General features: G+C 47.5%; 2 protein-coding genes across 2 annotated transcripts; both read right to left on the reverse strand.

The window, feature by feature from the left end:
* Window positions 1-7639: 7639 nt before the first annotated feature.
* Window positions 7640-32230, reverse strand: LOC142708450 (isoleucine--tRNA ligase, cytoplasmic-like). The gene is made up of 10 exons (XM_075848373.1): window positions 32007-32230; window positions 28320-28446; window positions 26853-27009; window positions 26533-26652; window positions 25385-25467; window positions 10336-10453; window positions 10116-10263; window positions 9960-10047; window positions 8138-8198; window positions 7640-7750 (listed from the first exon to the last, which is right to left on the reverse strand). Exons 1-10 carry the CDS (start codon window positions 32125-32127, stop codon window positions 7640-7642), a joined length of 1134 nt encoding a protein of 377 aa, XP_075704488.1. The 5' UTR covers window positions 32128-32230.
* A 19867-nt stretch (window positions 32231-52097) lies between these two features.
* LOC142708451 (galectin-1-like) lies at window positions 52098-54625 on the reverse strand. Its single transcript, XM_075848374.1, has 4 exons — window positions 54538-54625; window positions 53775-53854; window positions 52847-53018; window positions 52098-52722 (listed from the first exon to the last, which is right to left on the reverse strand). The coding sequence occupies exons 1-4, from the start codon at window positions 54547-54549 to the stop codon at window positions 52579-52581; spliced, it is 408 nt and encodes a 135-aa protein (XP_075704489.1). The 5' UTR covers window positions 54550-54625; the 3' UTR covers window positions 52098-52578.
* Between the last annotated feature and the right edge of the window lie 15340 nt (window positions 54626-69965).

A 69965-nucleotide genomic window follows, 5' to 3' on the forward strand; every position in this document is an offset into this window, starting at 1 on the left:
ATGGGCAGATGTTTGTCAGCGCTATTGAGGCGCTATTTTCAGACGTAATTCGGGCAAAAACGCCCGAATTACGTCCGTAAATAGGCCGTGTGAACATACCCTTAAAGGGGAAACAAAAAGAATGTGGTTACATAAAATGTATTGGACGGAGGGTCCCGTGTAGAAGTAAAGATGGAACAAGTGAAACAAGTGCATGATGAGAAGGGAACATGAATAATGAAAGAAGAAAATATACTGGAGAACGCACAAGTGTCGTTATAGAGACTTCACAAGAATAGATGAGAACACAACACTGGTTATTGTATCACAACGATGGTCATGAAGCCACATCAGCAAATACAGACATGAAACTGCGCAAAAGGACAAGATCAGTGGTCATGTACGGCGGCATCCCAAGAAGTGGCGAACAAGGAATCCAGATAGAACGAAATACAGAAACTCGGGGCAAAGGTCTAATCTGGAAAAATCACAAAGACACACCCAGGATCCTTCATATACACAAGAAGACAAATCCAACACCACTAAAAAGTGCTGAGTCAGAGAAATGAAGACGACCCTGCGGCCTCATTGAGACGTATGAAGAAGATTTGCTCCACTGATGAAGATCTTAAATTCGTTTTGAAGGACTGGGAGAGATTCACTCAAAGGGGTTACAGTCAACGCAGCATTTGTAAAGCTCGGAAGTGATCGACAACAACTACTGCAAGTTATTCCAAGAACTGGGACACAACCCGAGGTGAGGTTTATTACCACCTTTACTCACGGTGGACAGAAATGCGTAGTGTTGAAACAAATTTTGGCCTATATTGCTGACTGACCCCATCTTGTTGAAGGTTCTTCCCCACTGTCCAGCCATGGCGCCTCGCAGAGCTCCCAATCTGCGGGATGCCATGGTACGTAGTTACCTTTCACCTACTAAACCTGGTAGAGTTTTTGGCACCAAGGGGGTATATACAATGCCCTTTGCCCAGGTCCGAAAATATATGTGGGTATGACCACTCGCCAACTGCGCTTGAGGGAGCATGTCAGGGACATTGAAAATGCAAAAACGGCAGACAATGCTGAACAGCTCAGGACGATTCCTCGACATTTCCGACTAGATCATGCCTGTAACTCTAAGATGTTAAAAATCAGGGGCATCGACCACATTCATCTTGGCCTGCGTGGGGGTGACCTAAAAATACGCTTATTGCAGCGGGAATGCCAGTGGATCTGGAGGCTTCAGACTCTCCATGAGAGCGCAGGGTCGTCTTCATTTCTCTAAAAACCACAAAAAAGGCCATACTCACTAGGTAGGTGGTGGTGAAAACCTTTCCCATCAGGACGCAGACGGGTCAAAGAATGCTGCAGAAGGATTGTGCATTAAATAGTGATAGCCCCTCCCACTAGTCTTGAGGGGAGTGGCGGACTAAGTGCTCAAAGGTGTTGCGATAAATGAGTGTCAGTGTAGTGCTAGGGTGTGAATGGATGGTAAAAAATAAATATGTATGTATGAAAGTGTCCAGAACTGTGTAATAATGTAATAAAAATAAATAAATAAATAAATGTGATGAATAGGGGTCAGTGCTGTGAATAGTACATGGGGTGTCAGTACTATGTGTAATAACGTGGAGGGATAATGTGCTGGTCGTCAGGCATGGCGTATCTTGCCGAATAACAGCCTATTTGTAACGCCGCTAGTGTTAGCTAAAGCGGGCTGCTCTGCATTCCAAACCAAACGCCAGCACATCATGCCCTCCCAGCATATAAGACCCGGCTGCGTCCTGAAAAAAGTATAGTATACGTAGTAAGAAATATCCATGAAACATGGGGTATTAGTTGTTATTTTGGCCAAAATACGCAAAGCTCGCAACCCAACGTCAAGGGTCCCCAGTGCCTTGCGAGTCCTAACCAGAACTTTTCGTTCCTAATTTAAAAAACACAAACAGAAAAAATGGGACATAAAGATCATCAAAACCACAAAAAAGGCCATACTCACTAGGTAGGTGGGTGGGTGAAAACCCGTTCCCATCAGGACGCAGACGGGTCAAAGAATGCTGTTTCATGGATATTTCTTACTACGTATACTATACTTTTTTTCAGGACGCAGCCGGGTCTTATATGCTGGGAGGGCATGATGTGCTGGCGTTTGGTTTGGAATGCAGAGCAGCCCGCTTTAGCTAACACTAGCGGCGTTACAAATAGGCTGTTATTCGGCAAGATACGCCATGCCTGACGACCAGCACATTATCCCTCCACGTATTACACATAGTACTGACACCCCATGTACTATTCACAGCACTGACCCCTATTCATCACATTTATTTATTTATTTATTTTATTACATTATTACACAGTTCTGATACTTTCATACATACATATTTATTTTTTACCATCCATTCACACCCTAGCACTACACTGACACTCATTTATCGCACACCTTTGAGCACTTAGTCCGCCACTCCCCTCAAGACTAGTGGGAGGGCTATCACTATTTAATGCACACTCCTTCTGCAGCATTCTTTGACCCGTCTGCGTCCTGATGGGAACGGGTTTTCACCCACCCACCTACCTAGTGAGTATGGCCTTTTTTGTGGTTTTGATGATCTTTATGTCCCATTTTTTCTGTTTGTGTTTTTAAATTAGGAACGAAAAGTTCTGGTTTAGGGACTCGCAAGGCACCTGGGGACCCTTGACGTTGGGTTGCGAGCTTTGCGTATTTTTGGCCAAAATAACAACTAATACCCCATGTTTCATGGATATTCTTACTACGTATACTATACTTTTTTTCAGGACGCAGCGGGTCTTATATGCTGGGAGGGCATGATGTGCTGGCGTTTGGTTTGGAATGCAGAGCAGCCCGCTTTAGCTAACACTAGCGGCGTTACAAATAGGCTGTTATTCGGCAAGATACGCCATCTGACGACCAGCACATTATCCCTCCACGTATTACACATAGTACTGACACCCCATGTACTATTCACAGCACTGACCCCTATTCATCACATTTATTTATTTTTATTACATTATTACACAGTTCTGACACTTTCATACATACATATTTATTTTTTACCATCCATTCACACCCTAGCACTACACTGACACTCATTTATCGCACACCTTTGAGCACTTAGTTCGCCACTCCCTCAAGACCTAGTGGAGGGGCTATCACTATTTAATGCACACTCCTTCTGCAGCATTCTTTGACCCGTCTGCGTCCTGATGGGAACGGGTTTTCACCCACCCACCTACCTAGTGAGTATGCCTTTTTTGTGGTTTTGATGATCTTTATGTCCCATTTTTTCTGTTTGTGTTTTTAATTAGGAACGAAAAGTTCTGGTTAGGGACTCGCAAGGCACTGGGGACCCTTGACGTTGGGTTGCGAGCTTTGCGTATTTTGGCCAAAATAACAACTAATACCCCATGTTTCATGGATATTTCTTACTACGTATACTATACTTTTTTTTCAGGACGCAGCCGGGTCTTATATGCTGGGAGGGCATGATGTGCTGGCGTTTGGTTTGGAATGCAGAGCAGCCCGCTTTAGCTAACACTAGCGGCGTTACAAATAGGCTGTTATTCGGCAAGATACGCCATGCCTGACGACCAGCACATTATCCCTCCACGTATTACACATAGTACTGACACCCCATGTACTATTCACAGCACTGACCCCTATTCATCACATTTATTTATTTATATGACATTATTACACAGTTCTGACACTTTCATACATATACATATTTATTTTTTACCATCCATTCACCCTAGCACTACACTGACACACATTTATCGCACACCTTTGAGCACTTAGTTCGCCACTCCCCTCAAGACTAGTGGGAGGGGCTATCACTATTTAATGCACACTCCTTCTGCAGCATTCTTTGACCCGTCTGCGTCCTGATGGGAACGGGTTTTCACCCACCCACCTACCTAGTGAGTATGGCCTTTTTTGTGGTTTTGATGATCTTTATGTCCCATTTTTTCTGTTTGTCTTCATTTCTCTGACTCAGCACTTTTAGTGGTGTTGGATTTGTCTTCTTGTGTATATGAAGGATCCTGGGTGTGTCTTTGTGATTTTTCCAGATTAGACCTCTGACCCGAGTTCTGTATTTCGTTCTATCTGGATTCCTTGTTCGCCACTTCTTGGGATGCCGCCGTACATGACCACTGATCTTGTCCTTTTGCGCAGTTTCATGTCTGTATTTGCTGATGTGGCTTCATGACCATCGTTGTGATACAATAACCAGCGTTCTGTTCTCATCTATTCTTGTGAAGTCTCTTATAACGACACTTGTGCGTTCTCCAGTATATTCTCTTCTTTCATTATTCATGTTCCCTTCTCATCATGCACTTCTTTCACTTGTTCCATCTTTACTTCTACACGGGACCCTCCGTCCAATACATTTTATGTAACCACATTCTTTTTGTTTCCCTTTTATATTCATTCATTCGTTCCTGTCCCTTTTTGTCTCTTCTTTCATTCTCACCGCTCTCATCGCTCCCCTCGCTCCCGTCCCTCTCACCGCTCTCTCGCTCTCATCGCTCCCTCGCTCTCATCCCTCTCATCCCTCTCATCGCTCCCCTCGCTCTCATCGCTCCCCTCGCTCCCCTCGCTCTCATCACTCCCCTCGCTCTCATCACTCCCCTCGCTCTCATCCCTTCTCATCGCTCTCGTCCCTCTCACCGCTCTCGTCCCTCTCTCATCGCTCCCCTCGCTCTCATCGCCCCCCTCGCTCTCACCCCATCTCATCGCTCTCACCGCTCTCATCGCTCTCACCGCTCTCATCGCTCTCACCGCTCCCACCGCTCTCGTCGCTCTCATCGCTCTCGTCCTCTCACCGCTCTCGTCCCTCTCACCGCTCTCGTCCCTCTCACATCGCTCCCCTCGCTCTCACCCCTCTCATCGCTCTCACCCCTCTCATCGCTCTCACCCCTCTCATCGCTCTCACCCCTCTCATCGCTCTCACCCCTCTCGTCCCTCTCGTCGCTCCCCTCGCTCTCGTCCCTCTCGTCCCTCTCGTCGCTCTCACGTAACATTCTCACGTCTTTATTATCTCATTCGATACGTTCACTTCCTTCCATGGCTTTGTTACCCTTCATGGTTGCCCTGAATACTTCTCCACAACATATATTGAGTTTCACGCATACTCGTTCTCTTATATGGGAGTCTTTATGACACACGATAGACATTTCATGCTCATATATTTCTTTGCATTAGAATCATACTTGAATTATAAAATGTCTTTCGCTGCCATTTTAAACTATATCGGGTTTCTGGCCGTTCCTGTAAACACTGCGTATCCAGGGTTACCCATTTCTTTGACTGTCGCCGCGTCGCTCCCTCTGATTGGTGCACGGGTGGCCGGCCTCCGTTTCGCCGCTCATGACGCGCCGGACTTCGGATTCCTGTGACCGCGTCCATCGACGCGATAACGTGGTTCCGGCCCCTCGTGACCGGCGCTTTCCGGTAGGCGCGGCCATCTCCCTCACCACGAGGAAAGTGAACGGTAAATATGTGGCGATATATGTATCATTATACCTTTCACACCTGGGTCCCCTGTTTAGATACTCTCTGATTGTTGGCCTTTTCCCATAAATAGTGGAATGTATATCATTCAACGTTACCCCCAGATGAAGGCAGTTGGGGCTGAAACGCGTGTTGGGGCAGACATATTGCTGTGCCGTTCACCTGGCTCTATAATGGCTATGTGGATCACCGTCAGTCGTTGTGAAGACTTCTCATACATGGACATTGCTCGTTGGTTATGGCACGATCTCCATATTTGCGGAGGACCTTCTCTTAGACCATTCTATATGGCATCGCCTCCACTCACTTGTACTCATTCCAATATTCAGTATCATCTGCCCACGCACTTCAGTACCAGGTCATGCCATTTGGCTTCTACTATTTTCCTTCTACTTCAGACGTTCCCTGCCTTGTATATTGCATGGCTTGTAGGTCTTTTTTAACCTGTTGGTTGATGGATTCTTTTTTAATCATTGTATATTAATGTGTCATTTTCAATACAGTATTTTTCCATATTTCCATATTTTCTAGTCTTGTGGCCTCTTTTCTCTTTTGCTCATATATATTCATGCTTTGGATGCTTTATGGGTATACGCCCTAGGATCTGGTTCACACTTGAACACATGCTTGCCGACGGCTGCATTTTACCCCATTTCAACCATTCTAGATCCATGCTGTGCTTTTCGGTTATATCATATTCACACACACATTATATATACACATTATATATACATACACACACACACACACATATTATATATACATATACACACACACACACATATTATATATACATATACACACACACACACACATATATACACACACACACACACACACACATTATATATACATATACACACACACACACATATATATATACATACACACACACATATACACACACATTATATATATACACACACACACACACACACACACACACACACACACACACACACACACACACACATATTATATATACATACACACACACATTATATATACATATACACACACACACATTATATATACATATACACACACACACATATTATATATACATATACACACACACACACATTATATATACATATACACACACACACACACACACACATTATATATACATATACACACACACACATATTATATATACATACACACACACATATACACACACATATACACACACACACACACATATTATATATACATACACACACACATACACACACATTATATATACACATATACACACACACACACACACATATTATATATACATACACACACACATACACACACATTATATATACATATACACACACACACACATATTATATATACATACACACACACATTATATATACATATACACACACACACACATATTATATATACATACACACACACACACACACGCACTATATATACATATACACACACACACACACACACATATACACGCGCACACACAAATACATACATATATATATACACACACATATATACACACACACACACACACACACACACACAGTATATGCACCCTATATACATACACACATACATTATATATATACACACACACACAAATACATACACACACACACACACACACACAAATACATTATATATATACACATACACACACACACACACACTGTATATGCACCCTATACACACACAGACATAAATACACACACACATATATATATATATATATATACACATACATACACACACACACACACACAGTATATGCACCCACACACGCACCCACGCCCACAAACACGCACGTCACCAGCAGAACATTTAGGTCTCCTTCACACGGCGGGCCGCAGCCCTCATTTTTGGCCTCTTCTGGGAGCACCTCGGCACGTCATATCTTTTGCGCTACAGTTCTACAGCACGGACACCCATCCGTAGCGATATGGACAGGGGTCTGTGGCCAATAGAACTAAATGGGTCCGTAATTTAGAACTGTATTACGGTCCACAATTACGATTTTTTACGGTCGTGTGCATGGGGCCTTAGACATATGGAAGTTTAAAAAAAAAAAAAAAAAGCAATAGAACCGCTGAAAAAAAAAAGTGTGAGAGAGAAAAGAAAACAGAGCCCCTAATGTCAGCGCCAACATACCGCTCCGAAGTACGGGGCCTGGTGCACCACGCCGGTGCCGTCATCGGACTTCACGTAGTTGTCAAACACAACAGTGAATGCTCCGCTGTCCGCAGCCTGAAAAGAAGGACAATCAGATCAGAACTTCACTCCAGTCAGTACAGTAACAGCATGACAAGGACGGAGCCGCACAACACCCAGCGCCCAGCATGCACTGCTCCTCCAGGCAGAGGGGGATGTCCAAACATCACACAAAGCAGATCAATCATGTATCTGCCCCATGTGTAGATGTTACATACATGTTATGGCGCCCCCTGTAGGTGAACCACTGACCGGTAGATCAACTTTATCCGCCATCTTTGGCCTGTGTCCAAGGGGCGGCCTAGCTTACCTGGCTCACACTGCAAACAGATCACCCTGCGGATAGAACTATGGACAGTACAAAAAGGAAATGGCGCTTGGCCCTTTAAATAGAAAAAGTCACAAGGAAAGTTCTGTTCTTACCTTAGAGAAGTAGTCAAATAACGGACGATAGCGCTGTCCTCGGAGGGTAACGCCTGGAAATCTGAAAACAATAATAAAAAAGATGAAACAGCCCCTGGCCAGAGCCCCGACATCACGTGTATCATACAGATATATTATAGAGGCCTCGTCACCACGTGTATCATACAGATATATTATAGAGGCCTCGTCACCACGTGTATCATACAGATATATTATAGAGGCCTCGTCACCACGTGTATATCATACAGATATATTATAGAGGCCTCGTCACCACGTGTATCATACAGATATATTATAGAGGCCTCGTCACCACGTGTATCATACAGATATATTATAGAGGCCTCGTCACCACGTGTATCCGACAGATATATTATAGAGGCCTCGTCACCACGTGTATCATACAGATATATTATAGAGGCCTCGTCACCACGTGTATCATACAGATATATTATAGAGGCCTCGTCACCACGTGTATCATACAGATATATTATAGAGGCCTCGTCACCACGTGTATCATACAGATATATTATAGAGGCCTCGTCACCACGTGTATCATACAGATATATTATAGAGGCCTCGTCACCACGTGTATCATACATATATATTATAGAGGCCTCGTCACCACGTGTATCATACATATATATTATAGAGGCCTCGTCACCACGTGTATCATACAGATATATTATAGAGGCCTCGTCACCACGTGTATATCATACAGATATATTATAGAGGCCTCGTCACCACGTGTATCATACAGATATATTATAGAGGCCTCGTCATCACGTGTATCATACAGATATATTATAGAGGCCTCGTCACCACGTGTATCATACATATATATTATAGAGGCCTCGTCACCACGTGTATCATACAGATATATTATAGAGGCCTCGTCACCACGTGTATATCATACAGATATATTATAGAGGCCTCGTCACCACGTGTATCATACAGATATATTATAGAGGCCTCGTCATCACGTGTATCATACAGATATATTATAGAGGCCTCGTCACCACGTGTATCATACAGATATATTATAGAGGCCTCGTCACCACGTGTATCATACAGATATAGAGGCCTCGTCACCACGTGTATCATACAGATATATTATAGAGGCCTCGTCACCACGTGTATTATACAGATATATTATAGAGGCCTCGTCACCACGTGTATTATACAGATATATTATAGAGGCCTCGTCACGTGTATTATACAGATATATTATAGAGGCCTCGTCACCACGTGTATATCATACAGATATATTATAGTGGCCTCGTCACCACATGTATTATACATATATATTATAGAGGCCTCGTCACCACGTGTATCATACAGATATATTATAGAGGCCTCGTCACCACGTGTATCATACAGATATATTATAGAGGCCTCGTCACCACGTGTATCATACAGATATATTATAGAGGCCTCGTCACCACGTGTATCATACAGATATATTATAGAGGCCTCGTCACCACGTGTATCATACAGATATATTATAGAGGCCTCGTCACCACGTGTATTATACAGATATATTATAGAGGCCTCGTCACCACGTGTATCATACAGATATATTATAGAGGCCTCGTCACCACGTGTATTATACAGATATATTATAGAGGCCTCGTCACCACGTGTATCATACAGATATATTATAGAGGCCTCGTCACCACGTGTATTATACAGATCTATTACAGGGGTCTCCTAGTTCAGAATCTATTTTCCTCTAGAGCAGAGGAAGGACAGACAAGCCCTTTAATAACAGAAGATGCAACCACAGAACTTGCAAAAGCAATAAAAGCGGAAGAGGGGACTGCACCTGTCCAGAATCTGATATTCCGCTTCAGTCTTGTACAGGGCGGACAGCCGAGCCTCCATCAGTATATACACATTCCCGTTGGACTGATCTATGAAACAAGTAAAACATCATCAGCAGAAGCCATAAAGCAGCCGGAGCCCCTCCAGAGTCACTCACCTCTCAGCTTGACGTAGGTCAGTTCTGGATTCACACAAAGAGCCAAGTTGCTGGGCAGGGTCCATGGAGTAGTGGTCCAGGCCACAAGCGACACAGAGGAGTCGTCCAGTAAGGGGAAGGTGACGATGACAGAGGGATCCTGTACATCCTGAGAGGAGACGTGGCGTCAGAGCCGTGGCACCGGCTACAAACAACAACCGCACAATACTACAGTAAATACCTTGTAATTCTGGTGGGACTCAAAGTTGGATAGCGGAGTGTTACAGGCGGTGGAGAAGGGCATCACCTTGACACCGCGGTACACAAGGCCTTTATCATACAGCTGCTTGAACACCCACCTGTGCCATAAAGAGGAAAAGCGATCAGCAGTGAAGAGACGGACCCAGCGGCGGTGGCCACTAACCAGCTCTGCTCAACATAGTCCGATAGTGTCATCAACTTGCAGCACGTGCAAGGAGGTCGGCAAAATTATTCAGGTTTTAAAAATAAAAACGTTCCCGAATAACAAAAACCCACAGATCCCTTATATTGAAGATCATAAAAAAAAATGACAGCCATGGTAACCATGAATAATCGTCAGACTTGCTAACCCCAAAAAACGGCCTTCATAGGTCCCCGATACAGTGTCCAAATGTCTGATGACAAAACCTGGACCACCCGTCTGACTGGGACTTTCTGCAGAGTCCGGTACGGTTTTTACGAAGCCCACTTAGATATATGGGAGTGACACCGCGGTGAACGCTCGTCCCATTGGCTGCAGAGATGAAGGATTTATAAAGAAACAATTGGACTTTCTGGATTAGTTCGTACAGCTTTATTTACATAGACTTTGGGGTAGGGAGGAAGACCTGGGAGGTCAGGGGTCCAACTTTTATTGCTGCCATCAAGGACGTGGAGGGTGAAGTACCAAACAAATGGGATTTAATAACAGAGGATTCCGGAGGTTCTATCTATACAGATCTGAACGTAATAGAACTAAAGATTACAGAACATTTGGATCCCCGTCACCTCCCAAAACAAAAAGCGTCACAGGAGGACGGGAGGCAGATATTAGAGGAGGGGACGACCCTACATCAGACATCCCGCGGTGCTGCCGAGCTCGGTGGAGATCCGGGTCCATGACACAGGGGCTTCCTTCTTCTAGGATAGTAATGTGTGCTGTCAGGGAGGCGGTGAAGAGGATCCTCAGCGCAGGTCTATGCCTGGCGGGTTTACGGTGTACAATGTCCGACGTCTCTTTGGGAATATACGGGGGGGGGGGGTAGACATCACCAGCCTCTCATTGGAGTTGGTCAAGGCTCGGACAGGGTGGAATGGTCCTCTTTATGGGGTGTGTTGAATAAATACGGTGTCGGCCCCAGAGTCATTCACACCGGGATCCTCAGACTGGGGTGTTCACGAATGGGGAACGGTCACGAGAGTTTCCAGCCACTAAAGGTAGCAGACAGGACGGACTCCTCTCCCCAGTAAGAGCGCAGACAGTGAGCGGGATGCATTGATAGAAGGGGCTTGGATGAGGTTTTAGTTTATATGGGCAATACTGCTAATACGCTTGACCGGGGGATAAGTGTAAGTTAAGAATTTGGGACTTCTGGCCTTAAGATTATTTGGAAAAAATCCATCCTAATGCCAATGGGAAGGGAAATTGGTCATAATTAAGTTTTGGGTAAAGAGAAAAGTTTAATGTATTTGGGATCACAAATTTTAAAAGGCATATATTGCTGCAAGTACCAAGGAGCTTAATGTTTGTGTTTCATTTGTCGGAGTTAAACCGTACCATTTAGCTGGGCACAGGCTCCTTATAGAGGGGCAAATCAGAGACCTAAAAGGAGAGAAAGGAGCGCTAGAGTTGCATACCCTACAAACCCATGAGGCATCAACCAATGTGCCCTAAAAAAGGAAAAAATGTCCTCCTGATCCCAAGTGGCGATCAGACTGGAGCAACATTCACACAAGATTCTAGAACATTGACATAGGTGCTGATATTATTTGGTCTTTCTTGAAGTAATCTTCTGTTCCTGCTGTGACCGACCTGAGATCTGCTATTCCACAGATTCACCTCTTACAGTAAAGAACCAGCACCTGAGGTCGGCTATGCCACAGATTTACCGCTCTTACAGTAAAGACGACTAGTCACCTCTGGAGATTGAAGCTTTTTTTCTCATGATGGAGGGAGCGCCCCCTTGTCTTTTGAGGGGGTTTACATGGAGCAGGTTATCACTATTTCCTGTATGTGTCCCTCATATAAGGTCCACACGCAGCCCCCTGTACACAGCGCCACACGCAGCCCCCTGTACACAGCGCCACACGCAGCCCCCTGTACACAGCGCCACACGCAGCCCCCTGTACACAGCGCCACACACAGCCCCCTGTACACAGCGCCACACACAGCGCCACACGCAGCCCCCTGTACACAGCGCCACACGCAGCCCCCTGTACACAGCGCCACACGCAGCCCCCTGTACATAGTGCCACACGCAGCCCCCTGTAGATATCACACATCCCCCCCGTAGAGAGCGTTACACGTTACACACAGCCCCCTATAGTGCCATACAGCCCCCCTGTAGAGCGCCACACAGCCCTCCCCCGCTTGTAAATCGAGCCAAAAAGCCCACTATAAAGAGCGCCAGACACATACCGCTGTGGATAGCGCTACACAGCCCCCCTTGCATATAGGGCCACAAAGCGCTCCCCCCTTGCATATAGGGCCACATAGCGCTCCCCCCTTGTATATAGTGTCATAAAGAACTTCCCCCCCCTTTGTATACAGGCCCACACAGCGCTACACTCCCCCTTGTATATAGGACCACCCAGCACTCCCCCTTGTATATAGTGTAACGGAGCAATCCCCCCCCTCCTTGAATATATACACTGCAATAGTCCCCACCTAAAAAAAATATATACAGTTTACTTACCTTACCCAGTGGCGGCCGCTCCAGCTGGACGTCTGTGAATCCTCCGGACTAGACGCAGACCGGTGTGCAGTGACATTATCACGCCGGCCTGTGCAGGGAGTCTTCCCAGCGCCTTATAGGCTGCAAGCCGAACGTGACCGGCTGCGGCCTAGAATGGAACGTGACCGGCTGCGGCCTAGAATGGAACGTGACCGGCTGCGGCCTAGAATGGAACGTGACCGGCTGCGGCCTAGAATGGAACGTGACCGGCTGCGGCCTAGAATGGAACGTGACCGGCTGCGGCCTAGAATGGAACGTGACCGGCTGCGGCCTAGAATGGAACGTGACCGGCTGCGGCCTAGAATGGAACGTGACCGGCTGCGGCCTAGAATGGAACGTGACCGGCTGCGGCCTAGAATGGAACGTGACCGGCTGCGGCCTAGAATGGAACGTGACCGGCTGCGGCCTAGAATGGAACGTGACCGGCTGCGGCCTAGAATGGAACGTGACCGGCTGCGGCCTAGAATGGAACGTGACCGGCTGCGGCCTAGAATGGAACGTGACCGGCTGCGGCCTAGAATGGAACGTGACCGGCTGCGGCCTAGAATGGAACGTGACCGGCTGCGGCCTAGAATGGAACGTGACCGGCTGCGGCCTAGAATGGAACGTGACCGGCTGCGGCCTAGAATGGAACGTGACCGGCTGCGGCCTAGAATAGAACGTGACCGGCTGCGGCCTAGAATAGAACGTGACCGGCTGCGGCCTAGAATAGAACGTGACCGGCTGCGGCCTAGAATAGAACGTGACCGGCTGCGGCCTAGAATAGAACGTGACCGGCTGCGGCCTAGAATAGAACGTGACCGGCTGCATGCTTCATGTCACCTAGAGGGACAAAAAATACTCACCACCACTAAAAAACACAGAAGAGTCCAGTTAAAAAAAATAAAAATAAAAATAAAAAAAGGGGTACCCCCCAAAAAAAACTGAAATTATTTTTATAGCCTCAAAATTGTAAACAAATAAAGAACACATACAGGGTCATTTTTTACAGGTTGGGGTGCTGGGCTTTTTAACTGGGAAAACCGGCCCCTCTTCAACCAGAAAACCATCAGAACGGCTGGATCTTCTGTAAGACGTGCGGTGCTAGGACTGTGGACGGAAGAGTGTGAGCTGCACCTGCGCTCCTCGTGTGTGATAGAGCGTCGTCTCTATGGCCTAACCCCTTCAGGACCAAGCTCATTTTGGCCTTCAGGACCAGACCCATTTTTTCAAATCTGACATATTTCAGTTTATGTGGTAATAACTCCGGAACGCTTTTACCTATCCAAGCGATTCTGAGATTGTTTTCTCGTGACACATTGGACTTTATGATAGTGGAAAAATGTGGTCGATAAATTCAATATTTACCAGTGAAAAACACCAAAATTTGGTGAAAAATTGCAAAAATTAGCATTTTTCTAAATGTAAATGTATCTGCTTGTAAGACAGGCCGTTATACCACACAAAATGGTCGCTAATTAACATCCCCCACATGTCTACTTTAGATTGGCATCGTTTTTTGAACATCCTTTTATTTTTCTGGGACATCACAAGGCTCAGAACTTTAGCAGCAATTTCTCACATTTTCAAGAAAATTTCAAAAGGCTATTTTTACAGGGGCAGGTTCAGTTGTGAAGTGGATTTTAGGGCCTTATATATTAGAAACCCTCGATAAGTCACCCCATTTTAAAATCTTCACCCCTCAAAGTATTCAAAACAGCATTTAGAAAGTTTCTTAACCCTTTAAACGTTTCACAGGAATTAAAGCAACGTAGAGGTGAAATTTTCAAATTTCATTTTTTTTTGCAGAAATTCATTTTTATTCTATTTTTTTTGTAACACAGAAGTTTTTACCAGAGAAATGCAACTCAATATTTATTGCCCAGATTCTGCAGTTTTTAGAAATATCCCACATGTGGCCCTAGTGTGGTAATGGACTGAAGCGCCGGCCTCAGGAGCAAAGGAGCACCTAGAGGATTTTGGGGCCTCCTTTTTATTAGAAAATATTTTAGGCACCATGTCAGGTTTCAAGGGCTCTTTCGGCGCCAAAACAGTGGAAATCCACCAAAAGTGACCCCATTTTGGAAACTACACCCCTTGAGGAAATTATCTAGGGGTATAGTGAGCATTTTGACCCCGCAGGTTTTTTGCAGAAATTATTGGAATTAGGCCGTGAAAATAAAAATCGTCATTCTTTCAAAGATTATGTAGGTTTAGCTAATTTTTTCTAATTTCCACAAGGACTAAAGGAGAAAAAGCACCACTACATTTGTAAAGCAATTTCTCCCGAGTAAAACAATACCCCACATGTGGTTATAAACGGATGTTTGGACACACGGCGGAGCTTAGAAGGGAAAGAGCGCCATTTGGCTTTTGGAGCTCAAATTTAGCAGGAATGGTTTGCGCAGGCCATGTCGCATTTGCAAAGCCCCTGAGGGGACAAAACAGTGAAAACACCAAAAAAGTGACTCCATTGAGAAAACTACACCCCTTGAGGAATCCATCTAGGGGTGTAGTGAGCATTTTTCCCCCACAGGTGTTTCATAGATTTTATTAGAATTGGGCAGTGAAAATAAAAAAAATCCTTTTTCTTCAATAAGACGTAGCTTTAGCTCCAAATTTTTAATTTTCTCAACAAATAAAGGAAAAAAAGAACCCCAACGCTTGTAAAGCAACTTCTGTGGAGTACGGCAATACCCCACACGTGGTCGTAAAATGCTGTTTGGGCACACGGCAGGGCTCAGAAGGGAAGGAGCGCCATTTGCTTTTGGTGTACAGATTTTGCTGCATTTGGTTTCTGGTCGCTATGTTGCATTTGCAAAGTCCCTGTGGGACCAAAACAGTGGATCCCCCCCAGAAGTGACCCCATTTTGGAAACAACACCCTCAAGGTATTCACCTAGGGGTGTAGTGAGCATGTTAACCCCACAGGTGTTTTGCAGAAATTCGTGTGCACACGATGTGGGAGAATGAAAATGGGAATTTTTCCTTAGATACGCCAATATGTGGTGCCCGGCTTGTGCCACCATAACAAGACAGCTCTCAATTATTATGCGGTGTTTCCCTGTTTTAGAATCACCCTACATGTGGCCCTAATCTTTTGCCTGGACATTCAACAGGGCTCAGGAGTGAAAGAGCACCATGTAAAATTGAGGCCTAATTTGGCGACTTACAAAGTATTGGTTCACAATTGCAGAGGCTTTGATGTGAAATAATAAAAGAAACCCCTGAGAAGTGACCCCATTTTGGAAACTGCACCCCTCAAGGCATGTATTAAGAGGTGTAGTGAGCATTTTCACCCCACGTGTCTTTTCCATAAATGATTGCGCTGCGGAAGGTACAAATTAAAATGTTCCCTAGATATGCCAATTCAGTGTCAAATATGTCATGACCAGCTTGTGCCACTTTTTTTTATATACACCGTTCACCGTACGTTATAAACTACATGTTACCTTTATTCTGCGGGTCAGTACGATTCCGGCGATACCAAATTTATAGAACTTTTTTATAACTTTTTGCACAATAAAATTACTTTTGGAAAGAGAATGTATTTTTTCTGTCGCGATGTTGTGAGAGCCATAACTTTTACATTTTTTCGTCGATGAAGCTGTGTGAGGGCTTGTTTTTTGCGAGACGAGGTATAGATTTTATCGGTACCATTTTTGGATACATGCGACTTTTTGATCACTTTATTTCAATTTTTGGAAGACAGTGACCAAAAAAACAGTAATTATGGCAGTGTTTTTGAGGATTTTTTTTACGGCGTTCACTGCGCTGGATAAATAACAGAATATTTTTATAGTTCAGGTCGTTCCGGTCGCTGCGATACCAAACATGTATGGCTTTATTACTTTTTTCAATAATAAATGACTTATAAGGGAAAAAGGGCGATTGTGTTTTGTGTTATTATTTGAAACTTTTATTGTATGTTTTCCAGCTTTTATTTTTACTTTTTTTACACTTTTCTTTAGTCCCACTTGGGGACTTGAATGTCCAACTGTTTGTTTGATGTTCTAATACATTGCACTACCTATGTAGTGCAATGTATTGGAACTGTCAGTTGTTCACTGACAGCAAGTCGATCAGGCTCCGCCTCTGGGCGGGGCCTAATCAGCTTACGTAATGGCAGACAGGAGTCCATTGTTAGGGCTCCTGTTGCCATGGTAGCAGTCGCCAGCCTTGCCATCGCATGGCAAGGCTGCCGATTTTCTACAAACCTCTAGGATGCAGAGATCACAATGGATCGCTGCATCGAAGGGGTTAATGCCAGGAATCGGAGCTAGCTCCAGTTCCTGGCGATAGATCGGGGTGTCCGCTGTAACATACAGCGGACACCCACTGCTGATGACGCCGGCTCAGCTTCTGAGCCGGAAGCTGAGCCGGCGCCATCTTGCCGATGTTACCGGAAGCCTCCTGGGCCCCGCCGACGATGAAGCATAGGAGGATTCCGTTGCTGGCGGACCGGGAGGTAAGCATTAGCCCTCCGATCGCCTTTGCAGCCACCAGCAACTCAGCGATCACGTTGCTGGGGTGCCGGTGGCTATAAACTCCTCACATGCTGCGATCTCTAATGAACGCAGCATGTGAGGGGTTAATCGGTCGGATCGGAGGCTAGCTCCGGTCCTGGCCGATACCTTAGGGTGCCAGCTGTAACATACAGCGGTCACCCGGTGGTGATGTCGCTAGCTCAGCTCCTGAGCCAGCTTCATCTCCATGACGTACATTTACGTGAAAAGGCGGTAAGCCACCGATTTTAATGATGTTTATATACGTGATCCGGCAGGAAGGGGCTAAAGCACGGGTCCGCACTCCAGCTGCCGCACAACTACAACTCCCAGCATGCCCTTTTTCCTGTCAGGCTATGCTTGACCCCTGGTCTACAGGACAGTCAGCAGGCGCGTGTGTTTCCCGTTTGAGGAGCGCCTTGCTGGCGGATTATCGGCCTTTTTCCTGGGTCTTGTCGACGGCTGCGGAGAAATGATGTTTTCTGAACATTTTAGATTAATGGCAGTAACGAAAAGAACATTTCTTGAGCCCAAGTGAAGGTCCCGGTCCCCAAACCTCGTCCGCCCGGAGGCAGCAAATGTTGCCGGACGTGTTCTCGTCTTAGAAGAGAAGCCCCTGAACCCTGTAGATGGACGCCCCATCCTTTCTGGGGTCCTTGGGCTCAGGTGACAATACACCCCCGGCCCTTCCAATATTTATTTCTGGCCAGAAGGATCGGGACGTTTTTTCATCCTCCGCTTCCTCGAATTCTGATCCTCTCCCATCCATAATCTGGAAATTCTCCTTCAGAATCTGATGAGGTGAAAACCAAAGATGCCGGGACCGCCCCTGTATGAGCGCGCCAATGTCAACTAATAACGAAGCTTCTTCTCACAACTTCAAACTACTTGGACAGAACTTATTTGTGAGGCTCCGAGTCTGTGCCGGTAACGAGGCTACGAGAAGTTTTTAGATTCCACTTTTACTTTTCGAGCACAATCCTCATCCCCTTAAAGAGGCTCTGTCACCAGATTTTGCAGCCCCTATCTGCTATTGCCTGTGATCGGCGCTGCAATGTAGATTACAGTAACGTTTTTATTTTTAAAAAACGAGCATTTTTGGCCAAGTTATGACCATTTTTGTAGTTATGCAAATGAGGCTTGCAAAAGTCCAAGTGGGCGTGTATTATGTGTGTAACATCGGGGCGTGTATTATGTGTGTACATCTGGGCGTGTATTATGTGTGTACATCGGGGCGTGTATTATGTGCGTACATCGGGGCGTGTATTATGTGTGTTACATCGGGGCGTGTATTATGTGCGTACATCGGGGCGTGTATTATGTGTGTTACATCGGGGCGTGTATTATGTGTGTTACATCGGGGCGTGTATTATGTGCGTACATCGGGGCGTGTATTATGTGCGTACATCTGGGCGTGTATTATGTGTGTACATCGGGGCGTGTATTATGTGCGTACATCGGGGCGTGTATTATGTGCGTACATCGGGGCGTGTATTATGTGCGTACATCGGGGCGTGTATTATGTGTGTTACATCGGGGCGTGTATTATGTGTGTTACATCGGGGCGTGTATTATGTGCGTACATCGGGGCGTGTATTATGTGTGTTACATCGGGGCGTGTATTATGTGCGTACATCGGGGCGTGTATTATGTGCGTACATCGGGGCGTGTATTGTGTGTGTAACATCGGGCGTGTATTATGTGCGTACATCGGGGCGTGTATTATGTGCGTACATCGGGGCGTGTATTATGTGCGTACATCGGGGCGTGTATTATGTGCGTACATCGGGGCGTGTATTATGTGCGTACATCGGGGCGTGTATTATGTGTGTAACATCGGGGCGTGTATTATGTGTGTAACATCGGGGCGTGTATTATGTGTGTAACATCGGGGCGTGTATTGTGTGTGTAACATCGGGGCGTGTATTATGTGTGTAACATCGGGGCGTGTATTGTGTGTGTAACACCGGGGCGTGTATTATGTGTGTACATCGGGGCGTGTATTATGTGTGTGTAACATCGGGGCGTGTATTATGTGTGTTACATCTGGGCGTGTATTATGTGTGTTACATCTGGGCGTGTATGGTGTGTGTACATCGGGGCGTGTATTGTGTGTTACATCGGGGCGTGGATTATGTGTGTACATCGGGGCGTGTATTATGTGTGTAACATCGGGGCGTGTATTATGTGTGTAACATCGGGGCGTGTATTGTGTGTGTAACACCGGGGCGTGTATTATGTGTGTGTAACATCGGGGCGTGTATTATGTGTGTGTAACATCGGGGCGTGTATTATGTGTGTGTAACATCGGGGCGTGTATTATGTGCGTACATCGGGGCGTGTATTATGTGCGTACATCGGGGCGTGTATTATGTGCGTACATCGGGGCGTGTATTATGTGTGTACATCGGGGCGTGTATTATGTGCGTACATCGGGGCGTGTATTATGTGTGTACATCGGGGCGTGTATTATGTGCGTACATCGGGGCGTGTATTATGTGTGTACATCGGGGCGTGTATTATGTGTGTACATCGGGGCGTGTATTATGTGTGTAACATCGGGGCGTGTATTATGTGTGTACATCGGGGGGTGTATTATGTGTGTACATCGGGGCGTGTATTATGTGTGTACATCGGGGCGTGTATTATGTGTGTACATCGGGGCGTGTATTATGTGTGTACATCGGGGCGTGTATTATGTGTGTAACATCGGGGCGTGTATTATGTGTGTACATCGGGGGGTGTATTATGTGTGTACATCGGGGCGTGTATTATGTGTGTACATCGGGGCGTGTTTACTACTTTTACTAGCGGGCGTTGTGTATAGAAGTATCATCCACTTCTCTTCACAACGCCCAGCTTCTGGCAGATCACGCTGTGACGTCACTCACAGGTCCTGCATCGTGTCGGCACCAGAGGCTACAGATGATTCTGCAGTCGATGTAGCTACTTACCTGCAAACGCCGATGCTGCTGCAGAATCATCTGTAGCCTCTGGTGCCGACACGATGCAGGACCTGTGAGTGACGTCACAGCGTGATCTGCCAGAAGCTGGGCGTTCTGAAGAGAAGTGGATGACACTTCTATACACAACGCCCAGCTAGTAAAAGTAGTAAAAACGCCCCGATGTACACACATAATACACGCCCCGATGTTACACACACATAATACACGCCCCGATGTACGCACATAATACACGCCCCGATGTACACACATAATACACGCCCCGATGTACACACATAATACACGCCCCGATGTACACACATAATACACGCCCCGATGTACACACATAATACACGCCCCGATGTACACACATAATACACGCCCCGATGTTACACACATAATACACGCCCCGATGTACGCACATAATACACGCCCCGATGTACACACATAATACACGCCCCGATGTTACACACATAATACACGCCCCGATGTACGCACATAATACACGCCCCGATGTACACACACAATACACGCCCCGATGTTACACACATAATACACGCCCCGATGTACACACATAATACACGCCCCGATGTACGCACATAATACACGCCCCGATGTTACACACATAATACACGCCCCGATGTACGCACATAATACACGCCCCGATGTACGCACATAATACACGCCCCGATGTTACACACATAATACACGCCCCGATGTACGCACATAATACACGCCCCGATGTACACACACAATACACGCCCCGATGTTACACACATAATACACGCCCCGATGTACACACATAATACACGCCCCGATGTACGCACATAATACACGCCCCGATGTTACACACATAATACACGCCCCGATGTACGCACATAATACACGCCCCGATGTACGCACATAATACACGCCCCGATGTTACACACATAATACACGCCCCGATGTTACACACACAATACACGCCCCGATGTACGCACATAATACACGCCCCGATGTACACACACAATACACGCCCCGATGTTACACACACAATACACGCCCCGATGTACGCACATAATACACGCCCCGATGTTACACACATAATACACGCCCCGATGTACACACATAATACATGCCCCGATGTACACACACATAATACACGCCCCGATGTACACACACATAATACACGCCCCGATGTACACACACATAATACACGCCCCGATGTACACACACATAATACACGCCCCGATGTACACACATAATACACGCCCCGATGTAACACACATAATACACGCCCCGATGTTACACACATAATACACGCCCCGATGTACGCACATAATACACGCCCCGATGTACGCACCTAATACACCCCCGATGTAACACACATAATACACGCCCCGATGTACACACATAATACACGCCCCGATGTACACACATAATACACGCCCCGATGTACGCACATAATACACGCCCCGATGTACGCACATAATACACGCCCCGATGTACGCACATAATACACGCCCCGATGTACGCACACAATACACGCCCCGATGTACGCACACAATACACGCCCCGATGTACGCACACAATACACGCCCCGATGTACGCACACAATACACGCCCCGATGTACGCACACAATACACGCCCCGATGTACGCACACAATACACGCCCCGATGTACGCACACAATACACGCCCCGATGTACGCACACAATACACGCCCCGATGTACGCACACAATACACGCCCCGATGTACGCACACAATACACGCCCCGATGTACGCACACAATACACGCCCCGATGTACGCACACAATACACGCCCCGATGTACGCACACAATACACGCCCCGATGTACGCACACAATACACGCCCCGATGTACGCACACAATACACGCCCCGATGTACGCACACAATACACGCCCCGATGTACGCACACAATACACGCCCCGATGTACGCACATAATACACGCCCCGATGTACGCACATAATACACGCCCCGATGTACGCACATAATACACGCCCCGATGTACGCACATAATACACGCCCCGATGTACGCACATAATACACGCCCCGATGTACGCACATAATACACGCCCCGATGTACGCACATAATACACGCCCCGATGTAACACACATAATACACGCCCCGATGTAACACACATAATACACGCCCCGATGTTACACACACATAATACACGTCCCGATGTACGCACATAATACACGCCCCGATGTACACACATAATACACGCCCCGGTGTTACTCACACAATACACGCCCAGATGTACACACATAATACACGCCCCGATGTTACACACATAATACACGCCCCGATGTACGCACATAGTACACGCCCCGATGTACGCACATAATACACGCCCCGATGTTACACACACAATACACGCCCCGATGTACACACACAATACACGCCCCGATGTTACACACATAATACACGCCCGATGTACACACATAATACACGCCCCGATGTACGCACATAATACACGCCCCGATGTTACACACATAATACACGCCCGATGTACGCACATAATACACGCCCCGATGTTACACACATAATACACGCCCCGATGTTACACACACAATACACGCCCCGATGTACGCACATAATACACGCCCCGATGTACACACACAATACACGCCCCGATGTTACACACACAATACACGCCCCGATGTACGCACATAATACACGCCCCGATGTTACACACATAATACACGCCCCGATGTACACACATAATACACGCCCCGATGTACACACATAATACACGCCCCGATGTACACCACATAATACACGCCCCGATGTACACACACATAATACACGCCCAGATGTACACACACAATACACGCCCCGATGTACGCACATAATACACGCCCCGATGTAACACACATAATACACGCCCCGATGTTACACACATAATACACGCCCCGATGTACGCACATAATACACGCCCCGATGTACGCACCTAATACACGCCCCGATGTAACACACATAATACACGCCCCGATGTACACACATAATACACGCCCCGATGTACACGCCCCGATGTACGCACATAATACACGCCCCGATGTTACACACATAATACACGCCCCGATGTACGCACATAATACACGCCCCGATGTTACACACATAATACACGCCCCGATGTACACACACATAATACACGCCCCGATGTACGCACATAATACACGCCCCCGATGTTACGCACATAATACACGCCCCGATGTTACACACATAATACACGCCCCGATGTTACACACACAATACACGCCCCGATGTTACACACATAATACACGCCCCGATGTACGCACATAATACACGCCCCGATGTACACACATAATACACGCCCCGATGTACACACACATAATACACGCCGATGTACGCACATAATACACGCCCCGATGTTACGCACATAATACACGCCCCGATGTTACACACATAATACACGCCCCGATGTTACACACATAATACACGCCCCGATGTTACACACACAATACACGCCCCGATGTTACACACATAATACACGCCCCGATGTTACACACACAATACACGCCCCGATGTACGCACATAATACACGCCCCGATGTACGCACATAATACACGCCCACTTGGACTTTTACTTTTAAACACGCCCACTTGGACTTTTGCAAGCCTCATTTGCATAACTACAAAAATGGTCATAACTTGGCCAAAAATGCTCGTTTTTTAAAAATAAAAACGTTACTGTAATCTACATTGCAGCGCCGATCACAGGCAATAGCAGATAGGGGCTGCAAAATCTGGTGACAGAGCCTCTTTAAGGGAAAGGAAACCAATAATCCCTCAAAACCCAATATACTACATGGGTAAAACAAGTGGCTGCACACGAGGGCTTCTCTCCAGGGAGACTCGCAATACAGAAGACATAATGAGCTCGCATGGGGAACTCGCTCCTTCAGGTCAGGAGGCACGGCCAACACAGCGCTTCGCCTTTAAATGCTCCAGCGTTCATCCCTGACCCAGTGTGCCGCGTCTCATGCAGTTACGTGACGGTACACTCGCGGCGTTCATCCCTGACCCAGTGTGCCGCGTCTCATGCAGTTACGTGACCGTACACTCGCGGCATTCAAAATGCTGAAATCACACAAAGCTGTAATGGCGCGAGTACTGGACGGACGGCCTCATGGAACGATTCATCCCCGCACAGCTAAAGGTCAACCTCCAAGAAGGTGCCGTCACGGGGACGAAACACAAGAAATACACGCCCAGCGCCGCTTCCTCTTGAATGGAGGGGTCACGTTTAAGCTACGACATTATTAGGAATATAGCGTTTTTGCCAATAAAAGTGGGACCCCCACATTCTGGAACATATGGAGACCCTGGACCTCATTCTTCTGAATATTGAGGTGGTTTGTTTCCATGTTTTGCTATTGGGATGGGGGAGGGGTATTAGGCAGGGGAGGGGTATTAGGCAGGGGGGGGGTATTAGGCAGGGGGGGGGTGAAGCCTTTTTCGTGTGATAATTTGTATGGAATTTGAAATAACAAATAAGAGAAACGGTCTCTATAATGAAAGCGCCGAACATGACGTCACTTAAGGGTGGTCCTACCAAGACCATGGGCCCCATCAGAAGAACGGGGAGCCCCTCCCACACTCGCAGACCTGGCGGGTCACATATTATGTGAAAGACCAGCATGCAATGCTTCTTGGACGATGCAGCGATGGCCGTGGTTTTTCCGCCCGATTGCCGGGGGTGAGAAAAGAAGTTTTGTTTAAAAAGAAATGTCTTTAGGAGACAACGCCATTAATTAACGGAGAAGAGGGAAAATCAGTACAATGAGCGTTACCATTAAATATCGACTGTGCGGGGAACACAGGGAAACGACACCCCAGAAATGTACAACCAAATACCCACCACACCGTCTCCATGAACCACGGATAAAGGGTCTTGTAATCGTTTTTGAAGTCAATCCATCGGCCCAACCTCGTGACACTGATCTAGACACCGGGAGAGGGAACAATGTGGCTGAGACAGAAGGATCACAAGATGCCCAATCCCTGCTCCATAAACTGCACACGTTGCGAGTCGCTGCTCCGGGTCTGTCCAGGCTGAGCGAGGAAGCAACGCACAGAGTCCTCATCACACAAACTGCTCAAAAATCACAACAACTTTACAGGCAGAGTCTGAGTACAACTAAAGCAGAAATCAGCCAGATCCGCTGACAATCTAATGTATATGAGACACAACACACACCACGCACCATGAAGATGTCAGGGGAAACTACAATCTTGAATTTCAACATGACCGATTCTTTGTTCTGTCAGGGGTGCGGGAAGGAGGGAGGAAGGAAGGAAGGAAGGAAGGAAGGAAGGAGGGAAGGAAGGAAGGAAGGGAGGAAGGGAGGGAGGAAGGAAGGGAGGGAGGGGAGGGAGGGAGGAGGGGAGGAGGGAGGAAGGAAGGAGGGAGGGAGGAAGGAGGGAGGAAGGAGGGAGGAAGGAAGGAGGGAGGAAGGAGGGAAGGAAGGAGGGAGGAAGGAGGGAGGAAGGAGGGAGGAAGGAGGGAGGAAGGAAGGGAAGGAGGGAGGGAGGGAGGAAGGAAGGAGGGAGGGAGGAAGGAAGGAGGGAGGGAGGAAGGAAGGAGGGAGGGAGGAAGGAAGGAGGGAGGAAGGAAGGAAGGAAGGAAGGAAGGAAGGAAGGAAGGAAGGAAGGAAGGAAGGATGGATGGACAGAAGCGTCAGGGGTGCCTGGAGGAGGAGGACAGGGGTCTGACAGTAGATTGTTTCCCCAAAATAAACATGTACATTGGGAAGATATTGGGGAGCACACCCCCATACCTCTGAAGCCTGGTCACTTTAACCCAGCACATCAGAGCATCCCGTGCACCTCAGTCCCGTCCATTCACCGTCATGCAGAGAGCACAGATATCTCCTAAACTTATCCTGTCTCCCACCACATCATAGTGCCCACCTGTAGCTACAAATTTCATCCCATAGCAGACACACCTGTCCACCCGGTCCCTTCATGCCAGCACGGTTGTCCCGTTACCCATGCGTGCCCCCGTACCTCCCAATCCTGCGAGTATCTCATGACGATCCCACGACACTGTTTGTTGTATTCTGCAATCCCCATTTTAGCGACATCCTCCGGACCTTTTATTCCAAGTGTCTTGTCAATCTCATATTCCTGTAGAAGACGAGACAAGTAAATACACAGGAGTCAAAGCCGGTCCCTCTCAGTCCTCCCATAATGCACTGGGAAGCCTGAACCGGTCACCCTCATGTCCCGAATACTCCTAGTCATAGATGCATTGGCGCCCAAGGTCTCCGGCTGCAGAATCCCCTCCCCCGATGTGTGACCGACCTGCAGATCATCTCTCCACTCACCACTGGTAATCCATGACAGTCCCAGCCGAACCTTCTCTCCACATGAAAACCGCTCTGGTGAGCGAACCGCGTCACAATGTCCTTAATGGTGCCGGCAAGAATGTGTCCGTAGTGCGGGAGTCCCGTGGCAAACGGAGGTCCGTCATAGAACGTGTACCTGCAAGTGAGACAATGACGGCATGGTCTGTGTTCTGCCACCATGAAGGTCACCCCCGAATAAAAGACCCCCCCCCAGGATCTGAAGAAACAACCATCGCTACAGACTGACTGCAAGGACCACCTGTCAGGACGATTACAAATGGACTACATCTCCCAGTCTCTCCTGATGGATAGGATGAGCAGAAGTGTAGAGCCGGGCAGCCATGACCCCCTGAACTTACAATCCACCCCACAGTAACACAAGCACGGCCTTCACGGAGGAGAACACGGACGTAAACGTCAGCCAATGGGAGAACAGGAAACGAGCGCTGCAGGTTCTGCCCGCGTTCCTCCCACACACCTATTCATTGTGTCTGAGAAAGGAACATTAGACTGCGAGCTCCTGGGGACAGGGACACATGTAAATGACGACTACCTCAGTACAACGCGCCACTAACCACCGATGCGTATGGACGGGGGACAGAACATTTCAGTGGCTTCAGCACATTCTGCAGAACACGAACCCGGAACAAGTCCTCAGGATAAGCGGCAGACGAGCGGCGCTCGGCATTGTTTCGTGTGGTCTTCACCCTCTTTAGAAATAACAGATCAACAAGAGCGGGAATCCTATAGAAAAGTCTTCACCCCCACCAAAACTCCTCTAAGTGGCGCCAGTCCAGGAGCCGGCACGCCCCGCACGCGCAACCAGTCCAGGAGCCGGCCCGCCCCGCGCGCGCAACCAGTCCAGGAGCCGGCCCGCCCCGCGCAAGCAACCAGTCCAGGAGCCGGCCCGCCCCGCGCAAGCAACCAGTCCAGGAGCCGGCCCGCCCCGCGCAAGCAACCAGTCCAGGAGCCGGCCCGCCCCGCGCAAGCAACCAGTCCAGGAGCCGGCCCGCCCCGCGCAAGCAACCAGTCCAGGAGCCGGCCCGGCCCGCGCGCGCAACCAGTCCAGGAGCCGGCCCGCCCCGCGCAAGCAACCAGTCCAGGAGCCGGCCCGCCCCGCGCAAGCAACCAGTCCAGGAGCCGGCCCGGCCCGCCCCGCGCAAGCAACCAGTCCAGACCGCCCCGTTCCCCGAGTCCAGGAGCCGGCCCGCCCCGCGCACCAGCCTGTGTAATCACGCTACCAAACGCCTCATCACCAGGGAAGGCCTGTGGTGGCATCGCACGGTGCACCAAGATCCAGACGGATTATTGAAAAGTAAAAGGAAAACCTGCTGCAGTCTGCAAGACAACGAGGATTGGGGAGGCGGCTTCTTATCCAGCAGGACCCCAGATAGAACCACTACATGAAGATGACTGGCCGGCCTCACTCCCTGCCGCGCTCCTCACCTGGACTTATTCTTTGACTGCTTGAGACATTCTTGAAAACAATCCAAGGACTTCCAGAGCTGCAGGATCGTCTCTTCTTCAGCTGGGAAGTTAATGGTCTCCGAAACCTGCTCGGCCATGATGGCGACTGCACAGAAGAAGAGACCGCGGTAATATTATCATCCTCCTTATAATGAGCTATTAACCATTTGTGACCCCCACACGATAGCTATGGACTCCCCCACCATACAAACATCCCAGTGTTCATATAACTCCAGAAAAGCAGAAACCCCCTCACCTCGGGGGGGGGGGGGGGGGGGGGCAGCACACACGACACGGGGGGGGCGGGACACGGGGGGTCGGCACACGGGGGGTCAGCACACGGGGGGGCCAGCATATATGACACGGGGGGGGGGGGCAGTATATATGACACGGGGGGGCCAGTATATATGACACGGGGGGGGGCAGTATATATGACACGGGTGGGGGCAGTATATATGACACGGGGGGGGGGCAGTATATATGACACGGGGGGGGGGCAGTATATATGACACGGGGGGGCCAGTATATATGACACGGGGGGGCCAGTATATAGGACACGGGGGGGGGCAGTATATAGGACACGGGGGGGGGCAGTATATATGACACGGGGGGGGCAGTATATATGACACGGGGGGGCAGTATATATGACACGGGGGGGGCAGTATATATGACACGGGGGGGGCAGTATATATGACACGGGGGGGGCAGTATATATGACACGGGGGGGGCAGTATATATGACACGGGTGGGGGCAGTATATAGGACACGGGTGGGGGCAGTATATATGACACGGGGGGGGGCAGTATATAGGACACGGGGGGGGCAGTATATAGGACACGCGGGGGGCAGTATATAGGACACGCGGGGGGCAGTATATAGGACACGGGGGGGGGCAGTATATATGACACGGGGGGGCAGATATATGACACGGGGGGGGCAGTATATATGACACGGGGGGGGGCAGTATATATGACACGGGGGGGGCAGTATATGACACGGGGGGGCAGATATATGACACGGGGGGGCAGATATATGACACGGGGGGGCAGATATATGACACGGGGGGGCAGATATATGACACGGGGGGGCAGATATATGACACGGGGGGGCAGATATATGACACGGGGGGGCAGATATATGACACGGGGGGGGCAGTATATATATGACACGGGGGGGCAGTATATATATATATGACACGGGGGGGGCAGTATATATGACACGGGGGGGCCAGTATATATGACACGGGGGGGGGGCAGTATATATGACACGGGGGGGGCAGTATATATGACACGGGGGGGGGCAGTATATATGACATGGGGGGGGCAGTATATAGGACACGGGTGGGGGCAGTATATAGGACACGGGGGGGGGGCAGTATATATGACACGGGGGGGGCAGTATATATGACACGGGGGGGCAGTATATAGGACACGGGTGGGGGCAGATATATGACACGGGGGGGGGCAGTATATAGGACACGGGGGGGCAGTATATAGGACACGGGGGGGGGCAGTATATATGACACGGGGGGGGCAGATATATGACACGGGGGGGGCAGTATATATGACACGGGGGGGGCAGTATATATGACACGGGGGGGGCAGTATATATGACACGGGGGGGCAGATATATGACACGGGGGGCAGATATATGACACGGGGGGGGCAGTATATATATGACACGGGGGGCAGTATATATATGACACGGGGGGCAGTATATATATGACACGGGGGGCAGTATATATATGACACGGGGGGCAGTATATATATGACACGGGGGGGGCAGTATATATATATATGACACGGGGGGGGGCAGTATATATATATGACACGGGGGGGCAGTATATATGACACGGGGGGGCAGTATATATGACACGGGGGGGCAGTATATATGACACGGGGGGGCAGTATATATGACACGGGGGGGGCAGTATATATGACACGGGGGGGGCAGTATATATGACACGGGGGGGGCAGTATATATGACACGGGGGGGGCAGTATATGACACGGGGGGGCAGATATATGACACGGGGGGGCAGATATATGACACGGGGGGGGGCAGTATATATGACACGGGGGGGGGCAGTATATATGACACGGGGGGGGGGCAGTATATATGACACGGGGGGGGGCAGTATATATGACACGGGGGGGCAGTATATATATATGACACGGGGGGGCAGTATATATATGACACGGGGGGGCAGTATATATATGACACGGGGGGGCAGTATATATATGACACGGGGGGGGCAGTATATATGACACGGGGGGGGGCAGTATATATGACACGGGGGGGGCAGATATATGACACGGGGGGGGCAGATATATGACACGGGGGGGCAGATATATGACACGGGGGGGGCAGTATATATATGACACGGGGGGGCAGTATATATGACACGGGGGGGGCAGTATATATGACACGGGGGGGGCAGTATATATGACACGGGGGGGGCAGTATATATGACACGGGGGGGGGCAGTATATATGACACGGGGGGGGGCAGTATATATGACACGGGGGGGGCAGTATATATGACACGGGGGGGGCAGTATATATGACACGGGGGGGGCAGTATATATGACACAGGGGGGGGCAGTATATATGACACGGGTGGGGGCAGTATATAGGACACGGGGGGGCAGTATATAGGACACGGGGGGGGCAGTATATATGACACGGGGGGGGGCAGTATATATGACACGGGGGGGGGCAGTATATATGACACGGGGGGGGCAGTATATATGACACGGGGGGGCAGTATATATGACACAGGGGGGCAGTATATAGGACACGGGTGGGGCAGTATATATGACACGGGGGGGGCAGTATATATGACACGGGGGGGGCAGTATATATGACACGGGGGGGGCAGTATATATGACACGGGGGGGGCAGTATATATGACACAGGGGGGCAGTATATAGGACACGGGTGGGGCAGTATATAGGACACGGGTGGGGGCAGTATATATGACACGGGGGGGGCAGTATATATGACACGGGGGGGGGGCAGTATATAGGACACGGGTGGGGGCAGTATATATGACACGGGGGGCACAGTATATATGACACGGGGGGGCAGATATATGACACGGGGGGGGGCAGTATATAGGACACGGGGGGGGGGCAGTATATAGGACACGGGGGGGGCAGTATATATGACACGGGGGGGCAGATATATGACACGGGGGGGGCAGTATATATGACACGGGGGGGGCAGTATATATGACACGGGGGGGGGCAGTATATATGACACGGGGGGGCAGTATATGACACGGGGGGGCAGATATATGACACGGGGGGGGGCAGTATATATGACACGGGGGGGGGCAGTATATATGACACGGGGGGGGCAGTATATATGACACGGGGGGGGGCAGTATATATATATGACACGGGGGGGCAGTATATATATGACACGGGGGGGGCAGTATATATATGACACGGGGGGGGCAGTATATATGACACGGGGGGGGCGCAGTATATATATGACACGGGGGGGCAGTATATATATATGACACGGGGGGGGCAGTATATATATATGACACGGGGGGGCAGTATATATATATGACACGGGGGGGGGCAGTATATATATATGACACGGGGGGGGCAGTATATATATGACACGGGGGGGGGGGGAAGGATGTATAAAGTACATACCGGTGAATTCTGTTGGGATGACGCAATGACCGAGCAGCGTGGCCGGCAGCGGACGTGACGTTTCCGGAAGAGGAGGGACTAGAAGATGCTGAAGTTTTATCGCGCAACTAGATAATGTCATTCTCTGTAACCACAGCAACCGCCGTCAGCAGTAACCAATCACAAACCACCATCATCGACACAGCGTATGAATGACGGCGCGTACACTGGAGATACTGCAGGGGGCGTCAACTCCACCCAAGTCACCTGACCTCTCCACTCTAGTCACCTGACCTCGCAACTCTAGTCACCTGACCTCGCCACCCTAGTCACCTGACCTCTCCACCCTAATCACCTGACCTCTCCACTCTAGTCACCCGACCACTCCACCCTAGTCACCTGACCTCTCAACTCTAGTTACCTGACCGCTCAATTCTAATCACCTGACCTCTCCACTCTAGTTACCTGACCGCTCAACTCTAATCACCTGACCTCTCCACTCTAGTTACCTGACCGCTCAATTCTAATCACCTGACCTCTCCACTCTAGTCACCTGACCGCTCCACTCTAGTCACCTGACCACTCCACTCTAGTCACCTGACCACTCCACTCTAGTCACCTGACCACTCTAGTCATCTGACCCCTCCACCCTAGTCACCTGACCACTCCACCCTAGTCATCTGACCGCTCAACTCTAATCACCTGACCTCTCCACTCTAGTTACCTGACCGCTCAACTCTAATCACCTGACCTCTCCACTCTAGTCACCTGACCGCTTAACTCTAATCACCTGACCTCTCCACTCTAGTCACCCCACCTCTCCACCCTAGTCACCCCACCTCTCCACCCTAGTCACCTGACCTCTCCACCCTAGTCACCTGACCGCTCAACTCTAGTCACCTGACCACTCTAGTCACCTGACCTCTCCACTCTAGTCACCTGACCACTCCACTCTAGTCACCTGACCACTCCACTCTAGTCACCTGACCACTCCACTCTAGTCACCTGACCACTCCACTCTAGTCACCTGACCACTCTAGTCATCTGACCTCTCCACTCTAGTCACCTGACCTCACCACCCTAGTCATCCGACCTCTCCACTCTAGTCACCTGACCACTCCACTCTAGTCACCTGACCTCTCCATCCTAGTCACCTGACTTCTCCACCCTAGTCACCTGACTTCTCCACCCTAGTCACCTGACCTCTCCACCCTAGTCACCTGACCTCTCCATCCTAGCCACCTGACCTCTCCACTCTAGTCACCTGACCGCTCCTCTAGTCACCTGACCTCTCCACCCTAGTCACCTGACCTCTCCATCCTAGTCACCTGACTTCTCCACCCTAGTCACCTGACTTCTCCACCCTAGTCACCTAACCTCTCCACTCTAGTCACCCGACCTCTCCACTCTAGTCACCTGACCTCTCCACCCTAGTCACCTGACCTCTCCACCCTAGTCACCCGACCTCTCCACTCTAGTCACCCCACCTCTCCACCCTAGTCACCTAACCTTTCCACCCTAGTCACCTGACCTCTCCACTCTAGTCACCTGACCTCTCCACTCTAGTCACCTGACCTCTCCACTCTAGTCACCTGACCTCTCCTCTCTAGTCACCTGACCTCTCCTCTCTAGTCACCTGACTGCTCCACTCTAGTCACCTGACCTCTCCACTCTAGTTACCTGACCTCTCCACTCTAGTCTCCTGACTGTTATGGAGCACAGGATGGTGATGAGGTGACGTGGGCCTCAGGCTGGTACGGTGGTGATGTATGGAGCACAGGATGGTGAGGAGGTGATGTGGGCCTCAGGCTGGTACGGTGGTGAGGAGGTGACGTGGGCCTCAGGCTGGTACGGTGGTGAGGAGGTCACTTGGGCCTCAGGCTGGTGAGGAGGTGACGTGGGCCTCAGGCTGGTGCGGTGGTGAGGAGGTGACGTGGGCCTCAGGCTGGTGCGGTGGTGATGTATGGAGCACAGGGTGGTGAGGAGGGGACGTGGAGCACAGGATGGTGAGGTGACGTGGGCCTCAGGCTGGTGCGGTGTGATGTATGGAGCACAGGATGGTGAGGAGGTGACGTGGGCCTCAGGCTGGTGCGGTGGTGATGTATGGAGCACAGGGTGGTGAGGAGGTGACGTGGAGCACAGGGTGGTGAGGAGGTCACGTGGAGCACAGGGTGGTGAGGTCACGTGGAGCACAGGGTGGTGAGGTGACGTGGGCCTCAGGCTGGTGCGGTGGTGATGTATGGAGCACAGGGTGGTGAGGAGGTGACATGGAGCACAGGGTGGTGAGGAGGTGACGTGGAGCACAGGGTGGTGAGGTCACGTGGAGCACAGGGTGGTGAGGAGGTGACGTGGGCCTCAGGCTGGTGCGGTGGTGAGGAGGTGACGTGGGCCTCAGGCTGGTGTGGTGGTGATGTATGGAGCACAGGGTGGTGAGGAGGTGACGTGGAGCACAGGATGGTGAGGAGGTGACGTGGACCTCAGGCTGGTGCGGTGGTGATGTATGGAGCACAGGATGGTGAGGAGGTGACGTGGGCCTCAGGCTGGTGCGGTGGTGATGTATGGAGCACAGGGTGGTGAGGAGGTGACGTGGAGCACAGGGTGGTGAGGTCACGTGGAGCATACGGTGGTGAGGAGGTGACGTGGAGCACAGGGTGGTGAGGAGGTGACGTGGAGCACAGGGTGGTGATGAGGTGACGTGGAGCACAGGGTGGTGAGGAGGTGACGTGGAGCACAGGGTGGTGAGGAGGTGACGTGGAGCACAGGCTGGTGAGGAGGTGACGTGGAGCACAGGGTGGTGATGTATGGAGCACAGGGTGGTGAGGAGGTGACGTGGAGCACAGGGTGGTGAGGAGGTGACGTGGAGCACAGGGTGGTGATGAGGTGACGTGGAGCACAGGGTGGTGAGGAGGTGACGTGGAGCACAGGGTGGTGAGGAGGTGACGTGGAGCACAGGCTGGTGAGGAGGTGACGTGGAGCACAGGGTGGTGATGTATGGAGCACAGGGTGGTGAGGAGGTGACGTGGAGCACAGGGTGGTGAGGAGGTGACGTGGAGCACAGGGTGGTGATGTATGGAGCACAGGGTGGTGAGGTGACGTGGAGCGCAGGGTGGTGATGTATGGAGCACAGGGTGGTGAGGTGACGTGGAGCGCAGGGTGGTGATGTATGGAGCACAGGGTGGTGAGGAGGTGACGTGGAGCACAGGGTGGTGATGTATGGAGCACAGGGTGGTGAGGAGGTGACGTGGAGCACAGGGTGGTGAGGAGGTGACGTGGAGCACAGGGTGGTGAGGTGACGTGGAGCATAGGGTGGTGATGTCACGTGGAGCACAGGGTGGTGAAGAGGTGACGTCGGCCTCAGCCTGGGACGGTGGTGAGGAGGTGACGTGGAGCACAGGGTGGTGAGGAGGTGACGTGGAGCACAGGGTGGTGAGGAGGTGACGTGGAGCACAGGGTGGTGAGGAGGTGACGTGGAGCACAGGCTGGTGAGGAGGTGACGTGGAGCACAGGGTGGTGATGTATGGAGCACAGGGTGGTGAGGAGGTGACGTGGAGCACAGGGTGGTGAGGAGGTGACGTGGAGCACAGGGTGGTGATGTATGGAGCACAGGGTGGTGAGGAGGTGACGTGGAGCACAGGGTGGTGAGGAGGTGACGTGGAGCACAGGGTGGTGATGTATGGAGCACAGGGTGGTGAGGTGACGTGGAGCGCAGGGTGGTGATGTATGGAGCACAGGGTGGTGAGGAGGTGACGTGGAGCACAGGGTGGTGATGTATGGAGCACAGAATAGTGAGGCGTAGAGTTGACATTATTCCAGCATTGGAAACCTATATGAAGCAGCTCTTTCCTGGTCACGTGAGGGGTCATGAGTTTCTGATTCCTCTGCAGCTGTTTTCCTTCGCTCATATGATCTGTTTATTGGCAGTAGAATCTTTTGAAGCTCCGCAATATCCTCCATGATCCGGATCCTGCGAGTCTCTTCTGCTGGAATATTTACATCTCATGCTCTCGAGGGCGCAGAACGTCTCATTACAATTTTATTTCTATGAATAGAAGTTTTATTAAGTAAATAGAGAAAGAAGACGCAGCGTAATAATCATATACCGCACCTGCCGGCTCCAGGACCAGCTCTATAGAAATGTGCCGGCTCCAAGACCAGCTCTATAGAAATGTGCCGGCTCCAGGACCAGCTCTATAGAAATGTGCCGGCTCCAGGACCAGCTCTATAGAAATGTGCCGGCTCCAGGTCCAGCTCTATAGAAATGTGCCGGCTCCAGGACCAGCTCTATAGAAATGTGCCGGCTCCAGGACCAGCTCTATAGAAATGTGCCGGCTCCAGGTCCAGCTCTATAGAAATGTGCCGGCTCCAAGACCAGCTCTATAGAAATGTGCCGGCTCCAAGACCAGCTCTATAGAAATGTGCCGGCTCCAGGTCCAGCTCTATAGAAATGTGCCGGCTCCAGGACCAGCTCTATAGAAATGTGCCGGCTCCAGGTCCAGCTCTATAGAAATGTGCCGGCTCCAGGACCAGCTCTATAGAAATGTGCCGGCTCCAGGACCAGCTCTATAGAAATGTGCCGGCTCAAGGTCCAGCTCTATAGAAATGTGCCGGCTCCAGGACCAGCTCTATAGAAATGTGCCGGCTCCAGGTCCAGCTCTATAGAAATGTGCCGGCTCCAAGACCAGCTCTATAGAAATGTGCCGGCTCCAGGTCCAGCTCTATAGAAATGTGCCGGCTCCAGGACCAGCTCTATAGAAATGTGCCGGCTCCAGGTCCAGCTCTATAGAAATGTGCCGGCTCCAGGACCAGCTCTATAGAAATGTGCCGGCTCAAGGTCCAGCTCTATAGAAATGTGCCGGCTCCAGGACCAGCTCTATAGAAATGTGCCGGCTCCAGGACCAGCTCTATAGAAATGTGCCGGCTCCAGGACCAGCTCTATAGAAATGTGCCGGCTCCAGGACCAGCTCTATAGAAATGTGCCGGCTCCAGGACCAGCTCTATAGAAATGTGCCGGCTCCAGGACAAGCTCTATAGAAATGTGCCGGCTCCAGGACCAGCTCTATAGAAATGTGCCGGCTCAAGGTCCAGCTCTATAGAAATGTGCCGGCTCCAGGACCAGCTCTATAGAAATGTGCCGGCTCCAGGACAAGCTCTATAGAAATGTGCCGGCTCCAGGACCAGCTCTATAGAAATGTGCCGGCTCAAGGTCCAGCTCTATAGAAATGTGCCGGCTCCAGGACCAGCTCTATAGAAATGTGCCGGCTCCAGGTCCAGCTCTATAGAAATGTGCCGGCTCCAAGACCAGCTCTATAGAAATGTGCCGGCTCCAGGTCCAGCTCTATAGAAATGTGCCGGCTCCAGGACCAGCTCTATAGAAATGTGCCGGCTCCAGGTCCAGCTCTATAGAAATGTGCCGGCTCCAGGACCAGCTCTATAGAAATGTGCCGGCTCAAGGTCCAGCTCTATAGAAATGTGCCGGCTCCAGGACCAGCTCTATAGAAATGTGCCGGCTCCAGGACCAGCTCTATAGAAATGTGCCGGCTCCAGGACCAGCTCTATAGAAATGTGCCGGCTCCAGGACCAGCTCTATAGAAATGTGCCGGCTCCAGGACCAGCTCTATAGAAATGTGCCGGCTCCAGGACCAGCTCTATAGAAATGTGCCGGCTCCAGGACAAGCTCTATAGAAATGTGCCGGCTCCAGGACCAGCTCTATAGAAATGTGCCGGCTCAAGGTCCAGCTCTATAGAAATGTGCCGGCTCCAGGACCAGCTCTATAGAAATGTGCCGGCTCCAGGACAAGCTCTATAGAAATGTGCTGGCTCAAGGTCCAGCTCTATAGAAATGTGCCGGCTCCAGGACCAGCTCTATAGAAATGTGCCGGCTCCAGGTCCAGCTCTATAGAAATGTGCCGGCTCCAGGTCCATCACTGCTGTGTAAATGAATGGAGAGGAGTGTATGACGCTGACTGGTCACTGATTGGTCAGCGTCATACACGTAAACACTCCCAGTTAAACACACAATACACGCCCAGTTGGACATAACGAAAAAAACACGCCCAGTTGTCCATTTCAAACCTCATTTGCATAAATATAAAAATGCTCATAACTTGGCCAAAAATGAACGTTTAAAAAAAAAAAACCCACGTTCCTGTTCTCTACATTGCAGCGCCGATCACATGCAATAGGAGATTGGGGTGTGAGAATCTGGTGACAGCCTCTTTAAGCCGTATTTAGAAAGCCATATTAAAGCTCCACGTTCACGCGGTCTGTTTAGTGAACGGCTTTCCCGCATTGTGCTGGGTTTCTGGCACTACAACACGGAGTGGCGACGCACATACGAATAAATCCTGAATCTCTTGATGACTGGAGAGATTTTCCACTGTGGGGGGGATCTGGACGGTTCTCCCTGGTTCTGACAGTCCAGTTGTTGAAATGATGGCCTGATCACAGTACCGCGGGGAAGCAGCGTTCTGACCCCGTCATACTCACTCGCTGCCTCAGCTGACCACACTTTGGGTATTTTCACGTGACCTCATTTCATAAACGCCCCGAAAAACAGCAGAAGATACGGGGGCTGAATACCTCCAACATCTGGAGGGGGAAAACGACGTGTAAAAAAACCCCCCATAAAAAAGAAGCGGCGTCACTTCTTGAGCCCTTTTCAGAGCAGTTTCATTGGGTCAATAGAAAAACAGCTAGAAAAACGGCCATAAAAAACACTTGATGCTTAAAAAACGCCTGAAAATCCGCTCCGTATTTTACAGCCGTTTTTTGTAAGTGTGTACATACCCTTACAAGTCCCGCTGCCACCGATGCTGTCAGTGAATAAAGACCTCACACAATCCGTGTATAGTTCTGCTGACATCCCCTACCTATGCTACAGCAGGGTCTTCCCTCCTCCTCACGTCTGTGCTGCTGGTCGTTGGTCTGAAGGCTCCGCCGTACTTGCACAGCCTCTGCCAATACTGCCTCCCTTTTATTGGTGGATACTGGAATATAATTTAGCCAAACCTTTACATCGGAAAACTGCCGCTGTATGCGCTAAATGTGTTCATAGCACTCCATTACCCCAACGGAGGCCAGAAGTGTCCCCTCTCGAGCTCTGCCGGGCTGGTATACGTCGCTATAGCTTTTAGGGGGGGGGGGTGGAATGATGCAGTAGAATACACTATTCCATCCTGAATAACTTTTTAAGATGGGAACCCTTGTGTGATGGATGCCACTGTATGGCATCAGATAGACAAAACCGGACGAGGAGACAGCACTTCCAGTATATATCAGCTTTTTAATCACCGGTGCGACGTTTCAGTCCAACAGGACCTTTATGTATGCCATCAGTCAGAGGTATATGTTAAATGTATACATGGGGGAGCTTTACCAGGGCCAGAGCATCAGGCAGCACTCCACTTGAGGCACCCGCTCCTGGAGAACCCCCTGACATCACTGTCCATATATGGACAGTGATGTTAGGGGCTTTCAACTACAGAGTCCCTCGCTAGGGCATCATAAGCACTCTGGCTGGGTCCTCTGGGACTGGAGGAGCCCAGACGTCACTTTTCTTATATGGATAGTGCTCGGACGATGGACTCCATAGTTGAGAGCCCCCGACATCACTGTTCATATATGGACAATGACATCAGAAGCTTCCCTGGGCACAGAGCTTCAAGTAGTGCTCTGCCCAGAGAGTTCCGAACTTATACCTCCTACGAAAGGAAAATAGTGTTATTTGAAGTGGGCCTTAGCCAGTGGCAGGTAGATAAGACGTAAGGCAGAGAGCAATTTCATTGGTGGGCGGCGCCGGAGAGCAGGGGAGGTACAGTATGTAAAGGCGAGTGGGTGGCAGGCCTAATTCATGGAGCCTTTGAGCAAAACCCCTTTCAAATTGATGACCTAGCATGCATTTTTGCACCCCCTTCAAACCGGTACCTCACGGTCCCTAACGCAATCCATGTCTGTGCAATAATCCTGTGTATTTAGGCAAAACGTGGTCTCCTCTGCGTGTGTCACACAACTTTCCACCCCTCAGTACACACCCCAGCGCACCAATATTGTACTGAACGGAGTCCACATCTAAATATTATAATAGGGAACCTATAAGAAAATAAAAACATGGACCCCTCCCCTGGATTAGGGTCAGACCCATCAGAGGACCCTCATCAGTCACGGACGTGGTCTATTCCTTATGGGATGATTCAGTATTAACCTATCAAATCACATAACTTGTATCTTCTACCATGAGCACGTTCTGTATACGCCGTGTTCCAAATTATTCTGCACATTGGATTGAAGTGTCATAAACATTTAATGATTAGTTTTTCAAAGAAACTCATGGCTGGTCTAGTGTCTGTGTCTTGGATCACTGTAATCAATCTCAGACACCTGTGATAATTAGTTTGCCAGGTGTCGCCCAATCAAAGGATTAAGCAGCCACAGGTTTCAAGCAATATGGGAAAGAACAAGGATCTCTCTGCTGCCGAAAAGCGTGAAATAGTGCAATACCTTGGACAAGGCATGAAAACAGTGGATATTTCAAGAAAACTTAAAGAGGCTCTGTCACCAGATTTTGCAGCCCCGATCTGCTATTGCATGTGATAGGCGCTGCAATGTAGATTACAGTAACGTTTTTATTTTTAAAAAACGAGCATTTTTGGCCAAGTTATGACCATTTTTGTATTTATGCAAATGAGGCTTGCAAAAGTACAACTGGGCGTGTTGAAAAGTAAAAGTACAACTGGGCGTGTATTATGTGTGTACATCGGGGCGTGTATTATGTGTGTACATCGGGGCGTGTATTATGTGTGTGTAACATCGGGGCGTGTATTATGTGTGTGTAACATCGGGGCATGTATTATGTGTGTACATCGGGGCGTGTATTATGTGTGTACATCGGGGCGTGTATTATGTGTGTACATCGGGGCGTGTATTATGTGTGTACATCGGGGCGTGTATTATGTGTGTACATCGGGGCGTGTATTATGTGTGTACATCGGGGCGTGTATTATGTGTGTACATCGGGGCGTGTTTACTACTTTTACTAGCTGGGCGTTGTGTATAGAAGTATCATCCACTTCTCTTCAGAACGCCCAGCTTCTGGCAGATCACGCTGAGACGTCACTCACAGGTCCTGCATCGTGTCGGCACCAGAGGCTACAGATGATTCTGCAGTCGATGTAGCTACTTACCTGCAAACGCTGATGCTGCTGCAGAATCAACTGTAGCCTCTGGTGCTGATATGGCCGACACGATGCAGGACCTGTGAGTGACGACACAGCGTGATCTCTCGAGAACACGGCTGTGTCTGCACTGTCAGAAGCTGGGCGTTGTGAAGAGAAGTGCATGATACTTCTCATCAGAACGCCCAGCTAGTAAAAGTAGTAAACACGCCCCGATGTACACACATAATACACACCCAGATGTACTTTTACTTTTCAACACGCCCAGTTGTACTTTTGCAAGCCTCATTTGCATAAATACAAAAATGGTCATAACTTGGCCAAAAATGCTCGTTTTTTAAAAATAAAACCGTTACTGTAATCTACATTGCAGCGCCTATCTGCTGCAATAGCAGATAGGGGTTGCAAAATCTGGTGACAGAGCCTCTTTAAGCGTGATCATCGTACTGTGAAAAGATTAGTGGCTGATTCAGAGCACAGATGGGTTCATTCAGATAAAGGCATAATGAGGAAGGTTTCTGCCAGACAAATTAATAGGATTAGGAGAGCAGCTGCTAAAATGCCATTGCAAAGCAGCAAAGAGGTATTTGAATCCGCTGGTGCTTCTGGAGTCCCGCGAACCTCAAAGTGTAGGATCCTCCAGAGGTTTGCCAGTGTGCATAAAGCTATTATTCGGACACCCCTAAACAATGCTCACAAGCAGAAACGGTTGCAGTGGGCTCAGAAATACATGAAGACTAATTTTCAAACCGTGCTGTTTACTGATGAGTGCCGTGCAACCCTGGATGGTCCAGATGGATGGAGTAGTGGATGGTTGGTGAATGGCCACCATGTCCCAACAAGGCTGCGACGTCAGCAAGGAGGTCGCTGACGGTGTGAAAATGACCTCTGCAAAGTACGTAGAGTTTGACTGACCACTTTCTTCAGTGGTACAAAAAGAACCGTGCCTTCCGTAGCAAAATTATCTTCATGCATGACAATGCACCATCTCATGCTGCAAAGAATACCTCTGTGTCATTGGCTGCTATGGGAATAAAAGGAGAGAAACTCATGGTGTGGCCCCCATGTTCCCCTGACATCAACCCTATTGAGAACCTTTGGAGCCTCCTCAAGCAGAATATCTATGAGGGTGGGAGGCCGTTCACATCAAAACAGAAGCTCTGGGAGGCGATTCTGACATGTAACATGTGTAACATGTAACTTGTGCTGTGCAGGTGATATCAGAGAAGGGTCCTGTGTAACATGTAACTTGTGCTGTGCAGGTGATATCAGAGAAGGGTCCTGTGTAACATGTAACTTGTCCTGTGCAGGTGATATCAGAGAAGGGTCCTGTGTAACATGTAACTTGTGCTGTGCAGGTGATATCAGAGGAGGGTCCTGTGTAACATGTAACTTGTTCTGTGCAGGTGATATCAGAGGAGGGTCCTGTGTAACATGTAACTTGTGCTGTGCAGGTGATATCAGAGAAGGGTCCTGTGTAACATGTAACTTGTCCTGTGCGGGTGATATCAGAGAAGGGTCCTGTGTGACATGTAACTTGTGCTGTGCAGGTGATATCAGAGGAGGGTCCTGTGTAACATGTAACTTGTGCTGTGCAGGTGATATCAGAGGAGGGTCCTGTGTAACATGTAACTTGTGCTGTGCAGGTGATATCAGAGAAGGGTCCTGTGTAACATGTAACTTGTCCTGTGCAGGTGATATCAGAGAAGGGTCCTGTGTAACATGTAACTTGTGCTGTGCAGGTGATATCAGAGGAGGGTCCTGTGTAACATGTAACTTGTGCTGTGCAGGTGATATCAGAGAAGGGTCCTGTGTAACATGTAACTTGTCCTGTGCAGGTGATATCAGAGAAGGGTCCTGTGTAACATGTAACTTGTCCTGTGCAGGTGATATCAGAGAAGGGTCCTGTGTAACATGTAACTTGTGCTGTGCAGGTGATATCAGAGGAGGGTCCTGTGTAACATGTAACTTGTCCTGTGCAGGTGATATCAGAGAAGGGTCCTGTGTAACATGTAACTTGTCCTGTGCAGGTGATATCAGAGAAGGGTCCTGTGTGACATGTAACTTGTGCTGTGCAGGTGATATCAGAGAAGGGTCCTGTGTAACATGTAACTTGTCCTGTACAGGTGATATCAGAGAAGGGTCCTGTGTAACATGTAACTTGTGCTGTGCAGGTGATATCAGAGAAGGGTCCTGTGTAACATGTAACTTGTGCTGTGCAGGTGATATCAGAGGAGGGTCCTGTGTAACATGTAACTTGTCCTGTGCAGGTGATATCAGAGAAGGGTCCTGTGTAACATGTAACTTGTCCTGTGCAGGTGATATCAGAGGAGGGTCCTGTGTAACATGTAACTTGTCCTGTGCAGGTGATATCAGAGAAGGGTCCTGTGTAACATGTAACTTGTCCTGTGCAGGTGATATCAGAGAAGGGTCCTGTGTAACATGTAACTTGTGCTGTGCAGGTGATATCAGAGGAGGGTCCTGTGTAACATGTAACTTGTCCTGTGCAGGTGATATCAGAGAAGGGTCCTGTGTAACATGTAACTTGTGCTGTGCAGGTGATATCAGAGAAGGGTCCTGTGTAACATGTAACTTGTGCTGTGCAGGTGATATCAGAGAAGGGTCCTGTGTAACATGTAACTTGTCCTGTGCAGGTGATATCAGAGGAGGGTCCTGTGTAACATGTAACTTGTGCTGTGCAGGTGATATCAGAGGAGGGTCCTGTGTAACATGTAACTTGTCCTGTGCAGGTGATATCAGAGAAGGGTCCTGTGTAACATGTAACTTGTCCTGTGCAGGTGATATCAGAGAAGGGTCCTGTGTAACATGTAACTTGTCCTGTGCGGGTGATATCAGAGAAGGGTCCTGTGTAACATGTAACTTGTGCTGTGCAGGTGATATCAGAGAAGGGTCCTGTGTAACATGTAACTTGTCCTGTGCAGGTGATATCAGAGAAGGGTCCTGTGTAACATGTAACTTGTCCTGTGCGGGTGATATCAGAGAAGGGTCCTGTGTAACATGTAACTTGTCCTGTGCAGGTGATATCAGAGAAGGGTCCTGTGTAACTTGTGCTGTGCAGGTGATATCAGAGAAGGGTCCTGTGTAACATGTAACTTGTCCTGTGCAGGTGATATCAGAGAAGGGTCCTGTGTAACATGTAACTTGTCCTGTGCAGGTGATATCAGAGAAGGGTCCTGTGTAACATGTAACTTGTCCTGTGCGGGTGATATCAGAGAAGGGTCCTGTGTAACATGTAACTTGTCCTGTGCAGGTGATATCAGAGAAGGGTCCTGTGTAACTTGTGCTGTGCAGGTGATATCAGAGAAGGGTCCTGTGTAACATGTAACTTGTCCTGTGCAGGTGATATCAGAGGAGGGTCCTGTGTAACATGTAACTTGTCCTGTGCAGGTGATATCAGAGAAGGGTCCTGTGTAACATGTAACTTGTCCTGTGCGGGTGATATCAGAGAAGGGTCCTGTGTAACATGTAACTTGTGCTGTGCAGGTGATATCAGAGAAGGGTCCTGTGTAACATGTAACTTGTCCTGTGCAGGTGATATCAGAGAAGGGTCCTGTGTAACATGTAACTTGTGCTGTGCAGGTGATATCAGAGGAGGGTCCTGTGTAACATGTAACTTGTGCTGTGCAGGTGATATCAGAGAAGGGTCCTGTGTAACATGTAACTTGTCCTGTGCAGGTGATATCAGAGGAGGGTCCTGTGTAACATGTAACTTGTCCTGTGCAGGTGATATCAGAGAAGGGTCCTGTGTAACATGTAACTTGTGCTGTGCAGGTGATATCAGAGAAGGGTCCTGTGTAACATGTAACTTGTGCTGTGCAGGTGATATCAGAGAAGGGTCCTGTGTAACATGTAACTTGTCCTGTGCAGGTGATATCAGAGAAGGGTCCTGTGTAACATGTAACTTGTGCTGTGCAGGTGATATCAGAGAAGGGTCCTGTGTAACATGTAACTTGTGCTGTGCAGGTGATATCAGAGAAGGGTCCTGTGTAACATGTAACTTGTGCTGTGCAGGTGATATCAGAGAAGGGTCCTGTGTAACATGTAACTTGTCCTGTGCAGGTGATATCAGAGGAGGGTCCTGTGTAACATGTAACTTGTGCTGTGCAGGTGATATCAGAGGAGGGTCCTGTGTAACATGTAACTTGTCCTGTGCAGGTGATATCAGAGGAGGGTCCTGTGTAACATGTAACTTGTCCTGTGCAGGTGATATCAGAGGAGGGTCCTGTGTAACATGTAACTTGTCCTGCGCAGGTGATATCAGAGAAGGGTCCTGTGTGACATGTAACTTGTGCTGTGCAGGTGATATCAGAGAAGGGTCCTGTGTAACATGTAACTTGTGCTGTGCAGGTGATATCAGAGAAGGGTCCTGTGTAACATGTAACTTGTGCTGTGCGGGTGATATCAGAGAAGGGTCCTGTGTAACATGTAACTTGTGCTGTGCAGGTGATATCAGAGAAGGGTCCTGTGTAACATGTAACTTGTGCTGTGCAGGTGATATCAGAGGAGGGTCCTGTGTAACATGTAACTTGTCCTGTGCAGGTGATATCAGAGAAGGGTCCTGTGTAACATGTAACTTGTGCTGTGCGGGTGATATCAGAGAAGGGTCCTGTGTAACATGTAACTTGTCCTGTGCGGGTGATATCAGAGAAGGGTCCTGTGTAACATGTAACTTGTCCTGTGCAGGTGATATCAGAGAAGGGTCCTGTGTAACATGTAACTTGTCCTGTGCAGGTGATATCAGAGAAGGGTCCTGTGTAACATGTAACTTGTGCTGTGCAGGTGATATCAGAGAAGGGTCCTGTGTAACATGTAACTTGTCCTGTGCAGGTGATATCAGAGGAGGGTCCTGTGTAACATGTAACTTGTCCTGTGCGGGTGATATCAGAGAAGGGTCCTGTGTAACATGTAACTTGTGCTGTGCAGGTGATATCAGAGAAGGGTCCTGTGTAACATGTAACTTGTCCTGTGCAGGTGATATCAGAGGAGGGTCCTGTGTAACATGTAACTTGTCCTGTGCAGGTGATATCAGAGGAGGGTCCTGTGTAACATGTAACTTGTGCTGTGCAGGTGATATCAGAGAAGGGTCCTGTGTAACATGTAACTTGTGCTGTGCAGGTGATATCAGAGGAGGGTCCTGTGTAACATGTAACTTGTGCTGTGCAGGTGATATCAGAGAAGGGTCCTGTGTAACATGTAACTTGTCCTGTGCGGGTGATATCAGAGAAGGGTCCTGTGTAACATGTAACTTGTGCTGTGCGGGTGATATCAGAGAAGGGTCCTGTGTAACATGTAACTTGTCCTGTGCAGGTGATATCAGAGAAGGGTCCTGTGTAACATGTAACTTGTCCTGTGCAGGAGATATCAGAGAAGGGTCCTGTGTAACATGTAACTTGTCCTGTGCAGGTGATATCAGAGAAGGGTCCTGTGTAACATGTAACTTGTGCTGTGCAGGTGATATCAGAGAAGGGTCCTGTGTAACATGTAACTTGTGCTGTGCAGGTGATATCAGAGAAGGGTCCTGTGTAACATGTAACTTGTGCTGTGCGGGTGATATCAGAGAAGGGTCCTGTGTAACATGTAACTTGTCCTGTGCAGGTGATATCAGAGAAGGGTCCTGTGTAACATGTAACTTGTCCTGTGCAGGTGATATCAGAGAAGGGTCCTGTGTAACATGTAACTTGTGCTGTGCAGGTGATATCAGAGGAGGGTCCTGTGTAACATGTAACTTGTCCTGTGCAGGTGATATCAGAGAAGGGTCCTGTGTAACATGTAACTTGTGCTGTGCAGGTGATATCAGAGAAGGGTCCTGTGTAACATGTAACTTGTGCTGTGCAGGTGATATCAGAGAAGGGTCCTGTGTAACATGTAACTTGTGCTGTGCAGGTGATATCAGAGAAGGGTCCTGTGTAACATGTAACTTGTGCTGTGCAGGTGATATCAGAGAAGGGGTCCTATGTAACTTGTCCTGTGCAGGTGATATCAGAGAAGGGTCCTGTGTAACATGTAACTTGTGCTGTGCAGGTGATATCAGAGGAGGGTCCTGTGTAACATGTAACTTGTGCTGTGCAGGTGATATCAGAGGAGGGTCCTGTGTAACATGTAACTTGTCCTGTGCAGGTGATATCAGAGAAGGGTCCTGTGTAACATGTAACTTGTGCTGTGCAGGTGATATCAGAGAAGGGTCCTGTGTAACATGTAACTTGTGCTGTGCAGGTGATATCAGAGGAGGGTCCTGTGTAACATGTAACTTGTGCTGTGCAGGTGATATCAGAGGAGGGTCCTGTGTAACATGTAACTTGTGCTGTGCAGGTGATATCAGAGGAGGGTCCTGTGTAACATGTAACTTGTGCTGTGCAGGTGATATCAGAGAAGGGTCCTGTGTAACATGTAACTTGTGCTGTGCAGGTGATATCAGAGAAGGGTCCTGTGTAACATGTAACTTGTGCTGTGCAGGTGATATCAGAGGAGGGTCCTGTGTAACATGTAACTTGTGCTGTGCAGGTGATATCAGAGGAGGGTCCTGTGTAACATGTAACTTGTGCTGTGCAGGTGATATCAGAGAAGGGTCCTGTGTAACATGTAACTTGTCCTGTGCAGGTGATATCAGAGGAGGGTCCTGTGTAACATGTAACTTGTGCTGTGCAGGTGATATCAGAGAAGGGTCCTGTGTAACATGTAACTTGTGCTGTGCAGGTGATATCAGAGGAGGGTCCTGTGTAACATGCAACTTGTCCTGTGCAGGTGATATCAGAGGAGGGTCCTGTGTAACATGTAACTTGTGCTGTGCAGGTGATATCAGAGAAGGGTCCTGTGTAACATGTAACTTGTGCTGTGCAGGTGATATCAGAGAAGGGTCCTGTGTAACATGTAACTTGTGCTGTGCAGGTGATATCAGAGGAGGGTCCTGTGTAACATGTAACTTGTCCTGTGCAGGTGATATCAGAGAAGGGTCCTGTGTAACATGTAACTTGTGCTGTGCAGGTGATATCAGAGGAGGGTCCTGTGTAACATGTAACTTGTGCTGTGCAGGTGATATCAGAGGAGGGTCCTGTGTAACATGTAACTTGTGCTGTGCAGGTGATATCAGAGGAGGGTCCTGTGTAACATGTAACTTGTCCTGTGCAGGTGATATCAGAGAAGGGTCCTGTGTAACATGTAACTTGTGCTTTGCAGGTGATATCAGAGGAGGGTCCTGTGTAACATGTAACTTGTGCTGTGCAGGTGATATCAGAGGAGGGTCCTGTGTAACATGTAACTTGTCCTGTGCCGGTGATATCAGAGAAGGGTCCTGTGTAACATGTAACTTGTGCTGTGCAGGTGATAGAGGAGGGTCCTGTGTAACATGTAACTTGTGCTGTGCAGGTGATATCAGAGAAGGGTCCTGTGTAACATGTAACTTGTGCTGTGCAGGTGATATCAGAGAAGGGTCCTGTGTAACATGTAACTTGTGCTGTGCAGGTGATATCAGAGAAGGGTCCTGTGTAACATGTAACTTGTGCTGTGCAGGTGATATCAGAGAAGGGTCCTGTGTGACATGTAACTTGTGCTGTGCAGGTGATATCAGAGGAGGGTCCTGTGTAACATGTAACTTGTGCTGTGCAGGTGATATCAGAGAAGGGTCCTGTGTAACATGTAACTTGTCCTGTGCAGGTGATATCAGTGGAGGGTCCTGTGTAACATGTAACTTGTGCTGTGCAGGTGATATCAGAGGAGGGTCCTGTGTAACATGTAACTTGTCCTGTGCAGGTGATATCAGAGGAGGGTCCTGTGTAACATGTAACTTGTGCTGTGCAGGTGATATCAGAGAAGGGTCCTGTGTAACATGTAACTTGTGCTGTGCAGGTGATATCAGAGGAGGGTCCTGTGTAACATGTAACTTGTCCTGTGCAGGTGATATCAGAGAAGGGTCCTGTGTAACATGTAACTTGTGCTGTGCAGGTGATATCAGAGAAGGGTCCTGTGTAACATGTAACTTGTGCTGTGCAGGTGATATCAGAGGAGGGTCCTGTGTAACATGTAACTTGTCCTGTGCAGGTGATATCAGAGGAGGGTCCTGTGTAACATGTAACTTGTGCTGTGCAGGTGATATCAGAGAAGGGTCCTGTGTAACATGTAACTTGTGCTGTGCAGGTGATATCAGAGGAGGGTCCTGTGTAACATGTAACTTGTCCTGTGCAGGTGATATCAGAGGAGGGTCCTGTGTAACATGTAACTTGTCCTGTGCAGGTGATATCAGAGGAGGGTCCTGTGTAACATGTAACTTGTGCTGTGCAGGTGATATCAGAGGAGGGTCCTGTGTAACATGTAACTTGTCCTGTGCAGGTGATATCAGAGAAGGGTCCTGTGTAACATGTAACTTGTGCTGTGCAGGTGATATCAGAGAAGGGTCCTGTGTAACATGTAACTTGTGCTGTGCAGGTGATATCAGAGAAGGGTCCTGTGTGACATGTAACTTGTGCTGTGCAGGTGATATCAGAGGAGGGTCCTGTGTAACATGTAACTTGTGCTGTGCAGGTGATATCAGAGAAGGGTCCTGTGTAACATGTAACTTGTCCTGTGCAGGTGATATCAGTGGAGGGTCCTGTGTAACATGTAACTTGTGCTGTGCAGGTGATATCAGAGGAGGGTCCTGTGTAACATGTAACTTGTCCTGTGCAGGTGATATCAGAGGAGGGTCCTGTGTAACATGTAACTTGTGCTGTGCAGGTGATATCAGAGAAGGGTCCTGTGTAACATGTAACTTGTGCTGTGCAGGTGATATCAGAGGAGGGTCCTGTGTAACATGTAACTTGTCCTGTGCAGGTGATATCAGAGAAGGGTCCTGTGTAACATGTAACTTGTGCTGTGCAGGTGATATCAGAGGAGGGTCCTGTGTAACATGTAACTTGTGCTGTGCAGGTGATATCAGAGAAGGGTCCTGTGTAACATGTAACTTGTGCTGTGCAGGTGATATCAGAGGAGGGTCCTGTGTAACATGTAACTTGTGCTGTGCAGGTGATATCAGAGGAGGGTCCTGTGTAACATGTAACTTGTCCTGTGCAGGTGATATCAGAGGAGGGTCCTGTGTAACATGTAACTTGTGCTGTGCAGGTGATATCAGAGAAGGGTCCTGTGTAACATGTAACTTGTGCTGTGCAGGTGATATCAGAGAAGGGTCCTGTGTAACATGTAACTTGTCCTGTGCAGGTGATATCAGAGGAGGGTCCTGTGTAACATGTAACTTGTGCTGTGCAGGTGATATCAGAGAAGGGTCCTGTGTAACATGTAACTTGTGCTGTGCAGGTGATATCAGAGGAGGGTCCTGTGTAACATGTAACTTGTGCTGTGCAGGTGATATCAGAGGAGGGTCCTGTGTAACATGTAACTTGTCCTGTGCAGGTGATATCAGAGAAGGGTCCTGTGTAACATGTAACTTGTGCTGTGCAGGTGATATCAGAGGAGGGTCCTGTGTAACATGTAACTTGTGCTGTGCAGGTGATATCAGAGGAGGGTCCTGTGTGACATGTAACTTGTGCTGTGCAGGTGATATCAGAGAAGGGTCCTGTGTAACATGTAACTTGTCCTGTGCAGGTGATATCAGAGGAGGGTCCTGTGTAACATGTAACTTGTGCTGTGCAGGTGATATCAGAGAAGGGTCCTGTGTAACATGTAACTTGTGCTGTGCAGGTGATATCAGAGAAGGGTCCTGTGTAACATGTAACTTGTGCTGTGCAGGTGATATCAGAGGAGGGTCCTGTGTAACATGTAACATGTAACTTGTGCAGGGGATATCAGAGGAGGGTCCTGTGTAACATGTAACTTGTGCTGTGCAGGTGATATCAGAGAAGGGTCCTGTGTAACATGTAACTTGTGCTGTGCGGGTGATATCAGAGAAGGGTCCTGTGTAACATGTAACTTGTGCAGGTGATGTCTGTAAATATGACCTCCTGATGCTGCAAATTCTACAAATGACCATTTTACGTCTCTTTACAATGTTTTGTTCTCATTATCCTCCAGCGGTTGATGCTGAAGATTATAATGACCGTCATTGCATCGACTATTTAGGAAAATCAGCGAAAAATAACATTTGCATAATAATCTGGAATGCGGTGTGTATAGAGATGTGGCAGTGCGGCTGGACGGGTGATAGACCTCAGAATGACGTCCTCCGACGGCTCCATGAAACCCCGGTCCTGGGCACTGGTGATGGAACAATTTGGGTTGTGGCCGCCTGTAACCACCTCCAGTGCCAGGAACACCGAAATCTCTGATCTCACACAGTCCCAATCACTCGACTAGATCCTGAATCGCTGCTACGAGTTCCGGCATCAGACGGAGCAGCGACGGGAGTGAAGGGGAGGCAGCGGTCACATGAGTGCGGACAGGCGGGGGAAAAGTCACACCCCCCCCACATTTATTGCTTTACAGGATAAAACAGCAATTTTATCTCTGGAAAACTCCTTTAGCGTGACTTTCATTGTGCGATCTCACTGCAGCGCGTGGTCAGAGGCCGGATAAACTCTGCTGCATCTTCCATCTGCTCCGAGCCGCCCACACCTTAGCGTGTCCCCCCCCCCCCCAGAGCCCACGCCTTGGCGTCCCCCCCCCCCGAGCCGGTTCTGGTTTGCCATCCAGTTCTGTATTCAGGACATGAGACACTTGGGCAAAAAGACTTGTTTCCTGGAGTTTCTGTTCAGCCGCCGTTAGAAGGGAAAAATAAAGTTGGACACGACTCTAGGCATTAAATTATCCAACTAGCCGAGATCGAGACAAAGCCCGTTACCCAAATTCATGCTCAGAAGTGCCACAGTAACATGGCCGGGTCAGTGTGCCCCCCCCCCGTAACCCGTGGTAGAGGAACGTGGACAGTGCGGTCACCGGCAACAAAGATTCCCAGGACACGTGGAACAGAACAAGGAAACACCCGCTGACGTATCACACATAAGAGCTGACGGCATTTATTATCATTTTACATGCAGCACCACAAAGCATGACCCGCACGGGTCCCTGTCCACGCAGCTCACAATCTAATCTGTTCAGCGTGGACTCAACTCCTGTAGTGAAGCAAAAGCAGCGGTCGTGTTTGAAAGTCATAACCTGGCACTTCAGGGCAATAACGGCCAAGGCGGAGGGGAAGAGAAGGGAAACCAGGAGCAAAACTCCCGAGAAGGGTCTGGGATTGTGTTCTACACGGATGGCGCAGAGTCAGGAGGCTGCACAGCGAGCGGATGGCGCAGAGTCAGGAGGCTGCACAGCGAGCGGATGGTGCAGAGTCAGGAGGCTGCACAGCGAGCGGATGGCGCAGAGTCAGGAGGCTGCACAGCGAGCGGATGGCGCAGAGTCAGGAGGCTGCACAGCGAGCGGATGGTGCACAGAGTCAGGAGGCTGCACAGCGAGCGGATGGATTCAGGTGGATGAAGAGGCTACTCCGTTGTAATGGACTTGAAGCGAATGCCTTCCAGGGAGAGGAACGAGAGTGAGGACAGGGCCACGCGGACAGGGAAGGAGAACTGCTCCCCTGAGGACAACTTCACAGTGATCTTATCCGACTGGTACTCGAAGCAAATCTGAGAAAACAGCAAAACGGAGCGTCAGCCGAGAGAACGAGGAAGATCAGCCACAAGTTCCCCCCGCAAACATGAAATAACCAAAACCCCAACAAACCCCTCACAGGAAAACTAAACCTCTCACCGTGGTCTCTGCCCCCTGCTGGAAGGGGAAGGAATCTTCTCTTTGTTCTGATCCCCAACAATCGGCCTCCTTGGAATTGCAGACTATTTTTTGGACGTCTCCATGAAGGTCAAAACGAGGGTTGAAGTGGAGAAGGAAGTGCGAGGCGTTCTCCCCCAAATTTATTGCAAAGCTGAAAATAGAAAAGACGTCGTGTCAAGTCCAAAGTAGAAGAGAACGTCCAAGACTCAAGGGGTTAAACACTCCAGGTCTGAGTGACCCACCAAACACCAGCCGACCTACACACACACACACACACACACTCACTCCTACCTCTACACACCCACACTCACCCCTACACACACACACCCCTACACCTCTACACACACACCCCCCTCTACACACACACACCCCCCCCCCCTCTACACACACACACACCCCCCCCCTCTACACACACACACACACACACCCCTCTACACACACACACCCCTCTACACACACACACCCCTCTACACACACACACCCCTCTACACACACACACCCCTCTACACACACACACCCCTCTACACACACACACCCCTCTACACACACACACCCCTCTACACACACACACCCCTCTACACACACACACCCCTCTACACACACACACACACCCCTCTACACACACACCCCTCTACACACACACCCCTCTACACACACACACACACCCCTCTACACACACACACACACCCCTCTACACACACACACACACCCCTCTACACACACACCCCTCTACACACACACACCCCTCTACACACACACACACACCCCTCTACACACACACACACACCCCTCTACACACACACACACACACCCCTCTACACACACACACCCCTCTACACACACACCCCTACACCTCTACACACACACACAGCTCAGGACTTGCAGCGGGGGATCAGATCTACGTTACCCTTTACAGTCCGGGGGGATGAAGCCCTTGATCTCCACACAGTGACCGGGTTCCAAATGGAGATTTGTCACAACTAAACCCTGAACATGGAGAAGAACAACGAAGAGTTAACGGCCGAGGGAGGAGCCTAAATATAGGAGAGAAGTCACGAGAGAGACCGCAGCCGATCCCACCCAGAGGAACCGGATCATACAGGGACCACCACCCTCATCGTTATACAGGGACCCTCATCATTATACAGGGACCACCACCCTCATCATTATACAGGGACCACCACCCTCATCATTATACAGGGACCACCACCCTCATCATTATACAGGGACCCTCGTCATTATACAGGGACCGGAGCAAACATTCTGGAATTGGAGCAAAGAGTTAAACGCCACGAGCTGCTGAAGAGGAAAGAAAGAGTTAAACATCAGGACTGGGCGGAGCCTCATCTCCCGGGGAGAACCGTTATACCCGACCCGACCACACCCCGCGCCACGGAGTCCCCGCTCCTTCTATAGGAAAAAGTGACCGCAAATACACAAGAAAGCAAAGACATTCCGCCCGAAGAGCCGGAGTAACCCCCGTCCCGGAGACCCGTCACTCACTCCCCCGTCCCGGAGACCCGACACCTCCCCCTCGTCCCGCAGACCCGACACCTCCCCCCCCGTCCCGGTGACCCGACACTCACTCCCCCGTCCCGGTGACCCGTCACTCACTCCCCCGTCCCGGTGACCCGTCACTCACTCCCCCGCCCCGGAGCCCCGTCCCTCACCTCAGCCGCCATCGTCCCTCAGCTCCCGAGTGAAATGTCACAGCAGCTGCTCCGTCTTCAGACTTTATATAAAACGAGTGGGTATCAGCCAATCAGAGAAAGGGGGCGTGTTTTATTAACTAAATACGCCCCCCACCCATTACGGTCCTGGATTGAGGCTCTGTTCACACCTTATCCAAAAACGTCTGAAAATACGGAGGAGCTTCAAGGGAAAACCGCTCCTGATTTTCAGACGTTTTTTAATCAAAGTCGCGAGTTTCGCTTCGTTTTTCGCAGCCTTTTTGGAGCTGTTTTTTTATAGTCTTTGAAAAGCGGCTCCAGAAACCTCCCAAGGAGTGACCTGCACTTCTTTTTCGTGGCCGTTTTTTTACATGGCGTTTTTCAAAATGTTTCAAAAAACGGCCCGTCGTAACAGAACGCCGTTTTCCTATTACAATCAATGGGCAGATGTTTGGAGGCGTTCGGCTTCCGATTTTTCGGGACGTTTACACTACGTGTGCACAAACCCTGACCATGAAAACGGCTCCACAAACGGATCAAGAAGTGACATGCGGTTCTTTTTTATGGGGTAAAAATCACGCCGTGGGAACGGAACGCAGTTTTCCCCATTGAGATCAATGGGCAGATGTTCGGAGGCGTTCGACCCCCGCATTATTAGCCGTTTTTCAGGCTCTGTTCACACACAAACTCAAAAACGTCTGAAAATACGGAGCTTTTCAAGGGTAAACCGCTCCTGATTTTCAGACGTTTTTTAAGCCACTCGCATTTTTTGTTTTTTGCGGCCGTTTTGAGGCGTTCTGCTTCCGATTTTTCAGCCTTTTTTTCGGGACGTTTACAGCTGAAAACACTACGTGTGCACAAACCCTAACAATGAATACGGCTTCAAAAACGGCTCAACGAGTGACCTGCACTTCTTATTCGCGGCCATTTTTTTACGTGGCCGTTTTGAAAAAAGGCCGTGTAAAAAACGCCCCGTCGGAACAGAACGCCGTTTTTTCCATTGCAATCAATGGGCAGATATTTGGAGGCGTTCTGCTTCCGATATTTCGGCCGTTTTTCGGGACGTTTACGCTACGTCTGCACATACCATCTCGGTGCACACTGTGGTATAAATGAGGCGCATCTCTGGCCTGGATTGCGACCTCCACCGGCTGTGGAGGCCTCGGCCCTCAGGACAAGTTAAATAAATATCGTTCTTTTCCGTGATTTCGCTGCGCAGAGATTTCCTGAGGGGTAAACCAGTTCTGGCTGTAAATTATAGCGAATTTCTCGGGCCGACATTAAACTGTGTTTCATTTTATAAAAAGAAAATACACAAAATATTTGCCCATAAAACAAGTTTTGCCCAAAATACGACTTTTCTACGTCAGAAAAACCGCTGCAGAGATTGATAAATATTCTCCAGATAAAAGTGGGAAATGTCATAAAGAATTCGGTCACCGCGGTCACATGTGTTACATGTGACAGTAAAAGTCGTGATCTGTAAAAACACGTCAAAGGGATCGGATTGTAGAAAGGCATCAGTCAGGAGAAGGGTACCAAAGAATTTCCAAGGCATTAGATCTACCATGGAACACAGTGAAGACGTCATCAAGAAGTGGATTATATTTGGCAGAACAGTGACATTACCAAGAACTGGACGTCCCTCAAAACTTGATGAAAAGACAAGACGAAAATTGGTCCGGGAGGCTACCAAGAGGTCTACAGCAACATTAAAGGAGCTCAGGACTTTCTGGCAGGTTCTGGTTGTGTAGTACATGTGACAACAATCTCCCATATTCTTCATATGTCTGGGCTGTGGGGGAGGGTGGCAAGACGGAAGCCTTTTCTAACAAGAAAAACATCCAAGCCCGGCCATGTTATACCAAGACCTACATCCAGTCTGCCAAAAGGTGGAGGCAGCATTATGGAGCACGGCGGAGGCAGCATTATGGAGCACGGTGGAGGCAGCATTATGGAGCACGGTGGAGGCAGCATTATGGAGCACAGTGGGGGAGGTATTATGGAGCACGGCGGAGGCAGCATTATGGAGCACGGCGGAGGCAGCATTATGGAGCACGGTGGAGGCAGCATTATGGAGCACGGCGGAGGCAGCATTATGGAGCACAGTGGGGGAGGCATTATGGAGCACGGCGGAGGCAGCATTATGGAGCACGGCGGAGGCAGCATTATGGAGCACGGTGGAGGCAGCATTATGGAGCACAGTGGGGGAGGCATTATGGAGCACGGCGGAGGCAGCATTATGGAGCACGGCGGAGGCAGCATTATGGAGCACGGTGGAGGCAGCATTATGGAGCACGGCGGGGCAGCATTATGGAGCACGGTGGAGGCAGCATTATGGAGCACGGTGGAGGCAGCATTATGGAGCACAGTGGAGGCAGCATTATGGAGCACGGTGGAGGCGGCATTATGGAGCACGGTGGGGGCGGCATTATGGAGCACGGTGGAGGCAGCATTATGGAGCACGGTGGAAGCAGCATTATGGAGCACGGTGGAGGCGGCATTATGGAGCACAGTGTGGGAGGCATTATGGAGCACGGTGGAAGCAGCATTATGGAGCACGGGGGTGGCATTATGGAGCACGGTGGAGGCAGCATTATGGAGCACGGTGGAAGCAGCATTATGGAGCACGGTGGAGGCGGCATTATGGAGCACAGTGTGGGAGGCATTATGGAGCACGGTGGAAGCAGCATTATGGAGCACGGGGGTGGCATTATGGAGCACGGTGGAGGCAGCATTATGGAGCACGGTGGAGGCAGCATTATGGAGCACGGTGGAGGCAGCATTATGGAGCACGGTGGAGGCAGCATTATGGAGCACGGTGGAGGCAGCATTATGGAGCACGGTGGAGGCAGCATTATGGAGCACGGTGGAAGCAGCATTATGGAGCACGGTGGAGGCGGCATTATGGAGCACAGTGTGGGAGGCATTATGGAGCACGGTGGAAGCAGCATTATGGAGCACGGGGGTGGCATTATGGAGCACGGTGGAGGCAGCATTATGGAGCACGGTGGAAGCAGCATTATGGAACACGGTGGAGGCGGCATTATGGAGCACAGTGTGGGAGGCATTATGGAGCACGGTGGAAGCAGCATTATGGAGCACGGGGGTGGCATTATGGAGCACGGTGGAGGCAGCATTATGGAGCACGGTGGAGGCAGCATTATGGAGCACGGTGGAGGCAGCATTATGGAGCACGGTGGAGGCAGCATTATGGAGCACGGTGGAGGCAGCATTATGGAGCACGGTGGAGGCAGCATTATGGAGCACGGTGGAAGCAGCATTATGGAGCACGGTGGAGGCGGCATTATGGAGCACAGTGTGGGAGGCATTATGGAGCACGGTGGAAGCAGCATTATGGAGCACGGGGGTGGCATTATGGAGCACGGTGGAGGCAGCATTATGGAGCACAGTTATAGTGGCCACTTCTATATATGACCGTATAATATGACTGTATCCTGGGCCACGTCTATATATGACCGTATAATATGACTGTATCCTGGGCCACTTCTATATATGACCGTATAATATGACTGTATCCTGGACCACTTCTATATATGACCGTATAATATGACTGTATCCTGGGCCACTTCTATATATGACTGTATAATATGACTGTATCCTGGGCCACTTCTATATATGACTGTATAATATGACTGTATCCTGGGCCACTTCTATATATGACCGTATAATATGACTGTATCCTGGGCCACTTCTATATATGACGTTATAATATGACTGTATCCTGGGCCACTTCTATATATGACCGTATAATATGACTGTATCCTAGACCACTTCTATATATGACGTTATAATATGACTGTATCCTGGGCCACTTCTATATATGACGTTATAATATGACTGTATCCTGGGCCACTTCTATATATGACCGTATAATAGGACTGTATCCTGGACCACTTCTATATATGACCGTATAATATGACTGTATCCTGGGCCACTTCTATATATGACCGTATAATATGACTGTATCCTGGGCCACTTCTATATATGACCGTATAATATGACTGTATCCTGGACCACTTCTATATATGACCGTATAATATGACTGTATCCTGGGCCACTTCTATATATGACCGTATAATATGACTGTATCCTGGACCACTTCTATATATGACGTTATAATATGACTGTATCCTGGGCCACTTCTATATATGACCGTATAATATGACCTTATCCTGGGCCACTTCTATATATGACCGTATAATAGGACTGTATCCTGGGCCACTTCTATATATGACCGTATAATAGGACTGTATCCTGGACCACTTCTATATATGACTGTATAATATGATTGTATCCTGGACCACTTCTATATATGACCGTATAATATGACTGTATCCTGGGCCACTTCTATATATGACCGTATAATAGGACTGTATCCTGGACCACTTCTATATATGACTGTATAATATGACTGTATCCTGGACCACTTCTATATATGACCGTATAATATGACTGTATCCTGGACCACTTCTATATATGACTGTATAATATGACTGTATCCTGGACCACTTCTATATATGACTGTATAATATGACTGTATCCTGGACCACTTCTATATATGACCGTATAATATGACTGTATCCTGGACCACTTCTATATATGACGTTATAATATGACTGTATCCTGGACCACTTCTATATATGACTGTATAATATGACTGTATCCTGGGCCACTTCTATATATGACCGTATAATATGACTGTATCCTGGGCCACTTCTATATATGACCGTATAATATGACTGTATCCTGGACCACTTCTATATATGACGTTATAATATGACTGTATCCTGGGCCACTTCTATATATGACGTTATAATATGACTGTATCCTGGACCACTTCTATATATGACTGTATAATATGACTGTATCCTGGGCCACTTCTATATATGACCGTATAATAGGACTGTATCCTGGACCACTTCTATATATGACTGTATAATATGACTGTATCCTGGACCACTTCTATATATGACCGTATAATATGACTGTATCCTGGACCACTTCTATATATGACTGTATAATATGACTGTATCCTGGACCACTTCTATATATGACTGTATAATATGACTGTATCCTGGACCACTTCTATATATGACCGTATAATATGACTGTATCCTGGACCACTTCTATATATGACGTTATAATATGACTGTATCCTGGACCACTTCTATATATGACTGTATAATATGACTGTATCCTGGGCCACTTCTATATATGACCGTATAATATGACTGTATCCTGGGCCACTTCTATATATGACCGTATAATATGACTGTATCCTGGACCACTTCTATATATGACGTTATAATATGACTGTATCCTGGGCCACTTCTATATATGACGTTATAATATGACTGTATCCTGGACCACTTCTATATATGACTGTATAATATGACTGTATCCTGGGCCACTTCTATATATGACCGTATAATATGACTGTATCCTGGGCCACTTCTATATATGACCGTATAATATGACTGTATCCTGGACCACTTCTATATATGACGTTATAATATGACTGTATCCTGGGCCACTTCTATATATGACGTTATAATATGACTGTATCCTGGACCACTTCTATATATGACTGTATAATATGACTGTATCCTGGGCCACTTCTATATATGACCGTATAATATGACTGTATCCTGGGCCACTTCTATATATGACCGTATAATATGACTGTATCCTGGGCCACTTCTATATATGACCGTATAATATGACTGTATCCTGGACCACTTCTATATATGACCGTATAATATGACTGTATCCTGGACCACTTCTATATATGACCGTATAATAGGACTGTATCCTGGGCCACTTCTATATATGACCGTATAATATGACTGTATCCTGGACCACGTCTATATATGACCGTATAATATGACTGTATCCTGGGCCACTTCTATATATGACCGTATAATATGACTGTATCCTGGACCACTTCTATATATGACCGTATAATATGACTGTATCCTGGACCACTTCTATATATGACCGTATAATATGACTGTAGCCTGGACCACTTCTATATATGACCGTATAATATGACCGTATCCTGGACCACTTCTATATATGACCGTATAATATGACTGTATGCTGGACCACTTCTATATATGACCGTATTATATGACCGTATCCTGGGCCACTCCTATATATGACCGTATAATATGACTGTATCCTGGACCACTTCTATATATGACCGTATAATATGACTGTATCCTGGACCACTTCTATATATGACCGTATAATATGACTGTAGCCTGGACCACTTCTATATATGACCGTATAATATGACTGTATCCTGGGCCACTTCTATATATGACCGTATAATATGACTGTATCCTGGGCCACTTCTATATATGACCGTATAATATGACTGTATCCTGGACCACGTCTATATATGACTGTATAATATGACTGTATCCTGGGCCACTTCTATATATGACTGTATAATATGACTGTATGCTGGACCACTTCTATATATGACCGTATAATATGACTGTATCCTGGACCACTTCTATATATGACTGTATAATATGACTGTATCCTGGACCACTTTTATATATGACCGTATAATATGACTGTAGCCTGGACCACTTCTATATATGACCGTATAATATGACTGTATCCTGGACCACTTCTATATATGACCGTATAATATGACTGTATCCTGGACCACTTCTATATATGACCGTATAATATGACTGTATCCTGGACCACTTCTATATATGACTGTATAATATGACTGTATCCTGGGCCACTTCTATATATGACCGTATAATATGACTGTATCCTGGGCCACTTCTATATATGACCGTATAATATGACTGTATCCTGGACCACTTCTATATATGACCGTATAATATGACTGTATCCTGGGCCACTTCTATATATGACCGTATAATATGACTGTATCCTGGGCCACTTCTATATATGACCGTATAATATGACTGTATCCTGGGCCACTTCTATATATGACCGTATAATATGACCGTATCCTGGGCCACTTCTATATATGACCGTATAATATGACCGTATCCTGGACCACTTCTATATATGACCGTATAATATGACCGTATCCTGGACCACTTCTATATATGACCGTATAATATGACCGTATCCTGGGCCACTTCTATATATGACCGTATAATATGACTGTATCCTGGGCCACTTCTATATATGACCGTATAATATGACTGTATCCTGGGCCACTTCTATATATGACCGTATAATATGACTGTATGCTGGACCACTTCTATATATGACCGTATAATATGACTGTAGCCTGGGCCACTTCTATATATGACCGTATAATATGACCGTATCCTGGGCCACTCCTATATATGACCGTATAATATGACTGTATCCTGGACCACTTCTATATATGACCGTATAATATGACTGTATCCTGGGCCACTTCTATATATGACCGTATAATATGACTGTATCCTGGGCCACTTCTATATATGACCGTATAATATGACTGTATCCTGGGCCACTTCTATATATGACCGTATAATATGACAGTATCCTGGGCCACTTCTATATATGACCGTATAATATGACTGTATCCTGGGCCACTTCTATATATGACCGTATAATATGACTGTATCCTGGGCCACTTCTATATATGACCGTATAATATGACTGTATCCTGGGCCACTTCTATATATGACCGTATAATATGACCGTAGCCTGGACCACTTCTATATGTAACCGTATAATATGACTGTATCCTGGACCACTTCTATATATGACTGTATAATATGACTGTATCCTGGGCCACTTCTATATATGACCGTATAATATGACTGTATCCTGGGCCACTTCTATATATGACCGTATAATATGACTGTATCCTGGGCCACTTCTATATATGACCGTATAATATGACTGTATCCTGGACCACTTCTATATATGACCGTATAATATGACTGTATCCTGGACCACTTCTATATATGACCGTATAATATGACTGTATCCTGGGCCACTTCTATATATGACCGTATAATATGACTGTATCCTGGACCACTTCTATATATGACCGTATAATATGACTGTATCCTGGACCACTTCTATATATGACCGTATAATATGACTGTATCCTGGGCCACTTCTATATATGACCGTATAATATGACTGTATCCTGGACCACTTCTATATATGACCGTATAATATGACTGTATCCTGGACCACTTCTATATATGACCGTATAATAGGACTGTATCCTGGACCACTTCTATATATGACCGTATAATATGACTGTATCCTGGACCACTTCTATATATGACCGTATAATAGGACTGTATCCTGGACCACTTCTATATATGACCGTATAATATGACTGTATCCTGGGCCACTTCTATATATGACCGTATAATATGACTGTATCCTGGACCACGTCTATATATGACCGTATAATATGACTGTATCCTGGACCACTTCTATATATGACCGTATAATATGACTGTAGCCTGGGCCACTTCTATATATGACCGTATAATATGACTGTATCCTGGGCCACTTCTATATATGACCGTATAATAGGACTGTATCCTGGGCCACTTCTATATATAACCGTATAATATGACTGTATCCTGGACCACTTCTATATATGACCGTATAATATGACTGTATCCTGGACCACTTCTATATATGACCGTATAATATGACTGTAGCCTGGGCCACTTCTATATATGACCGTATAATATGACTGTATCCTGGACCACTTCTATATTTGACCGTACAATATGACTGTATCCTGGACCACGTCTATATATGACCGTATAATATGACTGTATCCTGGGCCACTTCTATATATGACCGTATAATATGACCGTATCCTGGACCACTTCTATATATGACCGTATAATAGGACTGTATCCTGGACCACTTCTATATATGACCGTATAATATGACTGTATCCTGGACCTCTTCTATATATGACCGTATAATATGACTGTATCCTGGACCACTTCTATATATGACCGTATAATATGACTGTATCCTGGACCTCTTCTATATATGACCGTATAATATGACTGTATCCTGGGCCACTTCTATATATAACCGTATAATATGACTGTATTCTGGACCACTTCTATATATGACCGTATAATATGACTGTATCCTGGGCCACTTCTATATATGACCGTATAATATGACTGTATCCTGGGCCACTTCTATATATGACTGTATAATATGACTGTATCCTGGACCACTTCTATATATGACTGTATAATATGACTGTATCCTGGGCCACTTCTATATATGACCGTATAATATGACTGTATCCTGGACCACTTCTATATATGACCGTATAATATGACTGTATCCTGGGCCACTTCTATATATGACCGTATAATATGACTGTATCCTGGACCACTTCTATATATGACCGTATAATAGGACTGTATCCTAGGCCACTTCTATATATGACCGTATAATATGACTGTATCCTGGACCACGTCTATATATGACTGTATAATATGACTGTATCCTGGACCACTTCTATATATGACTGTATAATATGACTGTATCCTGGACCACTTCTATATATGACCGTATAATATGACTGTATCCTGGGCCACTTCTATATATGACCGTATAATATGACTGTATCCTGGACCACTTCTATATATGACCGTATAATACGACTGTATCCTGGGCCACTTCTATATATGACCGTATAATATGACTGTAGCCTGGGCCACTTCTATATATGACCGTATAATAGGACTGTATCCTGGACCACTTCTATATATGACGTTATAATATGACTGTTTCCTGGACCACTTCTATATATGACTGTATAATATGACTGTATCCTGGACCACTTCTATATATGACCGTATAATATGACTGTATCCTGGACCACTTCTATATATGACCGTATAATAGGACTGTATCCTGAGCCACTTCTATATATGACCGTATAATATGACTGTATGCTGGGCCACGTCTATATATGACCGTATAATGACTGTATCCTGGACCACTTCTATATATGACTGTATAATATGACTGTATGCTGGGCCACTTCTATATATGACCGTATAATGACTGTATCCTGGACCACTTCTATATATGACTGTATAATATGACTGTATCCTGGGCCACTTCTATATATGACCGTATAATGACTGTATCCTGGACCACTTCTATATATGACTGTATAATATGACTGTATCCTGGACCACTTCTATATATGACTGTATAATATGACTGTATCCTGGGCCACTTCTATATATGACTGTATAATATGACTGTATCCTGGACCACTTCTATATATGACTGTATAATATGACTGTATCCTGGGCCACTTCTATATATGACCGTATAATATGACTGTATCCTGGACCACTTCTATATATGACCGTATAATATGACTGTATCCTGGGCCACTTCTATATATGACCGTATAATATGACTGTATCCTGGACCACTTCTATATATGACCGTATAATAGGACTGTATCCTGGGCCACTTCTATATATGACCGTATAATATGACTGTATCCTGGACCACGTCTATATATGACCGTATAATATGACTGTATCCTGGGCCACTTCTATATATGACCGTATAATATGACTGTATCCTGGACCACTTCTATATATGACCGTATAATATGACTGTATCCTGGACCACTTCTATATATGACCGTATAATATGACTGTAGCCTGGACCACTTCTATATATGACCGTATAATATGACCGTATCCTGGACTACTTCTATATATGACCGTATAATATGACTGTATGCTGGACCACTTCTATATATGACCGTATTATATGACCGTATCCTGGGCCACTCCTATATATGACCGTATAATATGACTGTATCCTGGACCACTTCTATATATGACCGTATAATATGACTGTATCCTGGACCACTTCTATATATGACCGTATAATATGACTGTATCCTGGACCACTTCTATATATGACCGTATAATATGACTGTAGCCTGGACCACTTCTATATATGACCGTATAATATGACAGTATCCTGGGCCACTTCTATATATGACCGTATAATATGACTGTATCCTGGGCCACTTCTATATATGACCGTATAATATGACTGTATCCTGGACCACTTCTATATATGACCGTATAATATGACTATATCCTGGGCCACTTCTATATATGACAGTATAATATGACTGTATCCTGGGCCACTTCTATATATGACCGTATAATATGACTGTATCCTGGGCCACTTCTATATATGACCGTATAATATGACTGTATCCTGGACCACGTCTATATATGACTGTATAATATGACTGTATCCTGGGCCACTTCTATATATGACTGTATAATATGACTGTATGCTGGACCACTTCTATATATGACCGTATAATATGACTGTATCCTGGACCACTTCTATATATGACTGTATAATATGACTGTATCCTGGACCACTTTTATATATGACCGTATAATATGACTGTAGCCTGGACCACTTCTATATATGACCGTATAATATGACTGTATCCTGGACCACTTCTATATATGACCGTATAATATGACTGTATCCTGGACCACTTCTATATATGACCGTATAATATGACTGTATCCTGGACCACTTCTATATATGACTGTATAATATGACTGTATCCTGGGCCACTTCTATATATGACCGTATAATATGACTGTATCCTGGGCCACTTCTATATATGACCGTATAATATGACTGTATCCTGGACCACTTCTATATATGACCGTATAATATGACTGTATCCTGGGCCACTTCTATATATGACCGTATAATATGACTGTATCCTGGGCCACTTCTATATATGACCGTATAATATGACTGTATCCTGGGCCACTTCTATATATGACCGTATAATATGACCGTATCCTGGGCCACTTCTATATATGACCGTATAATATGACCGTATCCTGGACCACTTCTATATATGACCGTATAATATGACCGTATCCTGGACCACTTCTATATATGACCGTATAATATGACCGTATCCTGGGCCACTTCTATATATGACCGTATAATATGACTGTATCCTGGGCCACTTCTATATATGACCGTATATAATATGACAGTATCCTGGGCCACTTCTATATATGACCGTATAATATGACTGTATCCTGGGCCACTTCTATATATGACCGTATAATATGACTGTATCCTGGGCCACTTCTATATATGACCGTATAATATGACTGTATCCTGGGCCACTTCTATATATGACCGTATAATATGACCGTAGCCTGGACCACTTCTATATGTAACCGTATAATATGACTGTATCCTGGACCACTTCTATATATGACTGTATAATATGACTGTATCCTGGGCCACTTCTATATATGACCGTATAATATGACTGTATCCTGGGCCACTTCTATATATGACCGTATAATATGACTGTATCCTGGGCCACTTCTATATATGACCGTATAATATGACTGTATCCTGGACCACTTCTATATATGACCGTATAATATGACTGTATCCTGGGCCACTTCTATATATGACCGTATAATATGACTGTATCCTGGACCACTTCTATATATGACCGTATAATATGACTGTATCCTGGGCCACTTCTATATATGACCGTATAATATGACTGTATCCTGGACCACTTCTATATATGACCGTATAATATGACTGTATCCTGGACCACTTCTATATATGACCGTATAATATGACTGTATCCTGGACCACTTCTATATATGACCGTATAATATGACTGTATCCTGGACCACTTCTATATATGACCGTATAATATGACTGTATCCTGGACCACTTCTATATATGACCGTATAATAGGACTGTATCCTGGACCACTTCTATATATGACCGTATAATATGACTGTATCCTGGACCACTTCTATATATGACCGTATAATAGGACTGTATCCTGGACCACTTCTATATATGACCGTATAATATGACTGTATCCTGGGCCACTTCTATATATGACCGTATAATATGACTGTATCCTGGACCACGTCTATATATGACCGTATAATATGACTGTATCCTGGACCACTTCTATATATGACCGTATAATATGACTGTAGCCTGGGCCACTTCTATATATGACCGTATAATATGACTGTATCCTGGGCCACTTCTATATATGACCGTATAATAGGACTGTATCCTGGGCCACTTCTATATATGACCGTATAATATGACTGTATCCTGGACCACTTCTATATATGACCGTATAATATGACTGTATCCTGGACCACTTCTATATATGACCGTATAATATGACTGTAGCCTGGGCCACTTCTATATATGACCGTATAATATGACTGTATCCTGGACCACGTCTATATATGACCGTACAATATGACTGTATCCTGGACCACGTCTATATATGACCGTATAATATGACTGTATCCTGGGCCACTTCTATATATGACCGAATAATATGACCGTATCCTGGACCACTTCTATATATGACCGTATAATAGGACTGTATCCTGGACCACTTCTATATATGACCGTATAATATGACTGTATCCTGGACCTCTTCTATATATGACCGTATAATATGACTGTATCCTGGACCACTTCTATATATGACCGTATAATATGACTGTATCCTGGACCTCTTCTATATATGACCGTATAATATGACTGTATCCTGGGCCACTTCTATATATAACCGTATAATATGACTGTATCCTGGACCACTTCTATATATGACCGTATAATATGACTGTATCCTGGGCCACTTCTATATATGACCGTATAATATGACTGTATCCTGGGCCACTTCTATATATGACCGTATAATATGACTGTATCCTGGACCACTTCTATATATGACCGTATAATACGACTGTATCCTCTCCCACTTCTATATATGACCGTATAATATGACTGTATCCTGGGCCACTTCTATATATGACCGTATAATATGACTGTATCCTGGGCCACTTCTATATATGACCGTATAATATGACTGTATCCTGGGCCACTTCTATATATGACCGTATAATATGACTGTATCCTGGGCCACGTCTATATATGACCGTATAATATGACTGTATCCTGGGCCACGTCTATATATGACTGTATAATATGACTGTATCCTGGACCACTTCTATATATGACTGTATAATATGACTGTATCCTGGACCACTTCTATATATGACCGTATAATATGACTGTATCCTGGGCCACTTCTATATATGACCGTATAATATGACTGTATCCTGGACCACTTCTATATATGACCGTATAATACGACTGTATCCTGGGCCACTTCTATATATGACCGTATAATATGACTGTAGCCTGGGCCACTTCTATATATGACCGTATAATAGGACTGTATCCTGGACCACTTCTATATATGACGTTATAATATGACTGTTTCCTGGACCACTTCTATATATGACTGTATAATATGACTGTATCCTGGACCACTTCTATATATGACTGTATAATATGACTGTATCCTGGACCACTTCTATATATGACCGTATAATATGACTGTATCCTGGACCACTTCTATATATGACCGTATAATAGGACTGTATCCTGGGCCACTTCTATATATGACCGTATAATATGACTGTATGCTGGGCCACTTCTATATATGACCGTATAATGACTGTATCCTGGACCACTTCTATATATGACTGTATAATATGACTGTATCCTGGACCACTTCTATATATGACTGTATAATATGACTGTATCCTGGGCCACTTCTATATATGACTGTATAATATGACTGTATCCTGGACCACTTCTATATATGACTGTATAATATGACTGTATCCTGGGCCACTTCTATATATGACCGTATAATATGACTGTATCCTGGACCACTTCTATATATGACCGTATAATATGACTGTATCCTGGGCCACTTCTATATATGACCGTATAATATGACTGTATCCTGGACCACTTCTATATATGACCGTATAATATGACTGTATCCTGGGCCACTTCTATATATGACCGTATAATATGACTGTATCCTGGACCACTTCTATATATGACCGTATAATACGACTGTATCCTGGACCACTTCTATATATGACCGTATAATATGACTGTATCCTGGACCACTTCTATATATAACCGTATAATATGACTGTATCCTGGGCCACTTCTATATATGACCGTATAATAGGACTGTATCCTGGACCACTTCTATATATGACTGTATAATATGACTGTAGCCTGGACCACTTCTACATATGACTGTATAATATGACTGTATCCTGGACCACGTCTATATATGACTGTATAATATGACTGTATCCTGGACCACTTCTATATATGACCGTATAATATGATTGTATCCTGGGCCACTTCTATATATGACCGTATAATATGACTGTATCCTGGACCACTTCTATATATGACCGTATAATATGACTGTATCCTGG

The sequence above is a fragment of the Rhinoderma darwinii genome, unplaced genomic scaffold, assembly GCF_050947455.1.
Source record: "Rhinoderma darwinii isolate aRhiDar2 unplaced genomic scaffold, aRhiDar2.hap1 Scaffold_3908, whole genome shotgun sequence".
NCBI classification, from domain to species: domain Eukaryota; kingdom Metazoa; phylum Chordata; class Amphibia; order Anura; family Rhinodermatidae; genus Rhinoderma; species Rhinoderma darwinii.

Bases quoted from the DNA above. Each gene is read 5' to 3' on its own strand.
- LOC142708450 (XM_075848373.1), bottom strand. From the start codon at position 32,127: ATGACATTATCTAGTTGCGCGATAAAACTTCAGCATCTTCTAGTCCCT. The intron at 10,264-10,335 runs GTATTTACTGTA...GTCTCCTCTCAG, and splicing joins AGTCCCACCAGAATTACAAG to GATGTACAGGATCCCTCTGT. The intron at 8,199-9,959 runs GTGCAGTCCCCT...TATTGTTTTCAG, and splicing joins GAATATCAGATTCTGGACAG to ATTTCCAGGCGTTACCCTCC.
- LOC142708451 (XM_075848374.1), bottom strand. The intron at 53,019-53,774 runs GTAACGTAGATC...TTCTATTTTCAG, and splicing joins ATCCCCCCGGACTGTAAAGG to CTTTGCAATAAATTTGGGGG. The intron at 52,723-52,846 runs GTGAGAGGTTTA...CTGTTTTCTCAG, and splicing joins AGCAGGGGGCAGAGACCACG to ATTTGCTTCGAGTACCAGTC.